Here is a 69,550-nt window from a genome sequence, read left to right as displayed (position 1 = left end):
CCAGTTCATCTTCCATTCACTGCCCACAGAGCCTCTTCCTCCAGATTGTTTTCTGTTGTTCCCCATTTTGTGTGTGTGTTTCAGGATTTATTATCATTATTACTAATTTACTTGAAAGGTATGTGTGAAAGAGAGAGAAAATTGGGGGAGGGGTACAGATCTGCTGTTGCTAGGGTTGGGCCAGGCTGAAGCCAAAAGCCCAGTGGCTGTAGGGTCCCAAGGACCTGATTCCTCTGCTGCTTTCCCAGGTGCGTTAGCAGGGCGCTGGATGGGAAGCAGAGCAGCTGGAGACGCTAACTGGCACTCCCATATGGGATGCTGGTGTCACAGCGGTGGCTTAGGTTGCTGTGCTTTGAAAGTCACTGTGTATTCTGGCCAGGAGATCCTGGGAGGAGGTGCTGGTCTGGGCTTCCAAGAGTGAGCCTCTCTGTCTTGGGCCTGCAGCTTCTTGGGAGAAGGGAATTCAACTCAGCCACCCCCGAAACTCCTGAGACACCTGAGCTGGGGTCTGCCGTAACACTTCCCACGCTGCACGGGATATTGCCATGTTGTGTGTGCTGCCTTATCTGATTGTAAGCCTCCTGAGGGCATGGTCCATAGCTTGGCATCTGCCTCCTGTCCTATGCTAACTAGTACAATGTTCTGCTAATAATACGCACTTCAATCTTCAGTGAAAATCTCCCCGAGGTCACTCTTGTCAAATATAGTTTTTGTCTAGACCAGAAAGTTCGACGTTCAAGATCTGCCAAGACAGGACTCGATTTATCTTGTCAATTTTGTCATGTGCCACACCCATGTTTCTTGTTTAGCTTTAAAATCTTTATTTTCTGCCCACTGAAATGGTATATAAGCCTTAGGGGTTTTTTTTAAGATTTTTTATTTATTCAAAAGGCAAACTGATGGGATGGGGGTGGTGGGGTGAGAGATCTCACCCCAAACCGACCAGGGCTTGACCAGGCCAAGCCTGGAAGCCAGGAATTCCACCTTGAGCTCTCACTAGTGGTAGGCGCCCAAGTATCTGGGCTGTCTTCTGTTGCTTTCCCAGGAAGTGCAGCAGTGGAGATTGTTAGCTGGTGCTCGGTTATAGGATACCAGCTTTGCCGGGAGCAGCTTGAAATACTGTGCCACAACAGCAGCCCTGATACTCTTCTGGATAAGTGTGAATTATTCTGCTGTGTAGACCACCCCTATAGAATCTTCAAGGAAGTAATTGGATCATTCCCAACTCTTTGTTTATAAAGTGGATGATTTTGTGAGAAAGAAAAATAAGAGAGGCCATTATTCTATACCAGCGAGGGGGGAGAGCCAGGCAGGCAGAGGCCCAGACCCCCGCCCCCCGCCCCCCGCCCTGACATTTAGGGCGCTCCAGCAGGCATCCAGGGCCCAGCTGTTGCCTTGCTTAAGTCTCACCCCACCTTGGGAGGCAGGTATTAGGGAACCATTTAACAGGTGAGAAAACAGGCTTAAGAGGCGTGTTGGTCAAGGCCAGACAGCTGAGTAACATGCTGAGCAAGAACTCAAAGCCAGGCAGTTCTGACTCCAAAATGGAAAACTCCACCACACTAGGGGTGATGAGAGCAACATGGATGTGCAAAAGGAACCGGGGCTCACGGCAGGTGTGCAGATTGAGAGGGGGAAATGTAACCGTCCAGTGGCCTGGCACTTCCTGTCTTATAGGTTCGTGTCTGGAGGTGGCCACGGCAGCTGGAGTTGCAGCTGAAGGAACCAGGAACAAAGATGAATCACCGAATCGGCTCCGAGCAAGCTGTAGGTTCCAGCTGCAGTTCCTTTCCTTTCACTCAGTAAATATTTACTGAGCCTGTCCTGTGTGCCAGGCACTGTGCTGGGCTCCGGGAATCTACCCACACAGTTACCAGCCTGGTGGGCTGTGGAGGGGCTAGGGTGTGACCCCGGTTGGGTACACTCCTCCCCTCCCTAAGCCTTGTTGATTTTTTTTTTTGGTTCCATGAAGATCTCTTCCTCCTGTTGCCATATTCCCTCGACTCTTGCATCAGCTCTGTGGAGGCCACTGATTGGCCAAAGCTATTTTTATTCCTCAATCACATTCCAGTTCTGAAGATAGGTCTAGACTGGATTTGAAATATCTTTGATGTTTTTCTGACTTCAGGCTCTTCTTCCAGATTATGACCCTCAAAGGACTCTCCTCCGTTCTTCCTAAATTCATTTTCTAACTCCATTTCTGGGATCGCTCCTCCCTACACACACTATCACAGCCCTGTGCTGCAATCACTCCAGAGGCTATGATTTATCAGCCAGGTGTCATTTTCTGAGTTACTGTCTTCCTCCCTCAGCCCCCACATCTCAGATCACAATGCCTGTCCAGGAGAGGTTTCCAAAGCAAAATGTCCCCAAATTTCCCTCCTCCCGTTGAAGTCAGAGCAGATCCACCCTGCACGGCCTAGTCACACATTCATTCAGGCTTTGTATAAGTCCTGCGGCAGGCCTTCTCTGCTCCAGATGACTGGTTCTGAGCTGTCAGGCTACCCAACCAGAACTGAAATTATTCCCCACCCCAGAACGGTGTCTTGGGGAGCAGGACAACCACATATTGAGTCGTTATCTCCCAAGAGCAAGTCCCAAGAGGTGGCAACGCAGGTGCTGCTAGTTTTTAAGTTATTCTCCCCTCCTCACGCCCACCCCTACTGAAGTTTGAGTTCTCTGGATTTCCTTATCCCTACACGCACAGGAATCGACCCGAGCTCTAGCCCTATGTGGAGAATTGGCACTGCACAATTCATGTGCTTTTTCCTGCATCCTGAGAACAAGAACCCCTCGGGTTTGTAGTATCTCGTCCCTCCAGGTGCTTGGGGGCGATTTGCTTAGCTTTCCAGTTGAGCTGGTAGGGTCGGCTGAGCGCGACCTCAGCGCCCCCTACTGGTCGGCACCTGCTACAGCTCAGCCAGCACAAGCTGGAGGGGAAGGGGCGGCTTGAAGGGCACCCCGAGCGAGCTGTTGCGGGGCTCACAGGGTTTTCACAAGGTCTAGAAAAGAGGCCAGAGGCCAGCTAAGTACTGCTCACGCGGTTACTGAAAACTTTCCTGCTACTGAAGGACTTCCACGGCCGGAGCGCACGGCCCTCCTAGCCTGCGGACCAGAAACTTGAGCTGGCCTCGCCTCACAACTCGAGACTGTCTGCCCCACGGAGCCTCGCAGTCCTTCCCCGCTCCGACTCCTCCGTTCCTAGAGGCTCCGTGCATCCGGTTCTTCGAGAGTCGCCCTGGGACCTGGCCCCAGGACAACAGCCCTGGCTCGTGCCATTCTCAGGAGACTTCTGTACCCGCCTTGCTCTACTCCAGCCTGGCCTGGACTCAAAGGTTCCAGTTCTAGCCCCGGGGAGCTGTGTCCTCCGGCAGGTCACGTCACCTCCGTGGGTCTCAGCTGCCCATGGCGGACAGTCTGCAACAGGGAACGGCTGCCAGGACGGCCGTGGAGGCCGACGAGCCCCGTTCACGACGCCTGCCAGAGACTAAGAAGCCGCGGCCGAGACGCGGTCCGCATCGTTTGTAACGTCACCGTCTGTCAAGTGTCTCCGTGACAGACAGTGAGCGGTATTAGGGGTATTTAGAGGGAGAAATTTGGGGCGCAGGGCCTGTGGGTCTCCGGAAGCGGCGACGAGCCTTGTTTATCCGACCTGAGGAAGCACGGCCCAACCGCAGCGCTCACTTTCTGCTCAGCAACAGGCGCCTCTGACGCAAGTCGCGGCGGCCAATGAGGTGGGGCGGGGCTTGCTGTCAGCCAATGGCAGCCCGCAACTGCGCGAGCCCGGCGCGTTTCCAGGCAGGTTAGGGACGCCGACGCGCCGGGCGCGGGTGGCGGGGCTCGAACCCGCTGCAAAGGTGGAGAGCTCTGTCAAAGAAGCTGTGATTGGTGCGGTCCCTGGAACGCCCGGTGTTTGGTTCGGCATTCCCCAGCCTCGGCGGAAAGGAACCAGAACTTCCCCGTCTGCTAGTCAATTTTCCCCCCCTTTTAAGTAAATGTTTGATGTTTAGTTTTGCTTTCCTTTCCAGATGTAAGTGATGGCATAGAATTTGGGAAAACAGAAAATTGAAAGTTAAAAAAAAAAACTTCAAACGCGGGATGATGATATTCCCACGTTCCTGGCTCTGTGTGTGTGTGTGTGTGTGTTTAATGTGTCTGTCCCAGGCTGGTGTTACCACCCTTCTGTGCTGTAGGGCTCCAAGAGGGTTTACACTGGAATCGTGCAGAATACCCATTAAGAGGGAGTAATTAGAAGCAGGTTGGGATTCACCAACCCCAGTGAGCAGGAGGCAGCTCCACCTGCCTCGGGATGCAGAGGGGAGCAGGACTTGATTTGGGTTATGGGCAAAACCAAGTGGCACAGTGATCCCTATAGAGTGAGCTAGAAGATAGGGACTGATGACACATAGAAAATCAGTGTCCAGAAATATGGCATCTGTTCACCTCGCTGATCTCTGGGGACAGAAACTGGAAGCATTAAGACCATGTAGGCCCAGCGCAGCAGCCTAGTGGTTAAAACCCTCACCTTGCAAGCACCAGGTGGCTCAAAGCCTTGGAACCCTGCACCTGCACAGGAGATCCGGAGAGGCTGTGGACTCCTGGCTTCAGATCAGCTCAGCTCCGGCCATGGTGGACACTTGGGAAGTGAATCAATGGGTGGAAGATCTTCCTCTCTGTCTCTCCTCCTCTCTGTATATCTGGTTTTTCAATAAAATATAATAAATAATTTAAATAGATCATATGTGTGCTTAGAATAGCTCTATCTCCCTATGTGATTTATGTTTGCAATTTTATTTATATTTTTAAAGGATTTATCATTATCATTATTCTTGGAAGGGCAGATTTATAGACAGAAGGAAAGACAGAGAAAGATCCTCCTTCCGTTGGTTCAGGCCCTAAATGAATGCAACCGCCAGAGATGAGCTGATCTGAAACCAGGAGATTTGTGAGTCTCTCACTTGGGTGCAGGGTCCCAAGGCTTTGGGTCATCTCCCACTGCTTTCCCAGGCTGCAGCTGGATGGGAAGTGGAGTGGCCAGGACAAAAACCAGCATCCATATGGGTTGCCAGCCCTTGCAGGTGGAGGATTAGCCAATTGAACCATCATGTCAACCTCTGCAACTAACTTTCTTTCTTTCTTTCTTTCTTTCTTTCTTTCTTTCTTTCTTTCTTTCTTTCTTTTTCTTCTCTTTCTTTCTAAAGATGTATTTATTTTTATTGGAAAGGCAGATATACACAGAGGAGGAGAGACAGGAAGATCTTCCAGCCAGTGATTCACTCCCCAGGTGGCCACAATGGCCAAAGCTGAACTAATCTGAAGCCAGGAACCAGGAACTTCTTCCGGGTCTCCCAGAATGCTACAGGGTCCCAAAATCTTGGGCTATCCTTGACTGCTTTCCCAGGCCACAAGCAAGGAGCTAGATGGGAAGTGGGGCCACCGGAATATGAACCGGCACCCATATGGGATCCCAGCACACGCAAGGCGAGGACTTAGCCACCAGGTTACCATGCCAGGCCCAACTTTTTAAAATTAAAGTGGTTTTTTTATTCATTTATTTATTTGGAAAGGCAGATATGCAAAGAGAAGGAGAGACAGAGAGAATTTTCTTTTGTTCACTGGATCACTCCCCAAGTGGCCACAATGGCTGGAGCTAAGCTGATCTGAAGCCAGGAGCCTAATCTGATTCTCTCACATAGTACAAGGTCCCAAGGCTTTGGCCATCCTCCATGGCCTTCCCAGGCCACAAGCAGGGAGCTGGATGGGAAGTGGAACGGTGGGGGTAGGGAACAGTGCCACATGGGATACCAGCAGATACAAGGTGAAGATTTAGCCACTAGACTATTGCAGCGGGCCCAATTCTGGTTTTTAATTATTTGTTATATGAATGGCAGAGGGAAAGATACAGAGATGTTCTCTCCACTGATTTACTCCCAGAAATGTGTGCAACAATTGGGGCTAGGCCAGGTGGAAAGTGAGGAGCTAGAAATTCAATGCGAGTTTCACACAGGGATGGCAGGGAGCACTTTAGTCATCACCCCTGTTTGCCAGCAGCTGCCTTAGTAGGAAGTGGGATTGGAAACAAAGCTGGGCTCACCTCTAGCACTCCTATATGGGGGATGTGGGTATCACAAGTGCCATCTTAATTGATTGTGCCAAATAGCCATCCCTGTAATTTTTTTTTAAAGATTCTTTTGTGGTAGACATTGTGGCAAGGCAGATAATACTCAAATACTTGACCTTGGGCCCGACACAGTGGCCTAGCAGCTAAAGTCCTCGCCTTGAATGCACCAGGATCCCATATGGGCACCGATTCTAATGCTGGCGGCCCTGCTTCCCATACAGCTCCCCGCTTGTGGCCTGGGAAAGCAGTCGAGGACAGCCCAAAGCCTTGGGATCCTGCACCAGCATGGAAGATGTGGAGGAAGTTCCTGGCCCCTGGCTTTGAATCGGCTGAGCTCAGGTTGTTGCAGTCACTTGGGGAGTGAATCATTAGACGGAGGATCTTCCTCTCTGTCTCTCTTCCTCTATGTATATCTGACTTTGCAATAAAAATTAAAAAATCTTTTTTAAAAATACTTGACCCTTACCACCCACATGGGAGACCCCCGTGAATGGTGAGCTCTCACTGTTCATGGACTTTGGGAGTTAACCAGGGAGTAAAGGAAGATGAAGCCTCTCAAATCCCAGTTTCTCCACTGCAAGAGAACCAAGGTTCAAGTGGTTTTTCTTTGCATACATCTATTACATATGACATTTTATCTTGTATTTGCTGTCTTCATTTTTTCTAGTATATAAATAAAGTATTATATAACTTTCTTTTCCCACTTGCCAGATTTCCTGATAATGTTCATGACATTAATATTAGATAATTTTTAAAAGATTTATTTGTTTTTATTTGAAGAGAGAGAGATCTTCCACCCACTGGTTCATCCCCCAAATGACCTCACCAGCCAGAGCTGGACTGGTCCAAAGCCGGGAGCCAGGAGCTTCTGGGTCTCCCATGTGGGTGCTGGTGCCCAAACTTGAGCCATTCTCTGTTGCTCTCAGGGGCCTGTGTCTGAAGTGAGACCTGAACTGGCATCCATGTGGAATGCTGATGTTGCAGACAGAGGCTTAGCCTACTACATCATGGTGATAGCCCCAGTTAAAAATGTTTTAAAATATTTGTTTACATGAAAGGCAGAGTTACAGAGATAAACAGAGAGTTCCATCTGCTGATTTATTTCTCCAGAGGCTGAAACTGCCAGGCCTGAGCCAGGCTGAAGCCAGGAAACAGGAGCTCCAAGCAGGTCTCACACATGAGTGCGTGGGTGGTGGGGCGGAGTAAGGCCGAGGGTTGAGCCATCATCTGCCATCTCTCCAGGTGCGTTGGCAGAGAGCTGGGCCAGAAGTGGAGCAGCTGGAACCCAAACTGCACTCCAATAGGAAGTGATGGTGTCATAAATGGTCCCATAAATGATCATAAATGATCTATTTACGTATTTGAGAAAGAGGGAAGGAGATGTGGAAGAGACAGTCAACAAGAGAGACCTTGTATCCATAAGTTCACAAATGCCCCTTGGGGCTAGTGCCAGTTAAGCCTTCACCTCCACCAATGGTTCGAGTCCTGTAAGGAGAATGATTCAAGTCTTGGCTGATCCACTGCTGACTGGTCTCCATGCTGATGCTCCTGGGAAAGCAGTCGAAGATGCCCCCAGTACTTGGACTCCTGCAGCCCTGTGGAGACCTGTTGCAGCCATGCAGGGAGTGAAGCAGAGCACGGAGGATCTCTCTCTCTGTCTCTCCGTATTCGTATGTGACTCTGCATTTCAAATAAAAATAAATACATCTTGTTAAAAATGAAAAAGCACAAATGCCCCTAACAGCAGCTGGTTTGGACTGGGTTGGGCTGGTGCTGACAGCTGGAGATGCAAACCACACTTTTCTCATGGGTAACAGGAACCCAAATCCATTCACTTGCTGTCTGTTAGGGTCTGCTGCTGGAGTTGCGGGCAGAGCTGAGTTCTGAACGCAGGGACTGTTGTGGGACACAGGCATCCTAATGATAGGAAAACACCCAGCCTCTTGAACACAATTTTAATGGTTGGAGAATGTTATTTGTACAATTACATGTTCATTAATCCTGACTGTTGGATGTTTATGGTTTTCTTCCCCATTTTTCACTATGTTAGATGAACATACATAAAAACATTATACTATAAACCCAGATTAAATTCCTAGAAGCAGATTCATGGGTTGAAAGTTATGAATAAATATGCTTAAGACTATTGGTACTAATAAAGTCTTTTTTAGAAAGATTTAATTATTTGGATTGGTAAGATAGTCTAGTGGCTAAATCATCACCTTACTTGTGCTGGCATCCAATATTGGCACAAGTTCTAGTCCCGGCAGCTCCACTTCCAATCCAGCTCTCTGCTTGTGGCCTGGGAAAGCAGTTGAGGACGGCCCAAAGCCGACCCTGTGCATACATGGGAGACCAGAAGAAATTCATGGCTTCTGGCTTGGGTTGGCTCAGCTCCAGCTTTTGCAGCCATTTGGATGGGAGATCTTCCTCTGTCTCTCCTTCTCTCTGTATATCTGCCTTTCCAATAAAAATGAAATAAATCTTTTAAATAAGTATTTAGTTATTTGAAAGGCAAAATTAAAAATAGAGAAGAGACACATGCACAAAGAGAGAGAGATCTTCTAACTACTGGTTCACTCCTCAAATGCCACAACAATTAGAACTGGGCTGGCCTTGGCCAAAGCTGGGAGACTGGGACTCCATCTGAGTCTCCCACTCGGATAGCAAAGATCTAAGCCCTTGGGTCATCTTCTGCTGCTTTCCCAGGCACATTAGTAGGAAGTGGAGCAGCTGGAAGGTCAACTGGTGCTCACATGGAATGCTGGAACTACATGTGGCAGGTCAACAGTTCCTTGTGGAACATAAGCCTGCTTCTATGAACATCATCAATGCCTACGATGGGTCTGGCACTATGCTGCATGTGTTGAGGTGGGGAGAGGGACTGGGCAGAACACAGAGCTGAATAATGTCCAAACTTTGGCAGCCAGAATCCACAAGGAAGGAGACAGAGCAAATATAAATAGCTCAGATGAGCAAAGACATCTGAAAATAGCCTGACCAAGTTAATACAAGGGCATACATCTCCACTTGCATTGTTCAGGTTGTAGCTGGACATATACTGAGTCATAATCTGGTTTAGCAAACATCCTCTGGATTCTAAAGAAAAAAGGAATAAACTATTAAGGCTTTTTTTTAAGATTTATTTATTTTATTATAACCAGATATACACAGAGGAGGAGAGACAGAGAGGAAGATCTTCCGTCCGATGATTCACTCCCCAAGTGAGCCGCAACGGGCCGATGCACGCCGATCCGAGGTCGGGTACCTGGAACCTCTTCCGGGTCTCCCACACGGGTGCAGTGTCCCAATGCACTGGGCCGTCCTCAACTGCTTTCCCAGGCCACAAGCAGGGAGCTGGCTGGGAAGTGGAGCTGCCGGGATTAGAACCGGTGCCCATATGGGATCCCGGGGCTCTCAAGGCGAGGATTTTAGCCTCTAGGCCCCGCCGCCAGGCCCAAAACTATTAAGTTTTAAAAATGGACAGCTTTCATGTCAAATTCCCAAATCATGCATTTGGGGCGGGGTATGGTAGATGTTACTTATGGTAGCACCACAAGATGGGGCTCCTGAGGCCCCTGCCCTACTCCAAGGGGTCTGGGTTGGAGATTGTGAAAGGATAGAGCCTCAGTGTGGTGGGGACTGGGCGGGGGCAGGGACTCCCAGCAGTCTTGCTCTTCCTCTGGTGTTCTTTGCTGTGGTCGGTGGTCCCGGGGGCTGTCACTCCTTCAAGGTCAAGTGGACCGTGAGGTCCACCACCCTGTTGCGCTGTAGCCACATTAGTTGTCATACCAGGAGATGAGCTTGACAAAGTGGTCATTGAGGAAAATGTGAGCCCCAGCATCAAAGGTGGAGGACCAGGTTGTCTCCTACGACTTTAACAGTGACACCCTCTTGCTCAGGGTCAAGGCAAGAGGCAGCAGTGGAATAGGGATTAAAACCGAGGCTTCTTAACAAATTCTCCAGCCTCATGTTTGGTTCTTCACTCATTCACTTAAATATTTGTTAAAAAAAAATTTTTTTTTTTTTCTGGATAAGACCAGGCCAAAGTCAATTCATTTGCATAAAATCAAGTGGAATGGAATGTCCAGAAGTATAAATTTTGCTGCTACATGTGTAACCTCATGAGTGACTCTAACCCACTGTTTTCTTCTTCCCAAACTCACTCTGGATGCCACTGCTGCTCTTTGACCATGGCAAGCCTTTGCTGTGAGACCTGGGGACGAGTGACTGGTCACCTCATTGCACTTCTCATATCCTTCAGGCTCCTCTCAGATCACCCTACAGGGCGATGACTAAATTGGAGTAGACATGCAAAATCATCCTCTTCCACCCATTCTATGTTCCCTGGCCCAGCACACCTGGATAGTCACACTGAGAGAATGCAACTGAACTTCTGCTATATACACTACACAGAAAAATGTACACAAAATGGATGAAAAACCTAAATGGAAGAGCTGAAAGCGTAGAATTCTTTGTAGAATACTTAGAGGTAAATCTATAAGACATTGACTTTTGTCAAAATTAAAACCTTAGACGTGTTTAATTTATTTTCATCTACTTAAAGGCAAAACAACAGAAGGCCGTAGGGAGAGAGAGCTTACTGATTCATTTCCCACACGTCCATAACAGCCAGGAACCTGGAACTCCGTTCGGGTCTCCCACATAGGTGGCAGTGGCCCACGTACTTTTACCATCATATACTGCCTCCCAGGATACATCATCTGGAAGCCGTTTGGAAGCAGAGGAGTTGGGATGGCTTTGGGCCATCCTCCACTGCTTTCCCAGGCCACAAGCAGGGAGCTGGATGGGAAGTGGAGCAGCTAGGACATGAACTGGTACTCATATGCTATGTTAGCACTTGCAGGTGGAAGATTAAACAACTAAGTCATCTCTGTAACTTTAAAAATAAATAAATAGCCCCCCTCCTTTTTTTAAAGTAAACAAAGGGTCCCAGTGTGGTAGCCTAGTAGCTAAAGTCCTCACCTTGAACACCCCCAGGATCCCATATAGGCACCAATTCTGATCCTGGCAGTCCTGTTTCCCATCCAGCTCCCTGCAGGTGGCCTGGGAAAGCATTCGAGGATGGCCCAAAGTTTTGGGACCCTGAAACCACAAGGGAGACCCAGAAGAGGGTCTGGGCTCCTGACTTTGGATCGGCTCAGCTCCAGCCAGTGCTGTCGCTTAGGGAGTGAATCATAAGATGGAAGATCTTTCTCTTTGTCGCTACTCCTCTCTGTATATATGACTTTCCAATAAAAATAAAATAAATATTTTTTAAAAATAGGCAAAGGATTTGAACATTCTCTTCTTTGAGGAAGACACAAATGCCCATCAATCACATACGATGCTTACCACTATTAGCCAGCAGAGAAATGCAGATTAAAAGCATCATGAGATATTACTTCACAATTATTAGGATTGCTAGAGTCAAAAAGTTAGCCATAATAAATGCTAGCAAGGAAGCAGTGAGACCAGTGAGAATGCAAAATGCTGCAACTACTGTGGAAAGAAAGCAGTTTGGCATTTTCTCATTCAGTTGAACACAGGATTATCTAGATGATTCAGCAAAGCCACTCATATGCTGAAAATAGTTGAACAAAGGTGTTTAAACAAGTAGTTGCACATGGATGTGAACTACAGCACTATTCACAATAGCTAATAGGTTGCCAGCTGATGAACGCATATTAAAACTACTATTTCCACGGGCCCAGGACAATAGCCTACTGGCTGAATCCTTGCCTTGCAGGCACCAGGATCCCATATAGGTGCTGGTTCGTGTCCCTGCTGCTCCACTTTCCGTCCAGTTCCCTGCTTTTGGCCTTGGGACCCTGCACCCCCATAGGAGACCTAGAAGAGGCTCCTGGCTTCAGGCTTCAGATCAGCTCAGCTCTGGCTATTGCAATCATGGGGTGAATGAGCCAGCAGATGGAAGATCTTTCTCTCCTCCTCCTCCTCTCTAAATCTGCTGGCATGCATGAGATTGTGGGTGGGGTGCAGGCCTGGTAAGGGAACTCTGGGAACTCCCCTGCTAGGCTGCAGTTCCCACTGGGGAGTGCAAAAACTGGGGCTGTAGGCAAGTCAGGTCAGTCAAGGCAGTAGCACCTATCGTCATGTACTGGGCTGGGCCTGGGAACGAGCCAAACTGGGCTAGCATCCAGCACTTGTTGTGTTTGTGAGAGCCAGAATCAGTGTGAGACAAGCCAGGTTAGGCCTCAGAACCTGCCAGCTCACGTGAAAGTCAGGTTTGGGGGTGGACCAGGCTGGGCTAGGCTGTAGCATATACTGGTAAGAATCAGAATGGGCATGGGCCAGTTGGGGTAGGCCACAGTACCCTCTGGTGAGTGCCAGGACTAGGGCAGGCCATGTTAGACTGGGCCACAGCACGTTTTGACAGATGCAAAATCTGGGCTGGAAATAAGTCTGGTAGGGGAATATGGGGAACTCCCCCTGCTAAAGCTCAGCTCCTGCTGGTGTGTGTAAGAGTCAGGGCTGGAGGCAGGACAGGCTGGGCTGGGCTGCAGCACCCATTGGCATATGTGTGAGTGGTTTGGGTTTGGGCTGGGCTGGGCTGGATTGGGGTAGTCCACAGCACACACTGCATGACCAAAAGCTAGGGCAAGGTGCAGTCCAGGCCAAGTTGGAATGCAACACCCACCAGTTCACATGAGTGCTGGAGGTAGAGCAGGTTGAGCCAGGCTGCTGCACCGGCCGGCGAGTTGGGACCAGGACAGGCCATATTGAGCCAGACTGTAGCACCTGCTGGCAAATGCTGAGAATAGAAGTAGACCATTTTTTTTTTCTTGTGAATGAAATTTTTATTTACACACTATCTAGAAGCAGATACATAAATTCTTATACAATTGATTTCTAAAACTGTGCAGGAAATTACTATAATTGAAGTAGACCATTTCAGATTGGGCCTCAGCAACCTCTGGCATGCACAAGATCTAGGGCTGGGAGCTGGCCTGGTAGGGGAACTTCAGGGACTGCCCTGCTGGATCACTGCTTCCACTGGTGAGTATGAGAACTGGGACTGGAGCGGGTCAGCCTGGGCAGGGCTGCAGTACTAGTCAGCCAGCCTGTGAGTTGGGCTGGGACAGGCCCAACTGGGAGAGGCTGCTGTACTTACTAGTGCAAGAGCAAGCCAGAATGATCATGGGCTGGCAGGCTGGGCCTCCACACCTGCTAACAGTGCTGAAATTGTGTGTTAGTCATACTAGGCTGGACTGCAGTACCCCTGGCAGGCACAAAATCAGCCTGGTAGCTGGTCAGTTGGGGGAACTGTGGGTACTCTCTCACTGGGCTGCTGCTTCCACTGGTGAGCATGACAAACAGGGCTGGGGGTGGACTAAGCTGGTTACAGCGGTAGTACCCGTTAGCATATATGTAGGTTGGGATTTGGGGTAGGTTTGGCTGTGCTAAGCTGCAGCACCCATGGGTGTTCATGAGATGAGAGCCAGATGAGATGTAGGTTGAACGAGGCTCGGCCGTAGCTCATGCCAGCACATGCAAAAACTAAAGCTAGTGGGGGCTACTGAGGGCTGTCTCAATTAAGTCACAGCACCCACTAATATGCATGAGGACTGGGCCTGTGGGCAAGGCTAGGCCACAGCATCAGTCAGTTTGCGTGAGAGATGGGGCTAGGGCAGAACTGACCAGGTAGCTACCTCTACCAGTATGTGAATTGGCTAGTGCAAATGAAAGACCAAACCTGACCCTGCACTAGCTGGCTCACACAAGAGTCAGGTCTGAGGTCACCACAGGCGGGCTTTCTTGGGGAACTTTCCAGCTTAGAGCACTGGACTCAAACACCAGCCACAGGGAAAATTACAAGATATGTGGTCTTGAACCCAGTGCGATAGCGTAATGGTTAAAGTCCTCACCTTGTATGCACCAGGATCCCATATGGTCACCGGTTCTAATCCCGGCAGCCCTGCTTCCCATCCAGCTCCCTGCTTGCGGCCTGGCAAAGCAGTCAAGGACGGCCCAAAACCTTGGGACCCTGCACCTGCATGGGAGACCTAGAAGAAGCTCCTAGCTCCTGGCTTCGGATTGGCTCAGCTCCAGCTGTCGCGGCCGCTTGGGGAGTGATTCATCGGATGAAAGATCTTCCTCTCTGTCTCCTCTGTATATCTGACTTTACAATAAAAATCAATTTTAAAAAAAATGAAAAAAAAATGTGGTCTGGCTTTGGAGTGCACATGTCGGGAACGGGCCTCCTCAGTTGCTGATGCCTGTGCAGTGGACAGCATGCCTAGATGCACACGGGGATCATGACAGCCAGCTCATCTTGGTCAGCAGAGGACATCAGGTGCCTTATCAGAGGATGGAAAGCAGAACAGGTTGGACAACTCTCCTGGCCAAACTTCATACCACATTCCTGGATTTTCTCAGCCCTGGTGCACAAAGCTGACAACATCTCAGAATTATCAAAACCACTCAAGTGGGCCTAGCGGCGTGGCCTAGCGGCTAAAGTCCTCGCCTTGAACGCTCCAGGATCCCATATGGGCACTGGTTTTAATCCCAGCAGCTCCACTTCCCATCTAGCTCCCTGCTTGTGGCCTGCGAAAGCAGTCAAGGACGGCCCAAAACCTTGGGGCCCTGCACCCGTGTGGGAGACCTGGAAGAAGTTCCTGACTCCTGGCTCCAGATCAGCGCAGCACCAGCCATTGTGGTCACTTGGGGAGCGATTCATCAGATGGAAGATCTTTTTCTTTGTCTCTCCTCCTCTCTGTATTTCTGACTTTGCAATAAAAATAAAAATAGAGTCTTATAAAAAAAATAAGCTTACATATAGCTAAGCCAGTGTGTGGAAGAGTGATGGGCTCCCCAGGTTCCTCTGTGCTCTCTCCATACACACAGTTGAACTGCTGTTAGTTCACTGATAACCAATGGTCTTGCTCAATGCCATTTTTCTTCAGATGTTCCATCACCAGGCTGGAGAGGGGTGCCTGTCCCATGTCCTCCCCAGCATCCCGCTCCTCCTGTTAGAGTGCTTCCCATATTGTTGGGCTTGTAATGTAATCACTGGTCCACCCTAATAGGTATAGGTTCCGTGAGGATGGCTGCTGTCATTATCTTGTGGTTGCACCCTCAGTGCACACCAAGCATCCTACAAACATATGTAGAGATGGCAAATATAATTTTTTGAATACATAACAAAAAACTTGAAAATATGCAGAATATGGAGCAATGGTATACAAGAATAGGGGAATGGTCCAGGATTCTCTTCGTGGGAATTAGGCAAAAAGTCCCTCTGATCCCTTTAGTCTGGGAACCTTGTTTTGTGGACAAATGGCCTGACCTCTCACAGTAGGTTAAAGGCACTCAGCTCTGGCCACACACTGGGGAAAACCTGAACCTTTTAAAGCCTAGACCCAAATCTCAAATAATCCCATGTAATGGGACCTGAGATTTTATTTGACTTTTTAAAGAAAGATTTATTTATTTTTATTACAAAGTCAGATATACAGAGAGCAGGAGAGACAGAGAGGAAGATCTTCCGTCCGATGATTCACTCCCCAAGTGAGCCCAACGGCTGGTGCTGCGCCGATCCGAAGCTGGGAACCAGGAACCTCTTCCAGGTCTCCCACGTGGGTACAGGGTCCCAAATCTTTGGGCCGTCCTTGACTGCTTTCCCAGACCACAAGCAGGGAGCTGGACGGGAAGTGGAGCTGCCGGGTTTAGAACCGGTGCCCATATGGGATCCTGGAGCATTCAAGGTGAGGACTTCAGCCGCTAGGCCATGCCGCCAGGCCCTATTTGACTTTTTTTGAAGACTTATTTTTATTTTTTTTAATTTGAAAGATATACAGAGAGAAAGATCTTCCATCTACTGATTCACTCCCCAAGTGGCTGCATTGGCCAGAACTGAATCAATCTGAAGCCAGGAGCCAGGAGCTTCTTCTGGGTCTTCCACGTGGGTGCAGGGTCCCAAGGCTTTGGGCTGTGCTCCCTGCTTTCTCAGGCCACAAGTAGAGAACTGGAAGGAAATGGAGCATCCAGGATATGAAATGGGGCCCATGTGGGATCCCAGTGTATGCAAGATGAAGATTCAGCCACTAGGCTGCTGTGCCGGGCCAAAGACTTTATTTGTTAAGATGTATTGGCTTATTTATTTTCATTGTATTTGGTTTTTTTTTTAAGATTTTATTCATTTTTATTGGAAAGCCAGATATACAGATAGGAGGAGAGACAGAGAGGAAGATCTTCCGTCCGATGATTCACTCCCCAAGTGAGCCGTAACGGCCGGTGCTGTGCCGATCCGAAGCCGGGAACCTGGAACCTCTTCCGGGTCTCCCACACGGGTGCAGGGTCCTAATGCATTGGGCCGTCCTCGACTGCTTTCCCAGGCCACAAGCAGGGAGCTGGATGGGAAGTGGAGCTGCCGGGATTAGAACCGGCGCCCATATGGGATCCCGGGGCTTTCAAGGCGAGGACTTTAGCCGTTAGGCCATGCCGCCGGGCCCATTATTTGTTTTCATTGTATTTGAAAATCAGAGAGATTGATCTTCCGTCTGTTGATATGCTTCCCCAAATGCTCACACCAGCCAGGACTGTGCCAGGCTGATGCCAGGTGCCACATTGGTAACAACAGCCTTATTGCTACCTTCTAGGATTCACATTAGCAGGAAGCACAGCAGTGAGGCAAGTCCTGGCACTGTGGGATGGCCCAAGTGATGTCATCTGTCGCATATTGCACCAAATGCCTAATCCTTGAGCTTTTAAAGCCTCCAAGGCATTCTACTGTTCTGGGTTGAGAATTACACGTAAGACATGGTATTTTGAAAATTTCAACCTAGGCTCCAGGCAGACATGCTTGCATTGTGTAGGCCTGCACAGGCGTGCTGGCAGGGTTGGCGTCACAGCCACAGGCAAACGCCAGCACCAACCCCTGGCGGTTCTCCACTTGCTGCAGGAGACTTGGCCTTTTATCACCTGTTCCCAGATGGCTAAGCACACCCTCACTGGTTCCACGCTGAGGAGGAAGCTGATAGGCAGCTGTACCATCACACCGCCACTGCCAAGTCAGGGAAACAGCCCCATAAACTGTTGAGTGACTGTTAAATAAATTTGCTATGTCAAATTCCAGAGTTCATGGGCCAGCACTGTGGTATAGTGGGTAAAGCCACCACCTGAGGCACTAGCGTTCCGTATGGGTGCTGGTTCCGAGTCTATTTCTGATCTTAGTCCCTGGTAACATGCCCTGAAAGGCACTAGGATGGCCCAGGTACTTGGGATCCTGTACCCGTGTGCAAGGGCCCCAGAGGAGGCTGCTGGCTCCTGACTTACTCATTTCTGGCTGTTGTGACCATTTGGAGAGTGAGCCAGCAGATGGAAGATCTGTCTCTCCCTCACTCTTGACTCTGCCTTTCAAATAAATAAAGAATCCCAGACTTCTTTATCTTAAAAGCAAATAACAAAACCTCCAAGGACTCTGAGCTAGGCGGCCTGGGAGCTGTCTGGGCACATCTCCTGCGGTGCAGAGCTGCTCTGGTCCCTGCCTGTGCCGACTGCTGCAGAGTGGGTGAGACAACAGTCCCCATTCTTCCAGCCAATTACTGTGTTCTTCCCCTCAGGCCAGCCAGTGATGAGTTCTCCTACATGTAAACAGAAAAGGGACATTCATAATAACGCAATAGCACTGTAGCATTTCCAAACTGTGCTCTGTGCAGCGCTGTTAGAGGGATCAAGTACAAGGAAGCCCTCACCTGCCCTTCCCTGTTTCCCTCACTGTCTCTACCTCTTTGTAACTGTCTTTCAAAGAAATTTATCTATTTCTTATTTGTTTTGTGGACAGAGAAGTTTTATTTGTGAATATGTGAATGTGAAAAGGAGGAGAATGCTCATCCCAGGAGAGATTTGGGCAATAAGGTGTCTCCAAAGTATTTTTTTTTTAAGTTCATATTTCAGGGCCCAATGCAGTAGCCTAATGGCTAAATCCTTGCTTTGTATGTGCCAGCATCCTGTATGGGCACCAGGTTTGTGTTCTGGCTGTTCCACTTTCCTTCCAGCTTCCTGTTTGTGGCCTAGGAAAGCAGTAGAGGATGGTCCAAAGCCTTGGGACCCTGAACCAGTGTGGGAGACCTGGAACAGGCTCCTGATCCTCTCAGCTCCAGCTGTGTGACCACTTGGGGAGTGAACCAGCAGACAGAAAATCTTTTTCCTGTCTCCTATCTGCCTTCCCAATAAAAATTAGTAAATCTTTTTGAAAAGATTTTAAAGATTGATTTATTTTTATCCTCCACTGCTTTCCCAGGCAGCAAGCAGGAAACTGGAAAGGCAAGTGCAGTAGGTGGGCTACGAGCTGGTGCCCATATGTGATCCAGGCACATGCAAGGCAAGAATTTAAGGATTTAGCCACTAGGCTACTGCACCAGGCACAAAAATAAATAAACCTTTTATATATATATACATATACGTACATACATATATATTTTAAAAAGGTTTATTTATTTTTATTGGAAAGTCAGACATACAGAGGAGGAGAGACATAGAGGATCTTCTGTCTGCTGATTCATTCCCCAAGTGACCTCAATGGCTAGAGCAGAGGCAATCCGAAGCCAGGAATCCAGAGCTTCTTCTGGATCTCCCACATGGGTGCAGGGTCCCAAGGTTTTGAGCTGTCCTTGACTGCTTTCCCAGGCCACAAGCAGGGAGCTGGTGAGAAGTGGAGCAGCAAGGACACAAACTGGCACCCTATGGGATCCTGGTGTGTGCAAGGCAAGGACTTTAGCCACTCGGCTACCGCACTAGGCCTAAAAAAGTATATTTCATACAATTCTTCATACATTTTAATCCTGAAGTTCATCGATCATATTAAACAGGATTATTTTATTCAGCTGAAGCTGTTTCCATTGGGAATTAACTCCAAAATCTGTGGACAGTCAATCTCTCGCTTGAATGGCATTGTATTTGCATATGACTTCTGCAAGTCCTTCTGTAGACTTTAAATCATCTCCAGTGGAGTGCTTGGCCTAGATGCTGGTTGGGATACCCACATCTCACACCAGAGTGCCCGGATGAGAGTCCTGGCCCTGTAAACAATCCCATACCCCGGGAAGCAGCAGGTGATGGCTCGACAAGGGGATTTGGGGAGTGAACCAGCAGTGGCGTGCTTGCTTTCGCGTTCTGCTCAAACAACTAAAAAAAAAAAATTAAAAAGATTTACTTATTTTAAAGTCAGAATTACAGAGAGCTCAAGGCTGCAATAACGCATAGCAGTGCTGCCTTGAGTCCTGGCTATGGTGCTTCCAGTTAATGTTCCAGGGAAGGCAGCCAGTGACGGCCCAGCGCGTGAGCCCCTGCTACTTGCTGTGCCACAACACAGGCCCTCACTGCATCGTGGGAAACAAGCATCCCTCTCTGTTCTCCTTTACACCTAGCTGGAGTTTGCCCATGAAGCAGCTTTCCCCTTACACTTCGGGCTGGATGGGCTGAGGGGGCTCCTTGACCATGTCACACCATCCTCACTCACATGGTGTGTCCCTGGCAGTGGGCTCCCTGTCACAGGGACCGCATTGCTTTTAGCCGTCTAACCCCGGACAGAGGAAGGCACCAGACACGGCTCACTGATGACAGTTTATTATAATGTTAGTCGTGCACAGGCTAGTGTTAATGATACCAGTGTTAGTCTGCACAGGAGTGGCCACCGACCCGCGCCACGTGACGAGACTGTGCACACTTAGTCGTCGTCCTTCAGACTTCTGATCTTGTGCTTGTGCCGCTCGATCTCCTTCTGCAGCCGCTCGATCTCCTTCTTGTGATGCTCGATCTCGTCCTCATGGTGTCTCTTCAAGGCGGCCAGCTGTTCCTTCGACTTTGCTCTGCAAAAACAATCACTGTGCCTTTAACCTCCAACCCCTGCACCCACAGAGGGCTCTAAGCAGAGCCTGCTCCCCTCCCCTTTTTAAGATTCATTTATTTGAAAGGCAGAGTTCGAGATTTTCCACTTGTTTATGCCTCAAGTGGCTACAATAGCTGAGGTTGGGCCAGCCTGAAGCCAGAGCTTCTACTGAGTCTCCCACACAGGTGCAGGGACCCAAGAACTTGGGCATCTTCTGCTGCTTTCCCATGTTGCATGAGCAGGGAGCTGAATCAACAGTGGAGGAGCTGGGATTTAAGCCGGCACTATACAGCAAGCAGTGGCTTCACCTGCGACACTACAACACTTGCCCCAATCATGTGCTACTCTTTCAAATTCACCTTTAAAGTGGGAAGCTCCAGAGATGTGACGTAAGATCCAGTACCTTATCAGTGGACAACCCAGAGAAATGGACTCCCAAAAAGCAGGGAGATAAAGATTTGGGGTTAAGTGGCTAAAGGACATGTATCTACTTCCCATCCCACCCTATCTGTAGAAATATAGAAGCCAAAAATAAAAGGGGTGGTGCTTGACAGTTCCATTTTAGTTCTCAGGGACTGCAGGGAAAGTTTTCAGCCTAGAGGTTTAGAAGCACAGGTCTCGGGCCCAACATGGTAGCCTAGCGGATAAAAGTCCTGGCCTTGCATGTACCAGGATTCCATATGGGCTCCGGTTCTAATCTTGGCTCCTCCGCTCCCCATCCAGCTCCCTGTTTGTGGCTGGGAAAGCAGTTGAGGATGGCCAGAAGCTTTGGGATCTTGCACCCACGTGGGAGACCTAGAAGAGGCTCCTGGCTCCTGGCTCCGGATCGAAGCAGTCCTGGCTGTCATGGCCAACTGGATAGTGAATCAATGGATGGAAGACCTTCCTCTCTGTCTCTGACTTTCCAAGAAAAATAAATAAATCTTAAAACAAAAACAAGCAAAAAACCCATAGGTCTCCTACCAGAGTACCTGGGTTCCACTGCCAGCTCCCAACTCACTTCCTGCTACTGCAGACCCTGGGAAGCACAGGTGATGGTTCGAGGGTCTGACTTCTGCCACCCACATGAAAGACCTGGATTGAGTTCCCTGTTCCCACCTGTCCAGTCCTAGCCCTGTGGGCATTTGCAGAGTGAACAGGTAGATGAAAGATGTCTTCCTGCCTGCCTGCCTCTCGAATACATTTTTAAAAAATGGATTAAGTTATCAACCATCACATTTAAGGCTCAATTTTTCTTAAGTATAAAATGTAGGGGTCCAATGACCTGGTGGCTAAGGGCCATACCTCGGCTCCCTAGTATGGTGTCAGTTCTTAGAAGGTTCAAGGGCAAGGTGTAGGTCAAAGGAAGAGCAGTAGCAAGGCTGGCTCCTCCCTGCTCCCTAGGGTGGACAGAAGTCAGTTAAAGATAGACTAAGCCTAAAGATAGCTCCGGGCTGGGATCCGTAGGGGCAGCCCATTGCGTGCCTACACTGGAAAGGGAAAGGGCCAGCCCAGAGATGGCATAGGGCAAAAGTCTCCGGAAGGGGGTGGGGTCCAACCGGGAACAGGTGACCCGTCTGCTGTGATCCACTTCCTCTGGAGGACACACGTGGGGGTCAGAAACGGCTGAGAGGATGTGAACAGTTAGGCAAGTCACACAGATTTGCAAGACTAAGGCAGGCAGGGTCGGGGAAGAGAACCCGGGGAGTGGGTGACAGATGCGTGACAGCTGATGGAGGCAGGCTAAGAGGGTCTCCAAAACCTGGAGCACCTAGGAAGGTTCCCAACATCGGGGAGAATTCCATGGTGGTGGGTGGTAGATGACAAATGAGTCAGCTGCAGGCTGACAGTTCTACAAACCCGCAGGTACCAATGGCTTGGGCTTCGGGGACAAGGAGACTGTTCCCCGCGGAGGAAACCGGGAGCGCCTCCTATATGCCAGCGGTCAGGAGCTCAAAATGTCGGAGTGTGTGAGGTACGGGCTCTGGGGGTTCTCTCGGGGGATGAGACACCCCCAGGAAGCAGACAGGGCTGAGTGGAGCCGTTGGAAGCTTAATGGCCTCGGACAGCCCGAGGAGGCTGGGGCTGGACTCGGCTCCCGACGGTCACTCACCGGAAGTATCGGTCCTCTTCGGCCTTTTCTCGCTTTCCGAAGGCCCCGCCGGCTTCCCGGATGGAGCCCGCGCTCCCGGGGTGATCGTCGGACTGCGGAGAGAGACGGAGACACGCGTCAAGATGCGGCGAAGCGCCGATGCGGATCCGCGGTCGGGGCTGGGGCGGCGGGCGGAGCCGCGGCATACCTTGTCCGAGGCGAAGCCACGGGTTTGTACGGCCCTCGCGCCCCACACCCCGAGCCGCGCCCGCGCAACCGACACGGAGCCAGCCATGATCACCTGCGTAGCACCGCGGGTGTCTCTGCGGCCGCAACGGCTGTGGACGCGCTAAGCGCCAGGCTGACCACGCAACCAATCCGTTCGGCGGAGGGGCGGGACGAACGTAGGAATAGCGAATCATAAGAGAGAAGAGGCGGGACGCCTGGACTTCACAGCGAGTCCTGAGCGAGAACTGTACCTTCTCTTACCCAATCGCCAGCAAGGGCTCCGTCCCGGCTCAAAGGACTGCTGAGGCGGATGGGGGAGACTAGGCAGAAGGATAAGGAGATAAGGACCTGTCATTTCTCCTTTCGAACCTACCAAAATGAGGCGTGGCGTTCGTCTCGCAACAATCCTAAAGTCGTTATGAAAAATCCGAAAAATCCAAAGGAAGCCGTCCATTGACTGACGGGAACTGTGCGGCGTGGTGGGAGGTCTAGGATACCGGCTCGAGACAAGCTGCACTTAACGCACGAAGAATCACATTTGTGTCTTAGGCGATTCCTGTCAGAGTTCTTCACCTACATTGACTTTCCCCCCTCGTCTCAGGTGACATTTCACCTCCGAGGCCCCTCCCCGACCCCGTGTGGCTGCCCCATCAGAGAATGTCAGGAATGAGGCCGCGCTGAGCTAACAGTTGGCTCTGATGGATTGTGGAATGTGTGGATCCACTGTCGTATTCCGTGGAAAAGGGCATGACTTAGAAGCCTAGGAAAAGTCAGATTTATCTGCAGGAAGTCTCTCGCCCTTAGCTAAGTCGTTTTCTCTTGCTGGGCTAGGTTTCTTCTCCTTTAGATGATATGGGTTGATCCACATTAGCTGTCTTATTCATGATTATAAATATACCATCTTGGTTTTTGTTTGTTTTAAGGTTTGTATATTTTTTCTGAAAGTTAGAGGGAGACAGAGATCTTCCATCACTCTCTAGATGATGCCACAGCTAGCACAGCGCCAGGCTGATACCTGGAGACAAGCTTCCCATGGGGCTTCTGCATGGGTCGCTGCGATCCAAGCACTCGGGCCATCTTTAGTTACTCATGTGCATCAGGAGGGAGCTGGATCGGAAGTGGATCCACAGGGACACAAACTGGCATTTCTGAGGGATGCTGGGATTGCAGCAGGCAGCCTTATCCTCGCTGACTTCCCTTTGCTTTCTAGGAAATGATGGAACTGGACTTTAATAGAGACAGAGAAAGAAAGAGATGTCCCCTCCATTGACTCACTTCACATGCCTGCAATGAGCCTTGGCTGGGTCTGAAGCCAGGAGCTGGGAACTCCCAGTAGCCACATGGGTGGCGGGCATCCAATTCCAGGAGCCATCACCCCAGGCTGCCTGGGGAACTGCAGGAGGCTCCCACTGGACCCAGCAGGCAGCTTGACCACCAGGCCAAATGCCCACCTAGGCAGACCTGGATATTATGGATCATCTGTTTTTGTTTGTTTGTTTTTTTCTTTTTAAGATGTATTTATTTTGGGCCCGGCGGCGTGGCCTAGTGGCTAAAGTCCTTGCCTTGAAAGCCCCGGGATCCCATATGGGCACCGGTTCTAATCCCGGCAGCTCCACTTCCCATCCAGCTCCCTGCTTGTGGCCTGGGAAGGCAGTTGAGGACGGCCCAATGCATTGGGACATTGCACCCGTGTGGGAGACCCGGAAGAGGTTCCAGGTTCCCGGCATCGGATCGGCGCGCATCAGCCTGTTGCGGCTCACTTGGGGAGTGAATCATCGGATGGAAGATCTTCCTCTCTATCTCTCCTCCTCTGTGTATATCTGACTTTGTAATAAAATGAATACATCTTTTAAAAAAAGATGTATTTATTTTTATTGCAAAGGTGGATTTATAGAGAGAAGTAGAGACAGAGCTAGCCACTGGTTTCACTCCTCAAATGACTGCAATGGCCAATGCTGAGCCAATCCAAAGCCAGGAGTCAGGATCATCTTCTGAGTCTCTCACACAAGTGCAGGGTCCCAAGAACCTGGGCCATCCTCCACTGCTTTCCCAGGCCTAAAGCAGGGAGCTGGATTAGAAGTGGAGCAGCCAGGACTTCACCTGGTACCCAAATGCGATGCTGCTACTTGCAGGTAGAAGAGTAGTCTGATGAGCCACATGAAGGTGCCAGCCCCAGAAGGCAGCTCCAGTGGGCACGTTTTCACATGTTCACCTCAGAGAAACACTAAGGCAACATGGAAATACTAGTAACCAATTATAAGACTACTATCTAGGTAAAATAGCTTAGAGTGTGTTTCTAGATATTTTTAAAGATTTTTATTTGCTGCAGGCAGTTTGTAAAAAATAACAGTGTGATTTGATAAAGAACAGGACAGGCTGTATCTGGAATCTTGGGTCTAAGGATGACTGGCACCAAGGGATCAAGGTCAAATTCTGTGGGCAGCAGTGCCTGAGTAGGCAAAAGTCCAAGACCAAGGTAGAGGCCTGCAGGTGAGGGTCTTCAGTTGGGCAATAGCCCACGGCCAAGGGCTGTGTGCTTGAAGATATCCTTTTTTTAAAAAAAAAATTATTGATTTTATTACAAAGTCAGATATAAGAGAGAAGGAGAGATAGAGAGGAAGATCTTCCGTCCAATGATTCACTCCCCAAGTGAGCCGCAACAGCCGGTGCTGTGCCGATCCAAAGCCAGAAACCAGGGACCTCTTCCGGGTCTCCCACGCGGGTGCAGGGTCCCAATGCATTGGGCCGTCCTCGACTGCTTTCCCAGGCCACCAGCAGGGAGCTGGCTGGGAAGTGGAGCTGCCAGAATTAGAACCGGCGCCCATATGGGATCCCGGGGCTTTCAAGGCGAGGACTTTTAGCCGCTAGGCCACGCCACTGGGCCTGAAGATATCCTTGAGACACTCACAAACTGACCACTTTTTTTTTTTTTAAGATTTATTTATTTTTGTTGCAAAGTCAGATATATATATATTTTGTCCGATGAGTCATTCCCCAAGTGACTGCAACGGCTGGTGCTGCACCGATCCAAAGCCAGGAGCCAGGAGCATCTTCTGGGTCTCCCATGTGGGTGCAGGGTCCCAAGGCTTTGGACTGTCCTCCACTGCTTTCAAAGGCCACAAGCAGGGGGCTGGATGGGAAGTGGGACTGACAGGATTAGAACTGGCACCCATATGGGATCCTGGCATGTTCAAGATAAGGACTTTAGCTGCTAGGCCACGGTGCTGGGCCCACATACTGACTTCTTTTTTTTCACTTGAAGATTTATTTATTTTTATTGGGAAGACAGATCAGATTTACCAAGAGGAGAGACAAAGATCTTCTGCCTGCTGGTTTCCTCCTCAAGTGGCTCTAATGGCTGGATCTGAGCCAATCTAAGGCTAGGAGCCAGGAGCTTCCTCTGGGTTTACCATGCAAGAGCAAGGTTGCAAGGCTTTGGGCCGTCTTCTACTGCTTTCCCAGGCACATTAACAGGCAGCTGAATAGTACATGGAGGAGCCAGGACTCCATCTGGCACATATATGGGATGGTGGTGCTGCAGGTGGCAGCTTTACTTGCTAAGCCAGGTGCAGTCCTCTTTTTTTAAAAAAAAAAAAATCTGTAAATATCATCTCAGAAACTTTAGTCTCAGATACTCTGTGTCTTGTTACCTCCTCAGAGGAGAAGCCAGTGGAAGATTCTTCTGAGCTTGTACAAAAGGCCCACTAAGTTGACTGCCATCATCGTCGTCGTCATCATGATAACAATAATGGAAAATAACAACTGATGGTGACACTGTAGAGAAACTGGAACCCTTGCACATTGTTCTTGGGAATGTAAGATGGATCAGCCACTGCGGAGAACAGCTTGGTGACTGGTTTAAAAATTAAACACAGGGGCCGGCGGCGTGGCCTAGTGGCTAAAGTCCTCGCCTTGAAAGCCCCGGGATCCCATATGGGCGCCGGTTCTAATTCTGGCAGCTCCACTTCCCATCCAGCTCCCTGCTTGTGGCCTGGGAAAGCAGTTGAGGATGGCCCAATGCATTGGGACCCTGCACCCGCGTGGGAGTCCTGTAAAAGGTTCCTGGTTCCCGGCTTCGGATCGGCGCGCATCGGCCCGTTGCGGCTCACTTGGGGAGTGAATCATCGGACGGAAGATCTTCCTCTCTGTCTCTCCTCCTCTGTGTATATCTGGCTGTAATAAAATGAATAAATCTTTAAGAAAAAAAATTAAACACAGAATTATCTGAAGACTTAACACTTATAGGGATAAACCCCTCACGAATTAATAATTGAAGCTTTATTTGGGATGAGCTTTAGAAACATTGTGCCAAGGGAGAGGAACCAACACGAGGGAACATATTGTAGAATTCCATGTGTGTGAACTACCTAGAATGGCAAAACTCCAGAGATGGGACACAGATTGGCTGTTGTTGTGGGATGGGGAAAAAAAGAAATTTTGGAACCTGTTTACGAATCAGATAGAAATGATGGCTGCGCAACACTAGGAATGTGCTCAAAGTCACTGCGCTTTTCCACTTTATGATGACTAATTATGTATACTTCACTATAACTGGAATAGAAATTGCACTTAACGCGGGCCTGATTGGGCTGGGAGCTCTTTAAGGGTCACTCAGGAGTGGGCGGGGCCAGAAAGGCGGGCCTGTGAGGCTCACGTGAGGCGGCGCCTGCGCAGAAAGGTCACGTGGTGGCTGGCCGGGGAAATGGCGGCTACGGGAGAGAGTGGGGCTTCGGCCGGCGGAGGCAGCACAGAGGATGCGTTTATGACCTTCTACAGCGAGGTGAATACAGAACAGGGACTGATGATCAGGAACGACCCCGCTGCGACCTGCGCTCCCCGTGGTCGGAGGCAGGGGGCTGCCTGGCCCGGACCGTTGGGGGGATCCGGCTGTCCGGCCTTCGGGGCGGCGCGGCCCCGGGGGTGTGTGTACGTGGGTGCGTCTCCCATTCCCCGTAGCTGCTGGGGTATCGCCTGGGTCCCGAAAGAAGGACAGATGTCTGGGCGTCTGGCATTTGGAAGGAGACGACGACGGTGGCCAAGCGGGTGCCCGGGCACGGAGTGTCCATGTAACGCGCAGTCGCGGGCTGGCAGAGTGGGTGACTCGACTGTCTCGGCCTCTGGCTTTCTTCTAAACAGGACGGTTTCTAAATACTTTGTGAGGATGTTAGGGATGGTTTCCGTGGGTCACGAACGCTAAGCGTGCATCATGACGGGTATACGTTATGTGACTCCCATTTTACGGGTGACGCGCCTGAAAGGTGGGGGGAAATCATTTGCTTGGAGTCTTGTAACAGGGGTCGGGTGAGATGGGAGTAAGCTTGGTCCAAGCCTTGTTTATGATCGCCTGTCCCGTACCTAGAGAATGCTCAGTGCATCCTGGTCAAGATGCACTGAGAGTAAATAAACAGAGCATAACCTCGGGAGTCCATTTCAGACTGGATTCTTGGCTGGCATTGACTGCGAGTGAATTATCTCAAAACATTGATTTTGCGCATCTTTTGGTTTTCATATCCCTAAGACGAGCGTTAATATTAACGCAAGAATTTTTGTGAAAAACAATGGAATAAGTGCAGAACAGAGGGTTTCAGGTAAAACAAAGCAGAAGCAGCTTTCTCAGAGTTAGAAGGAGGCTGAAGAGGGGTTGGAGGAGTGGTCGGCATCCCCTATGTGTCTGTTGTTGGAGTCCCAGCTGCTCCACTTTCCTTTTTTTTTTTAAGATTTATTTATTTTTATTACAAAGTCAGATATACAGAGAGGAGGAGAAATAGAGAGAAGATCTGTCCGATGATTCACTCTCCAAGTGAGCGCAACGGCTGGTGCTATGCCAATCAGGAGCCAGGACCTCCTCCAGGTCTCCCACACGGGTGCAGGGTCCCAAAGCTTTGGGCCTTCCTCGACTGCTTTCCCAGGCCACAAGCAGGGAGCTGGATGGGAAGTGGAGCTGCCGGGATTAGAACCGGTGCCCATATGGGATCCTGGCATGTTCAAGGTGAGGACTTTAGCCGCTAGGCTACTGCATTGGACCCCCAGGTGCTCCACTTTCTATGCAGTTTCCTGCTATTGGCCTGGGATAAGCAAGAGAGAATGGCCTGCCTAAGTCTTGGGCCCTGCCGCCCATGTGGGAGAAGCTGCTGGCTTTAGGCTGATCCAGCCCTGGTGGCTGTGGTCATCATGAGAGGGAGCAGCTAATGTAGGATCTCTCTTCTTTTCTGTGTTCTCTGCTTTTCTTTTTTTTTTTTTTTTTGTTCTCTGCTTTTCAAATAAATAAGTTTTAAACAAATTTTAACAATAATACTTATGAAACATCTTTTAAGAAAAAGCTAAAGATGGAAAGTCTACATTGGCATGGACTGAGGAGCGCATGTTAGCTGCCTCCAGGTGAACTCATTAGGAGCTGTGAGCTACATAGTTAAGGGCAATGTCACATGCATTTTTTTTAGTTTTGCTGTTGTTTTAAGATTGACTGATTTGAAAGAGAGGGGAAGAGACTGAGAGATCTTGCATCTACTGGTTTTCTCTTCCCCGGATGGCTGCGTCAGCCCAGGATTGAACAGATGGAAACCAGAAGCCAGGAGCTTCACCTGGGTCTCCCACATGGGGCAGGGGCCTGAGCATGTGGGGCATCTTCTGCTTTTCCAGGTGCATTAGCAGGGAGCTGGAGCAGAAGTGGAGCAGCACTGCAGGAGGCAGCTTAACCTGTCGTGCAACAGCACCTCCCCCTGTCTCTGGCCTATCTAACAGTGCTTGCTCCATAGTAGTTTCTCCAAAGTGTTAAATTAAAAAATGGCAATTAGCACATCCTTTCTAGTCTGTCCTTTGGAAATACTTCACTGGAAAGGAAAGGTGTTGTTACCATGGTACCAAAGGTTATTGCCTTCTAATGGCTTAGCTATTATAATAAAACTGGTTTTACTTACCATTTCAAAATTTAAAAAAAAGGCAACCTTATTTTGTTTGAAATGAATGGGAGAAAGTACCTGAGGGAGTAGTTTTCTTAAGCCCTCAGGCGCCAGGTGTCAGGACCTTGATTGTGCTGTTGAGGTGTCCAGGATGTGGTAGTGAAGAACAGGAAGAAGGTCCTGTCTTCTTAGCTTGTGTTCTCAGAGGAGAATAAACCATGCATGAATAGGTATGCAGTGTAGTGTGTCAGGTGTTGCAAAGTGGGGGTGGGGAGGGAGGAAATTGAGCTTGGGAAAGAGGGTTGTGCCAGGGGGGATTGGATGTGTTGTATTAGAAAGTAAAAATGTTGAGGAGTGACTTTTTTTTTTCCCATTGGAAAGTCAGATCAACAGAGAAGAGAGACAGAGAAAGATCTTCCATCCATTGGTTCACTCTCCAAGTGGCTGCAATGGTGGTTGCTGAGCTGATCCCAACCCAGGAGCCAGGAGCTGCTTCTGGGTCCCCCATCTGGGTGCGTGGTTCCAAGGCTTTGGGCCGGTCTCTACTGCTTTCCCAGGCTACAAGCAGGGAGCTGGAAGGGAAGTGGAGCATTCAGGACATAAACTGTGTCCATATGGGATCCCAGTGCTTGGAGGTTGAGGATTAGCCAGTTGAGCCCGTGTGATATCCCCAAGGAATGGCGTTGTATGTCACTGTCCTTTTTTTCCACCTTGTTTTGGCCATAGGAATAAAGGTGCCATGTAACACAGCTGAGATTCATTCTAACCCACTTTGCAGTGTGGACGGTAGCACCAGGGAAGCTTTTGGGGGCTACTAGTATTTGTTCTCCTTGGCATTGTCTTTGGTCAAAGCTTTTTCTGACTTACTATAAAAGCTAAGGAGAGTGATTTGGTCTGTCTCAAAACAGTTTATTTTAAGGCAGGGGGAGAGAGGCTTATTCCCCCAAATTATGCCTGCTCTGCAGTCCAAACTGTTGGGATTAGAACTTTGCCTAACAGATAATGCAGATCAGTTAGCCTTGCGAAGCCTCAGTTTTCTTAACCTGCTGCATGAGATTGTTTAGATTACAGGTACTGTGAAGTTTGTACATTATTGAAGTTCAATAAATGGCAGCTCTTGTACTTGTCTCTCAAAGTGCCTAATAAAACATACACAATAGACAACACAAATTGTTTGCTGATTATGCTGGTGAGTATTGTATTAAAGGAGACAATTCAATTTACAATGGAGTTTTACTAATGAAGTTTTTTATCCTTCTAATTTTAGGTGAAACAGATAGAGAAGAGAGATTCTGTCCTAACGTCCAAAAATCAGATTGAAAGGTTGACCCGTCCTGGTTCCTCTTACTTCAACCTGAATCCCTTTGAGGTGAGTTGAGTGATGCTGGCCTGCCCCAGGGGAGGGGAGCTTGAGTAGCTGCATGCAGCCTCCCAGCGCACCCCTGCGGCTGAGATGAGTCCCTGCTCTGGGACTCTGCCCACAGCCCTGTGTGTGCTCAGGTTAGTGTTCTTGTGAGCAGAGTTGGAAAGACAGCCTGGTAAGAAAACAGATGATCTGTGCCCTGTCATGTATTCTCTGCCGACTTTCAGCAACCCAAATATACAAGGATTTCTTTTCGGATATGGATAGCTCTTGGTAAGTTTAGGTCTTTGAAATTACTTGTGAAAACTTTTTGTTTCAAAGCTATTAAAAAAAAAAAAAAGCAAATACCCGACGACAACAAAACAAAGATCCTAAAATTTTAGACCAGGGACTGTACCATTTGATTTCCTCAATTTAGTTATTTTAAGCTTTTTATGATGATAAGTCATATTCTTACAGGAAACTTCAAAATACTGAGAAATAATCATGTATGTACTCAAGAGAAATAACCTTTCCTGTTTATATTGTCCTCTATTGAAAACAAAGAGGATTATGCCCTTTAAAATTTTTTTTTATTTTTATTGGAAAGGCAGATTTACAGAGAGGAGGTGTAGAGAAAAAGATCTTCCGTCCGCTGGCTCCCTCCCCAAGTGGTCACAACTGCCAGAGCTGAGCTGATCCGAAGCCAGGATCTTCTTCTAGGCCTCCCACATGGGTACAAGGTCCCAAGGTTTTGGGCCATTCTCTGTTACTTTCCCAGCTCACAAGCAGGGAGTGAGCTGGGAAGTGGAGCCCCCAGGAAACAAACTGGCACCCATATGGGATGCCAGTTCTTGAAAGGAAAGGATTAGCCATTGAGCTATCATGCCAGGCCCCAAGCTGTTTTAAATACTTGTATTGTCAGGCCCATAAAATGATCAGAATGGAAGAACAGTGGGTCATCCACTCAGTGATGTGTGTTCCTCACATCGAAACGTCAGCAGTTTGTTGCACTTTTGTCCTTTGTAGTGGAAGCAGCCGGTCCAGATCTGTTAACCCTAGTTGTCAGGCGTCTGCTTCCTTTCTCTTCCTTGACTCTCTTTATAGCATGTCTCAGCTTGGGTTTGTCACATGTTTCTTGTGTTAGGTTACAGTGTGACATTGTAGTGTGTCAACTGAGCTCTGCAGTGTGACACTGGCATTCTGTTTATAATCTCCATTATTGTGATGGGAACTTAATCAATCTCTGAAGAAGCATCTTCCCAATTTCTTCTGAATATGCTTTCCCCCCATTTTTAATTCATATGTTATGGAGAGGTTCTTGGAAAATATGTAAATATCCTGTCCGCATCAACTTTTTAGTTGATCCATTCATATTTCAGTATAAATTTGGGGTTTCCTGTTTCACTCACTGAGTTATGTAATTGAGTATTTATTTGGATGTTCAGACTTTGTGCAGTTTCTTCAGTGAGTCCCCTTTCATACTAACTCACTCCTCTGCCTTTTTAGTGTGTCATCATCATTCTTTGGCTACCAGGAACTCTCGTACTTTTCTTTTTTTTTCTAATATTCATTTATTCATTAATTACATTGTATTACATGACACAATTTCATAGGTACTGGGATTCCCCCCCCTTCACCCCAAACCCTTCCCCCATGGTGAATTCCTTCACCTTGATGCATAACCACAGCTCAAGTACCGTTGAGATTCCCTAATTAAAAGCTCACACCATACAGAGTCCAGCATCCCACTTGTCCAGTTCAAGTTCAACAGCCTCTTAGGGAGGCCCTCTCGTACTTTTCTTGACCCAGTTGCAACTCATGTTTTCACCAAGGAGCACTGGTTTACAGAGAGAGGAGAGACAGAAAGACCTTCTATCCACTGGTTCCCTCCCCAAATCGCCACAAAACCTGGAGCTGAGTTGATACGAAGCCAAGAGCCAGGAGTTCTCCTGGGTCTCCCATGTAGGTGCAGGGTCCCAAGGCTTTGGACCATTCTCTACTGCTTTCCCAGGCCACAAGCAGGGAGTTGGATGGGAAGTGCAACAGTCAGGACACTATGTGGCATCCATATGGGATGGTGATGCTTGCAGGAGGAGGACTAGCCAGTTGAAAATCGAACCATTGTGCTGTGCTGGCTCCTGCATTTTTGTTTTTTTAATGTTTCCATAGCTGATTAGGCTGTCGGGTGCATTAGGGAGCATTGGAAGTGGAGTGATGTTAGCTTGAACCAGCCTCACTCTGATATGGGATGCCAATGATGCAGGTAGTGACTTAGCCCACTGTATCACACTTCTGTTCCCTGTTGGTGGGAGTTTGTTTTTTAAAGAATTATTTATTTTGCAAGTTAGAGAAAGAGGAAGAGACAGAGAGATACTCATGTTCAATCTGATGTTTTACTCCTGGCTGACTGTAAGGGGCCAGAGCTGGGTTAGACTGGAGCTTGGAACTTAACCTGTGTCTCCCATGTGGCTGGGCCAGGGCCTAAAACCTGGACCATAGTTTGTTGCTTATCTTAGGCTAGGGAGCTGGATGAGAGGTGGAACAGTGAGGATGTGAACTGCTGTCCCTGTGGGATGCTGGCATCGCGAGCTGTGGTTCAACCTTCAATATCATAATGCTGGCCTCTCTCCCCTTTTTTTTCAGTTGGAGAGACAGAAAGAGACCTCCCATTCATTGGTTCAAGTGTCTGCAACAGCCTTGCTGGGCCAGGCTGAAGCCAGGAGCTAGGGACTCTTATCTGGATGTCCCATGTGGGTGGCCGGGATCCAGTCCTTGAGCTGTAGCCACTGCTTCCTAGGTCTGCAATAGCAGTGAGCTGAAGTCAGCAGCTGCAGTCCAGCATCAACCTAAACACTGATGTGGAGCATGGGCACCTTCACCAGTTTCTAAGCCACTGGACTACTGGTGTGCCCCAGTTCAGTGGGTTTTCACACCCTATAATGTTTTTTTTTTTTTTAAAGATTTATTTATTTTATTACAAAGTCAAATATACAGAGAGGAGGAGAGACAGAGAGGAAGATCTTCCGTCCGATGATTCACTCCCCAAGTGAACTGCAATGGCCGGTGCCGTGCCGATCCGAAGCCGGGAACCAGGAACTTCCTCCAGGGTCTCCCACGCGGGTGCAGGGTCCCAACGCAATGGGCTGTCCTCAACTGCTTTCCCAGGCCACAAGCAGGGAGCTGGACGGAAAGTGGAGCCGCCGGGACCAGAACCGGCGCCCATATGGGATCCCGGGGCGTTCAAGGCTAGGCCACACTGCCAGGCCCAGTTTCCTTTCTTTTCAAGGGTGGCTGAGTAGTTCTGTTGTATGGGTAGCCTGTGTTTTGCTTATCCACATTCATTGATGGACACTTGCTCCCATTTTAGCTGTTATGAATGGTGTTGCAGCAAATGTGAGTGTTCAGTACTGAAGAATATTGAGGAGGAGGGCATAGGGTAAGATGATTTGTTAGGGAGGTGATGAGGATTTTGATGATATGGGGCTGGTGCTGTGGCACAGTACGTCATGGCACCATTTGCAGTGCCAACTGACGTTAGCCTAGTGGCTAAGGTCTATACCTTGCCAGGATCCCATATGGGCACTGATTTGTTTCCAGCTGCTCCACTTCCCATCCAACTCCTTGTTTGTGACCTGTGAAGGCAGTGGAAAATGGCCCAAACCCTTGGGACCCTGTACCCGAGTGGGAGACCTGGAAGAGGCTTTTGGCTCCTGGCTTTGGATCAGCTCAGCTCTGGCTGTTACAGCCACTTGGGGGGTAGACCAGTGGATGGAAGGTCTTTTTTTTTTTTTCTTTTTAAGATTTATTTATTTTTCTCAGAAAGGCAGGAGTACATAGGAGAGATAGTGGGGAAGATCTTCCATCCGGTACTTTACTCCCCAAGTGACTACAACGGCTGGAGCTGAGCTGATCTGGAGCCAGAGCCAGGAGTTTCTTTAGGGTCTCTCTCACGGGTGCAGGGTCCCAAGGCTTTGGGTCGTCCCTGACTGCTTTCCCAGGCCACAAGCCGGAGCTGGATGAAAAGCGGGGCTGCTGGAACACAAACCAGTGCCTGTATGGGATCCTGGGCATGCAAAGTAAGGACTTTAGCTGCTGGGCTACCGCACTGTGCCCCTTTCTACCTATCTTAAATTTATTTTTATTTTTATTTATTTATTCATTTTTTTAAAGATTTATTTATTTTTACTGCAAAGTAAGATATACAGAGAAGAGGAGAGACAGTGAGAAAGATCTTCTGTCCGATGATTCACTCCCCAAGTGACCACAGTGGCTGGTGCTGTGCTGATCCAAAGCCAGGAGCCAGGAACTTCCTCCAGGTCTCCCACATGGGTGCAAATTCCCAAGGATCCCATATAGGTGCCAGTTCGTGTCCCGGCTGCTCCACTTCCCATCCAGCTTCCTGTTTGTGTCCTGGGAAAACAGTAGAGGATGGCCCCAAGGCTTTGGACCCTGTACCCATGTGGGAGACCTGGAAGAAACTTGGCTCCTGGCTTCAGATTGGCACAGCTCCAGCCGTTGCAACTGCTTGGAGAATAAATCATTGAATGGAAGATCTTCCTCGCTGTTTCTCCTCCTCTGTGTACACCTGACTTTCCAATAAAATAAATAAATTTCAAAAAAAGGAACCAGCCAAGGTTTATGAACAACATTTGGTATATTTAGTTCTAAGCTATAGTTTCAGAGGCTTTTGTAAGAGTGGGAAGGTTTCCATCCCTCCTGATGTCGTGCGGGGTTTGCTGGACCTTGGTTTGTCCCAATAGGATACTTTTTCCAAGACCCAGTGGTTCCCCTTTGAGTCATTGCACAGATACGCTGCTTATTCTGTAATCTTTTTTTTTTTTAAAGATTTATTCATTTTATTACAGCCAGATATACACAGAGGAGGAGAGACAGAGAGGAAGATCTTCCGTCCGATGATTCACTCCCCAAGTGAGCCGCAACGGGCCGATGCGCACCGATCTGAAGCCGGGAACCTGGAACCTCTTCCGGGTCTCCCACGCGGGTGCAGGGTCCCAATGCATTGTGCCGTCCTCAACTGCTTTCCCAGGCCACAAGCAGGGAGCTGGATGGGAAGTGGAGCGGCCGGGATTAGAACCGGTGCCCATATGGGATCCCGGGGCTTTCAAGGCGAGGACTTTAGCTGCTAGGCCACGCCGCCGGGCCCTTCTTCTGTAATCTTAGCGTCATTCTTCTGGTGAGTGACTCTTTCCTAGAGTCCTTCTTCCTTGGGAAGAGAGCTACAGTCCCTTGAAGTAATTTGTTTTTCAGTAATTGTTTCAGGGTGCCTAGGCATTGGTGCCACAGGGTAGTAGGCTAAGCCTATCCTGTGGTGCTGGCATTCCATATGGGCACCAGTTCATGTCTTGGCTGCTTCATTTCCCATCCAGCTCCCTGGTATAGCCCAGGGGAAGCAATGGAGGATGACCCAAGGCCTTGGGACCCTGTACCCATTTAAGAGACCTGGAAGAAGCTCCTGGCTCCTGGCTTCAGGCCTATCCAGCTTCAACCATTGTGGCCATTACAGAGTGAAGTCAATGGACAGATTTGTCTCTGTCTAAAGTCCTTCATCCTTCTCTCTTTGTAAACTTTGCTGTTTTAATAAAAATAGTTTTTTTTTTTTTTTTTTATTTAATAATGATTACATAGTTGATCAGGGTAGGAAGGACCAAGGTTTAGGGAAAATTGGGTGAACTCATTGCTTCCAAATTTGCTATTTGTTCTTATTGTTCCCGGGCGAAGGAAAGAGACAAAGGGGAACACTACTCATGACTTCCCACATATCCCAGTACCCGGGGATGAGGAATTGCCACCTCATATCAGTCCAGAGCCTCAATGTGTACATATTCCGAAAGTGCTGTCCAAGTGGTTTGGATAGTTCTGAAATGCTGCCAATTTCACCAATCCGAGGATGATGTCACCCTTCCAATGTCCATTGGCTCCATTCACTGAGATTGTTTGCTGTCATCGTTTCCCTGGGGTAGTTGTCCAGTTAGTTCTGTTCTTCTGCTACAGCACTAAATGAGCTGCCATAGTCTCCTTTTACAACAGGGCCTTGTCCACTGCTCTGCCTTTTTCAAAGTAGAGCATGTTCTTGCAGTCAAGTCCAAGCACCTGGGCCAGGTGTCCTAAGCATCGCCAGATCTCCCACCCTTGGAGTTCAGGAACCTGACACCCACCTAGTAGGTGGGCACCACGGACAGGGACAGGAGACGCAGCCCTACCAGATCCCCAATCCCCAGGGTTCACAAAACCAACACTCACTTAGAAGGTAGGCCCCAGGATCTGGGCCGAGCAACCCAAACCCCACCAGTTCTTCCATCCCCGGGACTCAGTAACCCAGCCCCCACCACTCAGGTGGGTCCTATGACCTGAGCCAAGCTACCCAAGCCCTGTCAGATCCCCTGTCCCTGGGACTCACGTACCCGGCCCTGCTGCAAACAGGCTGGCGTGACTCGCCTGACCTCAGCGTCTACAGTCTTATTGTGCAGCCTGGGCTAGCCTAGTCTGCCCCCTGTTCCAGCTCCTGCTGGTGGGTGCTGCAGCCTATCCCAGTCCAGCCTGATTGCTGTCCTGGTTCTAATGTGAACTGGCTGGTGTTGCAGCCTGATCTGGCTCCTTCTGTCCTCTGCCCTGGTTCTCAGATCTGCCAGTGGGTGTTATGTGCTGGCCCAGATTGGTCTGTCCCCAGACCTGACCCATATATATGCCAGCTGGTACTATAACATGGTATTATCTGGGCTGCTCCTTGCCTTGCTTCTTGTGCTCACGGGCAGGGACTGTGTCCCAATGAAGGAGTTTCCCAAGCTCCTTCATCGACTCTCCTCCTAGTGGCAGTTCTCGCGCACACCAGTGGGTGGTTGGCCCAGGTTGACTCTGTCTACCCCCTGTCCTGGCAAGAACAGTGGCCTTGCTCAACCAGCCACACCTATTCTGGTTCTTGTTGTTGGTTGTTGTAGCCCAGTGCTACCTGGTCCGCGCCCAGACACAGCTTTTCATGTAGTTCAGCAGGAGTCAAGACCTAGCCTGGCCAGTTCTACACCCAGCCTGGCTCTCTCGAGTGCCAGTGGGGGCTGGAGTCAAGCCCCATCTGTCGCTCCACCATCCTAGTTCACACCTGTTTTGGTGCAGTCTGTAGCCATGTCCAGCCATGTCTGCTGCCCTCAGTTCTCTCGTTCTCACCAGTGGGAACCTCAGAAAGGCCTGACCCCATCCATGGTTCTTGGGTGAACCAGTAGAGGTTGCAGTTCCACAGGAGTGAGCCCACATTTCCCCCACAGATTCTGCTATCAGACCCACTTCTCTCTGTTATTCTCCCCTCCAAACCACTTTGATATGGGTCCCCTACTTAAATACACATGTCATGGACTTATCAGTGAAAGTCCCTCAGTTGTAATTCCTAACCTGGGCCTAAAAATCACAGGTCATCTCCCACTACCACTTGTGTAATCCCATCACCCCCCTATAAATTACGATCCTCCAATCATGAGGGTGTACCTCCGGGCAGCCTGAAGGGCTTCGCCCAGCACCTTTGGCTTGGGCCACCCAGCTACAGGCACCCAGTGGGGTGGAAAACCTAACCTCCAGGATGGGGTGGTCCTGGAGACCTGCTGAGCTTCCCTCTACCCAAGGAGCTAGTGTTTTTGGCTGGACATACCTGTGCCAGGTTCAAAAATAGCTTTTGAAAACATTTATTTTTATTGGAAAGACAGATTTGCAGAAGAGATACAGAGAGAAGATCTTCTGTCTACTGGTTCACTCCTCAAGTGGCTGCAGTAGCTGGATGGCAGTCTTAAGCCAGGAGCGTCTTTTGGGTCTTCCACGTGGGTGCAGGGTCCAAAGTCTTTGGGCCATTCTCCACTGCTTCTCCAGGCCACAAGCCAGGAGCTGGATGGGAAGTGGAGCAGATGCGACATGAACCAGCACCCATAACGGATCCCCAAGGCGAGGGTTTAATTGCTGAACCATCGTGCCAGGCCCACCTCCATCATTCCTTAGCATTGGTTCTCAAACTTTAACGTGATATAGGTCCCCTGACTATTTTGTTGAAATGTTATGATTCAGCCAAATGAAATGTGATCTACTCATGGTTTTTTTGTTTTTTAATACAGCTATATGTGTGTGTGTGCGTATATATATATATATATATATATATATATATTTTTTTTTTTTTTTTTTACTTGAAAGAGTTACACAGAGAGAGAGAATTTCTGTTTGCTGTTTCAGCCCCCAATGACTGCAATGGCCAGAACTGGGCCAGTATGAAGCCAGGAGCTACTCCTGGATTTCTCACCTGGGTGCAAGGTGCAAACCATCCTCTGCTGCTTTCCCAAGTCATTAGCCTATTGCAGGATCAGAAGTGGGGCCACCAGAACTAGAATCAGTGCGATGTTGGCACCACAGACTTTGGGTCTATCCTGTCCCTCCTGTGTTTTTGTAAGATAACTTCTCACTCTGTCCTTTTAGCACCTTACCCTCAACTCAAATACAAGCAGTAGGTGCTGTGTGGAATCCACAACTTACACTCCAAAAGCATTTACTTGTATATCTTGTGCTATTGACTTTAAGAAGCACTGATGTGGCGGTTTGAAAAATCCTGTTTCTCTCCTGTCTGCACTTCCAGGAGCCAGGAACTTTCTCTGGGTCTCCCCTGTGGGTGCTGGGTCCCAAGGCTTTGGGCCATCCTTGACTACTTTCCCAGGCCACCAGCAGGGAACTGGATGGAAGTGGAGCTGCCGGGACTAGAACCTGCGTCCATATGGGATCCTGGCATGTTCAAGGGGAGGACTTTCGCTGCTAGGCCACTGCGCTGGGCCCCTGTCTGCACTTCTAATGTGCAGCACTGAAGAGCGTTGTTATGAAGGAGGAATATATTTGTGGGGGTGGGGTCAGAGTCATCCTTGATGAGGAAGGTCAACACCGAGAGACCAAGATACCCAAGGTTGGGAAAGAATGAGTGCCCTTGTTTGAAGTTGTGTTGTCCTAAAATGCAGGCCTTGGGGCCTTGGGTTCTGCCCCTGTCGCAGCTCTGCTGAGTTGCCTTCAGCTGTCCCCATAGTGGGGCCTCAGCCCTGCTCCCAGGCTTCCAAGGCGATCCTGCTGTTCACTGGGCCTTGAGAATTAATGGGCCTTGTAGATGATAAAGTGACCATTTGTGGACTGAACTGAAAATCAGGCAGCTGACCTAATGGCTTTCCTGTTGAGTCGCTGTGTCCTGTTTGGGGTGGGTGACTCTTCCTAACAAAGGAGATGTGCAATGTTTTCTCAGAACCTGCCCCTCGGTGTAAAGTAAATGATTTTCCTGGTAGAAAGTAAGCATTTTGTTATTTGGGAGCCCTAAAACAATATAGCTCTTGAACAATGACCAAGTTGATCATTTCTATTTCTTGAGCAATTTTTAGACCTGTGTGCCAGCCTGTGTTCTAGAAGATGAGGTACTTTTTCTCGATGCTGAAATTAGTATGTAAGAAGGTCCTTCCAAAAGTTCCCAGGAGGGCCAGCACTGGGCCGACGGCTGGGAATGCTGTCATGTCAGATCAGAGCATTGGCTGGATCCTGGCTGTGACTGATCCAGTTCCTGCTAATGCATCTGGGAAAGCCGAGAAGATAGCCCAAGTACTTGGGCCCCTGCCACCCCTGTGGGAGACCTAGAGCAAGTTCCTGACTCCTGGCTTTGACCTGGCCCAGTCCCTCGTGTTTTAGTCATTCTGGTATGAAAGATCTCCCCCCTCCCCTGATGCCTTTCAAATGGATGGATGGACCAATGAATGAATGAATGAATTCTTTGGAGAAAAAAACAAACAAATAAACACTTTTTATGAACTTTCTCAGAAGAAGCTTTGAAAATAAGCCTATCTTTTAATTGCATTTTCATGAACTTTTGGCCTTTCTGTACTTACTGGGCATCTCTTACATATGAATTCTTTTAGTCACTTTAAAATTTTGATTTTGATTCTTTCAGGTTCTTCAGATAGATCCTGAGGTGACAGATGAAGAAATAAAAAAGAGGTTTCGGCAGGTATGGTCCTATGTCTGTGACAGCTGGAGTTTGAATTGTTTCAAAATAAGTGAAGCACATGATTGTCTTAAACTTGCTTGTGGATACTTGTGGGCCAGAATGTAGCCTTTTTGTTTTCTTTTAGGTTATGTAACTATTCTTTTAAAACAGTAATCTTTTTAAAATTTAGGTTATATAACTGTGTAACTACTTTTTTTTTAAAAAAAGTAACTGTTCCTTGGTTATTGTGTCTTTGTGAACATCAATGCATAACCAGCTGTTGCATGTTTTACCATAAAACTGTTACCTCAGAGTTGTCCGGGAAAGGCAAATTCAGTCTCTGATTCTGGCCCATTCTTCTGTTTAAAGCTTGAACTATGAACTTTTCTAATAACCTTAGAAAAAAATCCTTCCAGTTGGGGCCAGTGCTGTGGCACTGTAGTTTAGGCCTCTGCCTGCAGTACCAGGCACCACTTTAATGCTACACTTGATTTTTAAAGATTTATTTGTTTTTATTGCAAAGTCAGATATAGAGAGAAGAGAAGAGACAGAGAAGTAGATCTTCCGTCCGATGATTCACTCCCCAAGTGACCGCTACGTCCAGAGCTGCGCCAATCCAAAGCGAGGAGCCTGGAGCCTCCTCCAGGTCTCCCAAGTGGATGCAAGTTCCCAAGGCCTTGGGCCATCCTTGACTGCCTTCCCAGGCCACACGCAGGGAGCTGGATGGGAAGTGGAGCTGCCAGGATTAGAATTGGCACCCATATGGGATCCCGGCGTGTTCAAGGGGAGGACCTTAGCCGCTAGGCCACCACACCAGGCCCACTGCTACACTTCTAATCTAGCTCCTTGATGCTGTGTCTGGGAAATCTAGAATATGGTCCAAGTATTTGGGCCCATGATCCCACATGGGAGACCCACAAGAGGTTCTTGGCTTCTGTCTGGCCTAGCCCTGGCTGTGGCTGTGGCCATTTGGGGAATGATTCAGTAGATGGATGGAAGATCTCTCCATCTGTCTTTTTTTTTTTTTTTTTGGCAACTCTGGCTTTGAATAGATAAATAAATCTTAGAAAAAGTGCTTCTAGTTTTTATTGCTGAACAACCTCCGACCTTGTGATCTCTCTTTAAAGCTGGATTTTCTATAGATTTTATCTTTTGTTTCAGATTTTCACTTTTATTTTGAAAGGCAGAGTTACAGAGAGGTGAGAAAAAGTAAATACTTAAAAAAAAAACAACAAAAAAATTATTCAAGATTTTTTTTTAAGATTTATTTATTCCTGGGCCTGGCGCAATGGCGTAGTGGTCAAGGTCCTCGCCTTGCACGCACTGGGATCCCATTTGGGCGCTGGTTCTAATCCCGGCAGCTCCACTTCCCATCCAGCTCCCTGCTTGTGGCCTGGGAAAGCAGTCGAGGACGACCCAGAGCCTTGGGACCCTGCACCTGCGTGGGAGACCTGGAAGAGCTCCTGGTTTAGCTCTAGCCGTTGCGGCCGCTTGGGGAGTGAACCATCAGACGGAAGATCTTCCTCTCTGTCTCTCCTCTGTGTATCTGCCTTTCCAATAAAAATAAATAAATCTTTAAAAAAATTATTTATTCCTGTTGGAAAGGCAGATTTAGAGACAGAAAGAGCTACAGAAAGATTCTCTGTCCTCTGGTTCACTCACCAAGTGGCCCCAATGGCCAGAGCTTGCCTATCCCAAGCCAGGAGCTTCCTCTCGGGCTCTCACATGGGTGCAGGGTTCCAAGGCTTTGAGTCGTCCTCTACTGTTTTCCCAGGTCACAAGCAGGGAGCTGGATGGGAAGTGAAACTGCTGGGACATGAACTGGTACCCATATGGGATCCCGGTGCTTGCTGATGGAGGATTAGCCAGTTGAGCCATTGTACTGGCCCCATAAAATAAATCTTAAAAAAAAAGAAAAAGGACAGCTATTCTTTAAAAGATTACTTACTTGAAAAGCCACTATATAGAGAGATATTGATCTTTTGTTGGCTGATTAATTCCCAGTGAGGGAATGGGCAACCTCACAATGGTGAGGGCTTGGGCAAGCCAAATTTGGGAGCCAGGAACTGCATCTGGGTTTCCTCTGTAGTGACAGGTCCCCAAGACCTTGGGCCATCTTTCTTCGCTTTCCCAAGTAGGAAGCTGGGTAAGAAATGAAGCAGCAAGGACTTGAACCTGCATTCAAATGGGATCCTGGTGTGTCAGGTGGCTATGTAGCCTACTGTGCCACAGCACAGGCCTGAGTCAAGAATTCCTATGTGGGATAGTTAGAAGAGCGTGAATGTTGGAGTTCAATGCCGTTGGTTTAATCTCAACAGTGCCACTTACAAGCAGTGGGAATTTAGGTTACTTTGAGCCGTTCTCCGCCTGTTTATATGTAAAATTTTCATGCTAATCTTGTCTATTACAGGGTAGTTAGAAGGATTTAATTATTGCACATGAAACATTTGGGCTAAGTTTTGGCACGTAGTGTGTCCTCACTGTTTGCTAACTTGTCAGTGTGCTGGTCACTAGGTGAATTTCTTGCGTTAGCTCATTTTATCCATACAACCACCCAGCTGGGCTGAGTTCCCAACCTCGTCCCAATATCAGCATAAGAAGCTTCGGTGGAGAAGGGTTCAGTGAGACCCTTAACACAGGTGGTTGCAGCAGTGTGGCCTCAGTGAAGCCAGGGACCCGCGGCATAGCTCCCTTCCTTACCTGGTTGGTTTCTGCTGCTGACACTTTGTCAGTGAAAGAATTGCCTGTAGGGTCAGACTTGTGGCACACCAGATAAGGCTGCCACTTGGGATGCCTGCATCATGTGGCACAGTGCTGGTTTGAGTCCTAATTACCCGACTTTGGATCTGATTTTCTGCAGTGTCTCCTGGGAGGCAGCTGATGATGGCCTGAATGAGTGACTGGGAGAGCCCGAGGGGGTTCTTGGCTTCTGCCATGCCTGGTCTGACCCTGCCTGTTGGCAAGCATTTGGGAAATGAACCAGCCTCCCTCTGTTACTCAATCTTTCCAATTGTGAAAAGTAACCAAATGTTTAAAACAAACAAACCAAAAAGTTATTGCCTATGAAAGTTTTCTCTTTTTCTAACTTTTATTATAAAAATTTTGTATTTTAGAAAGAACAGTGAGTACCCCTATATCCAGTTGTTTTACTAAATACTATTTTTGATGAACTCATTCTCAATTGCAGATATCCCTAATTACTTCAGCATTTTCCTTCCAATATAAAAAAGGACATGTGCTTGCTTAACTATTTCTCACACTTTACAAAATAAGCATTGGTTCCTTACAAACATGAAAACCCCAGGCTAGCACAGGTTTACAAGTACAAATGCCGGAAGCTGATAGAGGTCTGAGGGTGGACGTAGGCCCCTGTGGCTGTTGGAGACTGCCCAGGGCCAGAGCCTGGTGGAGCTGAGACAGCTGTGTCTGGAGCAGTTCCTGTAGGAGAAGATTGAGGACTCACTGTTGCTGGGCTCCCATAATGCTGAGGTCAGGAACACGGTAGAGACTTGGTCCTTCTCTGGCTCCTCTTCCCTCGGAGTAGCACCTTCATAATGTAAGGCTTCCGTTCATGCCCCCAGCTGTATGCTTACATACCAGTGCTTCAGTTTTGTAACAGAGCAGTGTTTCTGTTTTAATTAATTAATTTTACTTGGAAAGACCTAGAGAGAGAGAGAGAGAGAGAGAGAGAGATAGATCTTCTATCTGCTGGCTGACTCTCCAAGTGCCTGTGTAACTGCTTGGCCAGGTTGAAGCCAAGTGCCTGGGAACTTAGTTCGTGTCTCCTCTGTGGCTGGCAGGGCCTGCCTACTTGAGCCATTCACGTGCTGCCTCCTGGAGTGCACGTCGGCAGGAAATAGGATCTGATGTGGGTTCAGGTGGCATCCTAACCACTGCCCCAAATACACTTACTGAGATTTGTTACTTAAAAAAAAAAATCCTTTTTTTTTTTTTTTTAATTGGAAAGGCAGAAGGTATACAGAGAGAAACATCTTCCATCGCTCTTTTGCTCCCCAAGTGGCTGCAATGGCCAGGGCTGAGCTGATCCAAAGCCCGGAGTCAGGAGACTCTTCTGGGTCTCCCATGCAGGTGCAGGGTCCCAAGGCATTGGACTGTCCTCCACGACTTTCTTAGGCCATAAGCAGGGAGTTGGATAGGAAGTGGAACAGCCGGGACATGAACTGGAGCTCATACAGGATCCCGACTCATGCAAGATGAGGATTTAGCCACTGAGCCATTGCACCAAGCTCTAAGAAGTGCTTCTTACTCAAAGAGTTTGGATGCCATAGTACCTGAGGACTTTTCATTGTAAAGAGACACAGTTCAGGGCAAGCGCTGTTTGGTGTTACTCATAATGTCAAACCTAACTTTTCTCTTCCTGTAGTTATCCATATTGGTGCACCCGGACAAAAATCAAGATGATGCAGACAGAGCCCAAAAGGCTTTTGAAGGTATTTATAAGTTTACCTGCCTCTGAGTGATGTAATGACAATGCAGGGGACTAAGTGTTCCTTGTTGTAGATCGAGAAAAGATTGTTAGTTTACCTTTTGCTTGCAGGAAGCTGTGATTGTCACTAAGACACTTGGCATTCCCCACTGCTGTTTAGGAAGTAGATCTTAACTTTTCTTTGTTAAAACTTTTATGTGTTAATGCATAAGATGGCTTTTTTTGTTTGTTTGAGCATAAAGAATGTTGGAAATAATTGATCACAGAATTAAGTTTAAATGTGGGTATATTTAGACTTGAGTGTGTATTTGTTTCCAAGGCTCTCACTGGTATAATTGTACTTTTTGAAAAAAAAAAAATTAGCTTACCAAGAGTAAATGACTTAAAACTAGAACATGCTTTTAGCACAAGTCTGTTTGCACTGCCTGAGTATAGTTTAGACTTCTGGAGGGTGTTTGCAGAAACAGTTAATTTCAATGTTTTGCATTAGCTGTGGACAAAGCTTACAAGTTGCTACTGGATCAGGAACAAAAGAAGAGGGCCCTGGATGTAATTCAGGCAGGAAAAGAATACGTGGAACACACCGTAAGTATTTATAGTGCTGCCGTGTGTATTCTTGCACGGCAAGGGGATGTACCAGCAAGCCCTGGGCACCTGGCAGGAGGGGGGCTGTTTACACAGCAACGCCTTCTGGCTGAGCTTGTGACTAGCTTGGTGATCTGCACCGCTTAGCTGTGGTGATGAATTACAAGTGCCTAACTCTGTCATTCACCTCTAAGAGAAGAGTTCTGGATGAGGCACAGTTAGGATGCTGCCCCAAAGCTGTGGTATGTGTTCTTGCCCTCCCATCATGTGTTGCCTCTTCTCAAAACAAAACAGGGAGCAGCCATCGTGATGCTTGACCCTTGATTCTTATTCTTGCCCCGTGAAGGGTTTGGCACAGGGACTTGAGTAAGGCTGGCGGGGGATATGAATACTTCTTTTTTAAGTAGGAGGAGTGACATGTCCATATTAAAACAGGGTTGGGAAGGACTCAACTGAAAGAAATTCAGTTACAGCGGGAGTTCTTTACTTTGCTTGTGGGGTCATTCCATAATCTGCCAAACCTGGGAAATGTTGACATGGCTTGCTGGAGGTAAGAAAGGTCTTTTAAAATTTTTTTCTAACTTGCTGCTGCAGGAATCTTGAGGCTATTTGTAAAAACTTCTTCAGTGAATGTAGGTGTGACATTTTCACTTGAAGAGCTTTAGAATCTGAAGCAGAACTTTACAACCAGTAGTAATGGATGCAGTGGAGAGAGGGAAGCTGAGCACCACGAGGAGATGCAGGGCTGAATGTGGCTTGTTCATGTGTTGGAAATGATACTGATTGGCCCTATCCTGGTAGAAAACAAGAGTACCTGGCCCTTGTCTGGATGCTTTCCTTGCTGTTGCCTGCAAGGAAGGGAGCAGTAGGCCTTTGACCACTAGGGGGCAACAGGGCCTTTCTGAGCTTAGAAGGCACTCGGCTTTCTGCTGGTGTGATAGGCTGATTATATCTAATATAGAAGTACCATTCCTGTGTGAATGGGTATCCTGTTGAAATTCTTTTTGAATCCCAGTAAGTGGCCAAAGTGATTTAAAAAAATCAGCAAATGTGATATGAGAATTATTGACTTTAAGGAGGTTTCACAGTAAAAATGATCAAGAACACAGTTGTGGAAAGCAAAGCAGATGCTACTTAATGCTTCTTCTAAAACTTGAAGAGTACTTTTTCTTAGCCATGAGCAGCTTAACCACAAGCCAGACAAGATAAACGGGTAATATATTCAACATACCAAAGGATCTTTGGACCTGGCATGGAGCTGGGAGTAGCCCTCCACTGGCCCCTTTTCATTCTTGCTGCTGCATTGGATTTGAGAGGAGCTTGAGAAAGGCTGCATGGTTCCCGGTTTCCCTTCGTTGCATTGCTGTCTGGGGGAGAGGGACAAGGCTTACATTATGTTCATGTGAACTTTTGGTTACATCTGTGCCTTTAGGAAAAGGAAAAGCACATGCATGTGTATATCTCAGGGGTGTTTTCCAAGTATGGCTCCTCCTCCTTTGATGAAAAAATTCTTTTTAGGTGAAAGAACGAAAAAAACAACTGAAAAAGGAAGGAAAACCTACAAATGTGGAAGAGGATGATCCTGAGCTGGTGAGTTCAGTTTGGGCAAAGGTTGCTTGTCTGCTGACTGCATGGGAGACCTGGGAGAAAGCAGCTGTGTGTGGTAACATTAGAGCATAAAGCATTGTCGCCTGGCGCCGTGGCCTAGTAGCTAAAGTCCTCGCCTGAACACGCCGGGATCCCTTATGGGCACTAGTTCTAATCCCGGCAGCTCCACTTCCCATCCAGCTCCCTGCTTGTAGCCTGGGAAAGCGGAGGAGGATGGTCCAAAGCCATAGGACCCTGCACCCTTGTGGGAGACCTGGAGGAAGTTCCTGGCTCCTGGCTTTGGATGGGCATAGCACTAGCCGTTGTGGTCACTTGGGAAGTGAATCGTTGGACGGAGGATATTTCTCTCTGTCTCTCTTCCTCTCTGTATATCTGACTTTGCAATAAAAATAAATCTTAAAAAACAAAACCAAAAATAAATAAAGCATTGTGCATTCACTTTTTTTAATGTGGGCTATTGCATTTTCTTTGAGTATACATCTGAAGTTTGCAGTTGATTGTAAACAAATTTTTATTGTTTCTGCCTTTTCTTTAAGATTTATTTTTATTTTTATTTGAGAGGCAGAGTTGCAGGAAGAGGAGAGAGAAGAAAGATCAAGAGAGAGAGAGATCTTCCATCCACTGATTCACTCCCTTGATGGCCACAACTGCCAAAGCTGAGCCAGTCCCAAGTCGGGATCCTGGAGCTTCTTCCAGGTCTGCCACGTGGGTGCAGAGGCCCAAGTACTTGAGCCATCTTCTGCTGCCTTCCCAGGCCATAAACAGGGAGCTGACTCAGAAGTGGAGCAGCTGGGACATGAACCAGTGCCCATGTGGGATGCTGGCCCCGTGTGCAGCTGATTTGAGGTGTTATCAACGTAGTCTAGAGATACAGTGGCTGTGTGATTCACCTGATTTGGGGAAGTAGGTGAAAATGTATTTACATGAAAGACTGTCACAGCATGCTAGGTGGAGAAATAGAGTTGTTCTGTTATGTGGCCTTCAACAGTGTGGAGGCAGGTGCACGTGGGTGTTGAATGGCCGGAGGCAGACTGGGTCGGCCGGTGCAGATTGTCTGTACCAAGGGTTGCTAGCTTCTTCCCACCATGGCTGTGTCTATGCGACTTACCCTTTCAGTTACAAAGACAACAGATTTTACTTGTAGTAAATTACTAAATTCTTCCCCTTTAAGTAATTTGTTTGATTTCCCTCTCTTGATTGGACTCTGACACAGACCTCAGCACTGGACAACCATTCCCAACTCTGACTCTGACTTGTTCCGTGACGGTTGTGGAATGAGTAGGCACATGGTCTGCCTTCCAAGTGATTGGCGATGAGCTTACCGAATATTTTGCTGTAGCATGACAGAGCTCTCTGACCCTTGGAGTTCTATTTCTGTCTCCATGAACCCCGTTTTGTGGTCAGTAACTCAGTGCCAATTTGGGATTTTTGTTTTAATTCTTGCTGATCTGTTTATTTTCATTTTAAGGCAGAGAGACTGAGATCTCCCATTTGGTGGTCCATTCCCCAAATGTCCACATTAACCAGAGTTGGGCCAGGCTGAAGTCAGGAGTCACGGGCCTGGCATGGAAGCCTAGCAGCTAAAGTTCTCATCTTGCACACACTGGGATCTTATATGGGCTCTGGCTATAATCCTGGCAGCCCTGCTTCCCATCCAGTTCCCTGCTTGTGGCCTGGGAAAGCTGTTGAGAACGGCCCAAAGCCTTGGGACCCTGCACCCGCATGGGAGACCCAGAAGAGGCTCCAGGCTCCTGGCTTTGGATTGGCACAGCTCCAACTTTGTGGCTGCTTGGGGAGTGATCATCGAATGGAAAATCTCTGTCTCTCCTCCTGTCTATATATCTGATTTTCCAATAAAAATAAATAAATCTTAAAAAAAAATTCAAACCTTGTCTCCCAGTGTGGGTTTCAGGGACCCAGCTGCTTCCCAGGGTCTGCATGAGCAGGCAGTTGGAACTTGGAGTGGAGCCAGGATTCACACCCAGGCACGCTGAGAATGAATGAGGGCATCCCAAGCGGTGTCTTAACTGCCAGGCCAGATGCCAAGAGCTTCTTCCAAGTCTCCCACGTGGGTACAGGAGCCCAAGGATTTGAGCCATCCTCCACTGCTTTCCCAGGCCATAAACAGAGAGCTGGATCAGAAGTAGAGCAGCCAGGGCACGAACCAGTGCCCATAAGCGATACTGTCAGCACAGGTGGAGAGTTAGCTTGCTGTGCCACTGCACCAGTCCCAGAGTTTGAAGATGTACAAGGTATTGCAATGTTCATCCCAGGCTGTTTCATCCATTTGCTATTTGTTCTGACGGGGCTGAGGGTTGCCACATCGGGTTCACTGAGCAGTGCCTGCTGGGAGCAGCATTGGGGAAATGACAGGAGGGCGGGGCTCCCTTTTCTGCATGTGTCGTCCTCTGCTCCAGTGTCTCCGATTTTAGGTTATGGACTATTGAATCTGCATGGTGGAGTTAAAATACTTCATGTCTGGGTGACAAGAGCTTTTTTTTTTTCTTAAAGATTTATTTATTTTATTTTTTATTGGAAAGGCAGATGTACAGAGAGGAGGAGAGACAGAGAGGAAGATCCTCCATCCCATGATTCACTCCCGAAGTGACCGCAACAGCCTGTGCTATGCCGATCCAAAGCCAGGAACCAGGAGCCAGGAACTTCCTCCAGGTCTCCCACATGGGTGCAGGATCCCAAAGCATTGGGCCATCCTCGACTGCTTTCCTAGGCCACAAGCAGGGAGCTGGATGGGAAGTGGAGCTGCCGGGATTAGAACCGGCGCCCATGTGGGATCCTGGCACGTTCAAGGCAATGACTTTAGCCACTAGGCCATGCCGCCAGGCCTGAGAACTTTAAAGTTAGAACAAGAACATAAGCTATGTTCTTTATTTTTTTTCTTAAATGTTTCATTTATTGAAAGCCAGAGTTAGAGATGGCATCAGTGGCTGAGGCCAGGAGCCTGGAACTCCACGTGGGTCTCCCACACGGGTGGAAAGGGGCCCAGCCACTCGGGTTGTCTTGCACTGCCTTCCTGGGTACATTGTGGTGAGCTGGATTGAAAGTGGAGCAGCCAGGACTCAGACTTACCCATATGAAGTGCTGGCATCTCAAATGGTGTCTTAATGTGCTGTGCCACATTGTTGGCCCTACTTATGTTCTTAAGAATTCTTGAAAGTTAAAAATTAGAAGGTGGTGGAAAAGGAACTGTGGTTTTGTTGATTTGTCTAATGAGCTATATTACTTACTTTCACTTGATTTTTAATTCTTGGGAATTCTGATACTTGTCTCTGTATGACTGTTGTGTAGTAGACTTTATAAAGGGTCTCTGTTTATTCTGTGTTGCCTGTTACAATGTATTGATTGGGATGTAAATTCAGTACCTGCCCTTGAGGCCCAGAGCAAGGTTGAGATTTCCCTCCTGGGCCCGGCGCCATGGCCTAGCGGCTAGAGTCCTTGCCTTAGGCGCACCAGAATCCCATATGGAGATTGGTTCTAATCCCGGCAGCCCCACTTCCCATCCAGCTCCCTGCTTGTGGCTGGGAGGGCAGTCGAGGATGGCCCAATGCCTTGGAACACTGCACCCACGTGGGAGACCTGGAGGAAGTTCCTGGCTCCTGGCTCCTGATCGGCGCGGCACCAGCCGTTGCAGTCACTTCGGGAGTGAATCATTGGGCGGAAGATCTTCCTCTCTGTCTCTCCTCCTCTCTGTATATCCGCTTTTCCAATAAAAATAAATCTTAAAAAAAAAAAAAAAAAAAAAAAAAGAGAGGTTTCCCTCCTGCCCTGTGTGCGGGTCCGAGGGAGGAAGGCTGCTGGGGCGGCTGCTCCGTATGCTGATGGCCCTCGGCATCTCCAGGGGCTCCGTGTGCTTCTCTGTGTGGCTGTGCTGGCTGGAGCTAATCCAGGGCGTCTCCCTGCCCTTGCCTCCGGTTGCACACCAGAGCAGGGGCTCCGTGTGCTTCTCTGTGTGGCTGTGCTGGCTGGAGCTAATCCAGGGCGTCTCCCTGCCCTTGCCTCCGTGTGCACACCAGAGCAGGGGCTCCGTGTGCTTCTCTGTGTGGCTGTGCTGGCTGGAGCTAATCCAGGGCGTCTCCCTGCCCTTGCCTCCGTGTGCACACCAGGGGTGAGAGGGAAGGAAGTGCTGCTCCCTCACACTCGCACCCACAAGGCCTGCAGGTCCTAGCTTCTTGGATTTTAAAATTTTTTGTTTGTTTTGTTTTTTAATTGGAAAGAGATTTACAGAGAGAAGGAGAGACAGAGAGACTGCTGTTTCACTTCTCAAATGGCTGCAATGGCCAGAGTTGGTGTGATCCGAAGCCAGGAGCTGTGGGGAGCGGGTTGCTGAAGAAAGCCCCACGGTGGCAGCCGCAGCCAATAACCCAGGACCGGCAGCTGCTCTGCAAAGTGGAGAGACGAGAGCTGGTCTTGCCAGCAGGTGAGGCAGATTTGCCGCCTCTCCAGGGCCTGGCCAATCAGGTAGCACCCAGTGGAGCCACGGGAAAAAAGGATATATAAGCAGCCCGCTGTAGGCAAGCCAGAGAGAGAGCTACAGGGAGCTACAGAGGATGTAAGGATGGACAGACGGGACAGACGACGAAGACGAAGAAAGACTGGTTGGAAGTAAAGTGGCTTTTGAAACAGAGCCTGGAGTGTCGGGTGATTTCTTCTGCAGGTACGGGAGACCCTGGGGGACCCCGATAAGGAGCCAAGAGCTACCTTCAGGTCTCCCATGTGGGTGCAGGGGCCCAAGGCTTTGGGTCATCCTTTACTGCTTTTCCAGGCCATAATCAGGAAGCTGAATGGGAAGTGGAGCAGCCAGTCATGAACCGGCACCCATATGGGATGACACTGCTTGCAGGTGTAGGGTTAGTAATTGAGCCATTTTACTGACTGCGTTTCTCCTTGCATGTCAGCGAATGCATTTTAGTCACATGACTATACCTGGCTCTGGGAAGCTGGGCCAGGCAGGCCCCTCCGTGGCTTTGTGCTTGGTGCAAGATGCAATGAAGAGAAGTAGTGAATGGCTCTGCCAGTCAGCAGGCCTCTTTGTGTCTTGTCTTGGGTCCGGTGCTGGGCTCCAGGCCTGGAGCGAAACAAAGAGCGGAACTTACTTGTGAAGTTTTTTGAGAGAGCACCCTCCCACATCCCCAGTGCTGGAGACAGGGAGTTGAATTTCTCCTTTATGGAAGCTTTTCACTGCAGCTGGGCTCAGCCATGTCCTCTGCCGGGTAACAGTGCAAGGGCCTGGTAGGCAAAGGAGCGGTTTGTCTCTAGAGAGGCAGTATGGCTAAGTGGTTTGTTCAGTAACATTTTGTTACTATACTTCACTCTCATCTGCTTTCACCCTGGGTTCTGACTGAAATTACTCCATCGCAATTAATACAATCTGCAGTTTGATTTTCTTTTGTTCTTAATTCTCTTACAGTTCAAACAAGCAGTGTATAAACAGACCATGAAGCTCTTTGCCGAGCTGGAAATCAAAAGGAAAGAAAGAGAAGCCAAAGAGATGCATGAAAGGTACATGCTCACATCTTCATTGTAAAATATTTACTAATAATTGTTATGTATTGGAAAAGCAGAGAGACAGAAAGACTGACAAATGTTCTGTGTGCTCATTCAGTACCCAGACGCCTCAGAACAGCTGAGGTGCAGCCTGGCCGATGCCAGGAGCCAGGAACTCAAGCTAGATCTCCCATGTGGGTGGCAGGAGCCCTGTCGCCTGCTCCCGCCATCGCCCGCTGCTTCCCAGAATGTACATTGGCAGGAGGCTGGAGTAGAGGGCAGTGGTAGCTGAACCAGACACTGTGGGATGGGATGTGGGCATCTCAAGTGGCATCTTCAGTGCTATGCCAAACGCCCATCCCATGCCTCAAAACCGAGGTGAACATGACGACAGAATTGCGCAGTGCGTCAGACGCTCTCAAGTAGTTAGTGAAATAGCTAGCTGCTCCATCATAAAAGTCACAAGTTTTCTGTGCCTTCTGGGAAATACTGACTAGTATTTCCTGTCCCTGGGGAGCAGCACCCCCAAGAGGGCTGTGTGGCATGAAGTTGGCAGAGTGATCGAAACCAGAGCCTGGGAGCTTGGCAGAGTGATGGAAACCAGAGCCTGGGAGCCACTGCTCTGCCAAGTACCCAGGCTGTGCACAGTGGACACTTAGGAGGGGGTCACTGCTCGGAAGTAGGCGTTTCCTTGGTGGCCACAAACACCAAGGGTTTCTGCATGTTCACACTGTCAGTTATTTAGCAATAACCAGATTTTTTTTTAAAGATTTATTTTATTGGAAAGGCAGATGTACAGAGAGGAGGAGAGACAGAGAGGAAGATCTTCCGTCCGATGATTCACTCCCCAAGTGAGCGCAACGGCTGGAGCTCGGCCGATCCAAAGTCAGGAGCCAGGAACTTCTTTCCGGGTCTCCCATGTGGGTGCAGAATCCCAATGCTTTGGGCCATCCCTGACTGCTTTCCCAGGCCACAAGCAGGGAGCTGGATGGGAAGTGGAGCTGCCGGGATTAGAACCGGCGCCCAAATGGGATCCTGGCGCATTTAAGGTGAGGACCTTAACCATTACGCTATCGCACTGGGCTCAATAACCAGATTTTTGTAGTTGTGTGAAATGTCCTTGTTTTGAAATAGGGTTTTTTGTTTGTTTGTTTGTTTGTTTGTTTGTTTTGAAGTTTCTTTATTTTAAAAAAAATTATTCAAAAGGCCGAGAGATCTTCCTTCCACTGGCTGTTTCTCCAAATTCCCACAGATAGCCAGAGTTGTGCCAGACTGCAGCCAGGAGCCAGGCGTACCACCTGGGTCTTCCATGTGGGTGCAGGGAGCTACGTCCTGTGAGCATCACCTGTTGCCTAGCAGGGTGCACAGTGGCAGGGAGCTGCACTCAGGATTGAGGCCAGGGCTTGAACTCAGGTGCTTTGCCTATAGCAGGTATCCCAGGCAGCAACCCAGCTGCTACCCTTGTGATGGGGTTTTGTTCAGAGATCCTCTGGAGCAAGAATCTGGGCTGTTACAGTCATTTTTGTGAAATAAAGTGTTTTTGACCTTGCTGGGCTCTGACCAAGCCCCCAAACTCTGATATTTGTTCACTGGGCTTGGGTAACCTTATCTGTCTTTGCCCAAATCTAGAATGGGACCTTTGTGAGGAGGCTTTGAGCCTGCTCTAGGCAGCCTTGTTTGTAGGTTGCCCCCAGGACCTGCCTCTGTGGGGAGTTCCTGTACCTCGCAGGGCTAACACAAACCCCCAGCATCCTACAAACTATGCTTTGGATTTCCCTCCAGGAAACGACAGAGGGAAGAAGAGATTGAAGCTCAAGAGAAAGCCAAACGAGAGAGGGAGTGGCAGAAGAACTTTGAGGTAAATTTCTAGGGTGGGCAGAACTTCTTCCAGAGCCAGGGAATTTGGTTCTTGGGTCTTTTTTGTGCTTGCCTGGAGTAAACAGCCAGAGAGATTCTCTGGGGAGAAGGAGCTGTAGGGCACAAGCCTGGTGTTGGCGTGGCCTCGGCCAGGGCGTGTGGATCTGACGGGACGTGCTGTGCGTGGTAGGCACAGCCGCCAAGCAGACTCAAGAAAAGTGGGTCGCCGTTTCACTTAGGAAAGCATGCAGCAGTCCCTGCTTGGAGGGCAGTTAGTGGAAACCAAGGTTCTTATGACCCCATGTACTGTCTAAAGGGAAACTTATTCGGACTTGATTCTTCTTAGATATTCTGGTTATAACCTTCAGGGTTTTGGCCAGTTTCTAGATTGGGGTGATATTTGGTCTTTTGTAGGATTTGAATCTTGGAGTATCAGTGTTGATGACTCGTTTTGTCTCACTTCTTATTTGAAGAGAGTGAACCTGGGAGAGTTAACCCCTTGGAGATGAGTCTGGGGCGAGATCCTAATTGCCTCCTCCTCACGGCTCTGAGATGCTGCCTGGCTTTGGGGCATGCTTTGTGGGTTTGGGGGTCAGCAGAAAGGTGTAGCTGTCAGCAGGGCTGGCCCACTGACTCTCTGCCTGGCTTTGGGAACAGGATTTAGCCCCTCTGAGCATCAGCTTTGGCAGCCCACGCTATAGTCAACCTTTGGTGATGCTGAGCAAATAGGCCCTCTTTGTGTGGTGGTGTTTCTCAGTGTGCCCTCTGAGTGTGTGACACATCCTGCTGTCTCAGGCTTGTGTGGCACTCTGCAGCACCATGGAAGCAGGTGGGCAGGCCTGCTCTGTTCCACTGGCTGTGGAACATCATTGTGGGGGTGGCCTGGGCTGTGCAGTGGGAGAGTGGCTGAGAGGAAAGGCTCAGGCCCTTCCTCCTGTCCACTGGTCTCCTCAACCCACACTTCATTTGTTCTTAGGAGAGTCGAGATGGGCGTGTGGACAGTTGGCGAAACTTCCAAGCAAACACCAAGGGGAAGAAAGAGAAGAAAAACCGGACCTTCCTGAGACCACCAAAAGTAAAAATGGAGCAGCGTGAGTGACCACCTGGGGTCACGGCCATGGACCCTCCCTCGCCGTTCCTCCCCTGCTTTGAAGGACTCATTCTTTCCTCTCCCTTCCACCCCGACATAGAGTAGTGTTTGCTTTTTAGTTCATTTTGTTTTCAATATAATTTACTATCAATCAGAGTAATTCTTTTGTACATTAAAATGAGGGGCTCAGTTTAAAAAAAGACCTTCTCCCCTTTCCCCCGACCTGTAGAACACCCAGGACTGGAAAGTACCCCCAGGTGCTGCCTTCTTCCCCAACACCTGTAACTTAATGTTTTGTACTTCACCGCGCGTAATGGATGTGATGGTTAGAAAGCTGTGTGTAGACAGGAGGCCATCCCATTAAATAGCCTGCTGACAGTGGTGTCGCCGTGATGAGCCTGGGCTGCCTCAGGAAGGCTCCTCGCTTTGGTCACTTGCTTCTAAAACCCACCCAGGTCACAGGAAGGCAGAGTGGGCAGAGAGCGTGGTTATTTGGTGCCCTTGTGCCCCCTGGTGTCTGGCCCCTCCCATCTCACTGACCATCAGTGGCATGACGCTCAGCCACCTAAGCCTGTTCACTTTCCAAAGAGCTAGCCATCCTCTATCCAGTCCCATTGTGTCCTAGCCTGTCTGCTTTCACTAGTGGTAAGATTCTTTATGTAAAATAAAATTTTATACTGAAGTCCTTGATGTACTCTCCCTCAGGTGTTATTCAAGGGTGTGCTAGACAGACCTGGCTTCTTAAGGTTTGCTTGTTAAGCCCTAGTTTCTTCACCTGCTGCGTGGAGGGTGCGATCCTGCAGCAGCTCTGGGGGGAGGTCAGTGTGACACGTGGGAGTGGTGGAGGGCAGTGACTTCTGTGGGCAAGGTAAGCGCTGTTTGAAATGCAGGAAAACCTCCAGTTTATGTCCTGTTCAGATGTTCCACTTGCTCTGAGAGATAGGACCAGGCCTTGGGAACAGACGTGAGGGAGAGTGTGGGCTCTTGCTGGACCGCTCCCGGTCTGAAGGGCACATGGTCTCTGAGTGGCAGGTCCACACCCCTCACGGTTATCTGGGAAGCAGGCTTTTTCCCAGAAGTCACTGGCCACAAAGTGTCACAGGGGTCACTTCTAACAGTCAGTGTGGCTGAGAATGCAGCAAAGGCCGCAGACCAAGTCTGTTTCCTTGGGTCTGGGCATCAGCTGTATCTAATCCAGTTCTGTTGGCAAAGGAGAAAAGGAGAAAGCTGGGGGCAGCTAAATGGGCTTGTTCAGGTTGGGTTGGATTTGAGGAAGATACTGCAGCCAGAGGGAACAGCGCCTAGGGGTCAGCGCATCAGCTTTTCATGGCAGTGGACCTCCTTCGCTGACCCAAAGCCTGCACCTGAGGTGACTTAGACCAGGGAGATGGTAAAAGTCACGTCAAGGGATTTGGGTTTCAGTCAGAACATCATATTTGCACAGACAGACCAAAGTGTCCGGTTTTCTTCCTGGCATGTTTGACCCACAGAGCCAGAAGACAAGCAGTGACCGCAGCCCTTTCTCAGCTCTGCTCAGCGCCGTCTTTCCAATGATCTTCTGGCTGGGCCTGAAGAGCAGGGCTGTGGGGGCAGTACCATCCCCTTCACCTGTGGCTAAGCTGAGGGGAGCTCCCTGGTTCAGAGGGGCCTGCTGGGAAGTGAGGGAGAGGCTGGGCAAGCGCGCCTCTCTTGCCATGCTTTGCTGTGGGTCATGGAGGCCCCTGCCATGCAGCCAGCCACCACCTGCTCCTGGGAGACTCCACGCCCGGGAGTGAAAGAAGTTAGCCAGCTGATTCCTGGTCCTACAGCCAGCGACTCCAGCCCCAAACCTCACCTTAATGTGGAGAACGTGGAAACTGTGCCTTAGAAATGAAATCCCACATCCTGGGCCTGGCCAGCCAGCTGCCCTCCCCCATGCTTTGGGTGTGGGTTCTCGGCTGCTTCCTGCCTCCAGCCTGGGTGTCCCCGCAGGAAGGGCACTGGGGATTGTTGGGGAGGCTGCGGATGGGTCTGGACCTGCTCTGAGAGTGGAGCCTCGGTGCTTTTCCTCTCCAAGGGCCCTGGCCTGGCACATCAGATGCATCTGCTCCCTGCTGGAGGCAGGTAGCACTGCAGCAAGCCCTGGGGTTTGGCCCTCTGCTTTGCCACTCGCTCGCTCTGTGAGCCTGCACAGCATTTCCTGTCTGGGCTTGCACTTCCTCCTGCAGCATAGAACGGGGTCACAGACTGGATTCCTGTCCTGTCTGAATAGCAAGGCCTGTGTGAATCTTGAAACTTCTCTCAGCCCTGGCTTCCTCATCTTGTCCACGGGTGGCTTGTGTTCTCCCCATCAGGGCAAGCAGTGCCACCCCTTAACAGCTGAGCTGGCACTGCTCTGGGTACGATGCTGGGATTTTTCTAGAACCATGATCCTTTGCTTTGGAAATGAGCAAAGACTTACCTCCTCCCTCAGACTGGGCGTGCAGGGGTGGGGCTGGCTGGCTCCCTCTAGGCCTGAGAGGGCTTCAGAAGGCTGGATTTTTCTCTTGCTTAACAGTTGGGTGTTGGTGAAGCTGGTAAGCCCAGGGTCTGGGACAGCTGTGGGCAGTGGGCGGCGGTCTCCTGTGGGCAAGCCTGGCTGTGCACTTCCCTCAGCCAGGGCTGATTTCTGAGGGGAGCTCTGGGTGTTGTCACTGGTCAGCTCACTGGATTCGCCACCCGGCTCCTGAGGACAGGACTGGCTTGTCCCCCTCACCCCATCCAACTAGGACTCCTGAGGTCAGGGCTGGGACCTTGTCCCTGACAGACAAATGCCGGGTTTCTCCCTGCTGGGTCAGCCTCCCACAGGAGCTCACCTGGGCCACAGCCAGCTCAATGTGGCTGGATCTTGGAAGTGAGGCCCCACCTAACAAGCTGGCTTCCTGGCCGCTTCAGGCTGTCTTCCTGCTGCTGCCTGATTGCAGTGAGTCACGCACCTGGGCTGGGGCCTGTCTCCTGTCTCCTTTGGTTCCTACGCTCCGCAGTTCCTGGGGCAGCCCTGCCTACTACCAGTGGCCCCCGCTGTTTCTCAGGTAAGAGACTTGGTGACCCAGGTGAGGGGGTCCACCTGTGCCATGGGCTCCAGAAGGCTGCTCAGAGCCACATTCTGCCTGACATACCTCCCACCCCTGCACTCCGCCATGGACACACAGCTCCCTCACCTCACACGCAGCACATACTTACCAACACACAGTGCCCTCCCCGCCTTGCAAACACATCGCCCCCAGAAAACACCAGGCTTGGGCCCTGGCACAATAGAGTAGTGGTTAAAGTCCTCGCCTTGCATGCCCAGGATTCCATCTTGGCACCATTTCTAGTCCCGGCAGCCCTGCTTCCCATCCAGCTCCCTGCTTGTGGCCTGGGAGAGTACTCGAGGACGACCCAGGGCTTTGGGACCCTGCACCCACGTGGGAGACCCGGTAGAGCTCCTGGTTTAGCTCCAGTCATTGCGGCTGCTTGGGGAGTGAATCATTGGACGGAAGATCTTCCTCTCTGTTTCTCCTCCTCTCTGTGTGTCTGACTTTCCAATGAAAATAAATAAATATTAAAAAAAAATAGAAAATACCAGGCTTGACACATAACAGACCCTTGTCATTCTCACGCACCCACACATACATACGTGCACATACATCACAAACTGATGGCCTGTGCCTGCACACAGCGTGACCCTAGCCCGAGCACACATCCCTGCAGGCCTTTGCTCATTTCCAAAGCAATGTGGAAGTCCTGCCACGTGCTCCCACATGTACCTTCCAACCCCATCCATGTCACACCATGTCCACCTCAGAGACCCTTCCCACGACAATTGTCCCAGAGCCTGCTTGATCGGTCGGGCAGGGATGTGGCTGGGCAGTTGACAGCATTGTCCTCATAGTGGGTACTGCATAAAGAGAGGCGGGGGGCAAAGTGGGCCAAAAAAGGCAGGAGCAGAGCCAAAATGTGACAGGTGGGGGTGACTGCATCCCACATCAGAATGCCTGGGTTTGATTCTTGGTTCTGGTTCTGGGAGCTGTGCCAGTGTTTCTGTGACCTATGTGGGAAGCCTGGATTGAAATCAGGATTCCTCCTCGGATCGATCCCAGCACTGTGCTTTGCAGGCCTTTGAGGAGAGAGCTGGTTCCTGTCCTAGCAGGCAAGCAAGCCAGTTAACCTTTACCACTTAGCTGCTAGGAACCATCCCCCAGGTTAAGTGCTTTTACACAACGCCTTTTTGAACTAGCTGCTGTGATCGTCATATTCTTTTAATTTTTTTTAAGATTTCTTAATTTTTATTGGAAAGGCAGATCAGATTTTATGGAGAGAAGGAGAGACACAAAGGTCTTTCATTCTCCGAATGACTGCAATGCTGAACTGATCCAAAGCCAGGAGCCTCTTCCAAGTTTCCCACATGGATGAAAGAGCCACTGTCTTCCCATTGTCTTTCCTGCTATAAGCAGGGAGCTAGATGAGAAGTAGAGCAGTTGCGACACGAACTGGCACCCACATGGGATGCTAGCGCTTGGCAGTAAACATTTTTCAGTGTTTATTTGTTTTGCTTCACAGATGCAGCTGGGGCGAGAGACGTTAAGGTTGAGGTGTTGGGGCAGGGAGGGGGAAAGGAAAACACTGGAGCTAGCTATCCCGTGACGGGGACTCTAGCCCAGCCTATTGTCCACGTGGCCCCTGGACACCCAGGGTTCTCTGGGGTGTGGCCATTGCCCCTCTTTTTTTATGCTGTTCCCCTGTCCTCATGCTATGACCTGAGCATGAACCTCAGTGTGTAAGGCAGACACAACCCCATGTTTCCCATCTCCCTGGCTACTCCAGTTCAGGTTGCTGTGTGTTGGAAGGAGATGTAGAGGCACGTGTGCACGCACGTGCACACATACACACACACACACAGAACATGAGTATCATGCACAAAGGGGCAGGCGTTTGGCACTGCTTCCCGTGCCTATACCCCCTAACAGAGCACTCTGCTCGCCATTGCCAGCTCCTGCTGATGCCTACTCCAGAGGCAGCAGCAACAGCCTTAGTACTTAGGCTCCTGCCACCCACGTGGAGTTCCCAGCTCTTGGTTTCTGTGGGCGTGAGGGATAGTGAAGCAGATGGAAGAATTCTTTCTGCTTTTCTTTCTTTCCCTCTTTTCTTCCTTCCTTCCTACCTTCCTTTCCTATTACTTTCAGTTTTTTTATGACTTATTTATTTTTATGCAAAGGCAGATATACAAAAAGAAGGAGAGACAGAGAGGAAGATCTTCCATCCACTGATTCGCTCCCCAAGCGTCCGCAACGGCCGGAGCTGAGCCAATCTGAAGCCAAGAACCAGGAGCCTCTTACTCATCTCCCACACAAGTGCAGGGTTCCAAGCCTTTGGGCCGTCCTGCACTGCTTTCCCAGGCCACAAGCAGGGAGCTGGATGGGAAATGGAGTATCTGGGACACAAACCAGCAACTGTATGGGATCTCTGCACATGCAAAGAGAAGATTTAGTCATTGGGCTACTGCTCTGGGCCCTCTTTCTGCTTTTCAAATAGAAGTGCATACATAAATTTGTGTTACCGATACCCATGTAGCTACTGCTGAGTTAATTGCACTGTGGTAGGTGTGATGAGCTCCTGTGCTCTGGCTCATCTGCCTCTCACCCTCTCTCCAGAAATGGTCATATCCTGAATTTGTCTTTATGTACCGATGTCTGGCTGTGTGTGTGGTAAGAGAGAGAGCATCTTTCGTCTGCTGGTTTTTTCCATCAATGGCCACGACAGCCATGTCTGGATCAGGCCAAAGTCAGGAACTCAAAGCTCCATCTGGGCCTCCTACATGGCTGCGGGGTCCCACACACTTGGACCATCCTCCACTGCTTTCCCAGGCACATTAGCAGAGAGCTGAATTGAAGTGAAGCAACCGGGACACAAGTAGCACTCTGATATGATATACCAGTGTTGCAAGTGGTGGCTTAACCTGCTGCACCAAAACACTGGCTCTATGTTTAAAAGCCTGAAGAAATTGTGTTATGCTGTATTTATCTTTCTGCCTTTTATTTTTTAAAAGATTTATTTATTTTTGTTATAAAGTCAGATACACAGAGAGGAGGAGAGACAGAGAGGAAGATCTTCTATCCGATGATCCACTCCCCAAGTGAACGCAATGGCTGGTGCTGTGCTGATCCGAAGCCGGGAGCCAGGAACCTCTTCTGGGTCTCCCATGCGGGTGCAGGATGCCAAGGCTTTGGGCTGTCCTCAACTGCCCTCCCAGGCCACAAGCAGGGAGCTGGATGGGAAGTGGGGCTGCCGGGATTAGAACCGGCGCCCATGTGGTATCCCGGCATGTTCAAGGTGAGGCCTTTAGCTGCTAGGCCACTGCGCCAGGCCCCTCTTTCTGCCTTTTAAGCTTAGTTTTATGTTATGTGTCTCAGGAGATATCCATGCTGTCTGCTCCTTTTAAGCTCTGAAGAGGGTTACATTGTAGAAGTGTACACATGTATGTTGCCTGATTTCTGGGGTCAAGTGTCTTGGTGTATCCTGAGGAAGGATGCACATTCTCAAGGTTCCTATGAAATTACTTTCCAAAATAACGGTTCCAGTTACCCCTCCTTTATGGTGGAATGACTTTCCATTGTTCGACATCCTGCTCCGTACTGAGAATGAACGCAGTTGAATCTTTTCCAATCTGCTGGGTGATTGTGTTAACGTGGGCTCCTGATTTGCCGATATGTTGATCATGGTTTTTTTTTTTTTTATCATTTTTGGTCATTCGTGCGTTTTCATCTGTGAATTGCCTGTTCCTCCTTTGATGCATTTTTCTTTTGGGTTTGTAAGTTATTGATTTGTAGGAATTTATAATTTCCTGAAAATTGATACTCATATTGTAAATGTATCTGAAAGTGCTAAAGAGAGACAGAAGGAAGGAGAGAGAGAACAGAAACGGGAAGAGAGAGAAAGAGAGAAAAATCTTCTATCCGCTGGTTCACTCCCCACATGACTGTAGCAGCTGTAGTTGGGCTGGTCTGAAGCTAGGTCCTAGCTTTGTCCAGGTCTCCCATTTGGGTGGCAGAGGCCCCTCTGCTTGGGCCATCTTCCTTCACTTGCCCAGCACATGAGCAGATAGCTGGATTGTAGGTAGAACAGCTTGGACTCCAACCAGCACCCAAGTGGGATGCTAGCATTGCAGGTGGTTGACTTACCATGGCATTGGCCCCTCAAATTTTATCTCTCTCTATCTATCTATCCATCTATCTATCTATCTATCTATCTATCTATCTATCTATCTATCTATCTATCTAGTGACTAGTCTCTTTGATGATTTGATAGCCCAAGTACTGAGGTCTCTGCTGCCCACATGGAAGACTAGTTTAAGTTTCTGGTTCCTAGATTTAGCTTGGTCTAACTCTGGCTTTTGTAGGCATTTGGGGAATGAATCAGTAGGCTTAAGATCTTTCTCTCTCTGGCTTTGGAATAAACAAATACACCTTTGAAAAAAAAAGTCTCTGGCCCTGGCGCAGTTACCTACTGGCTAAAGTCTTCGCCTTACGTGCACAAGGATCCATATGGGCGCTGATTCTAATCCCAGTGGCCGCATCTCCCTTCCAGCTTCCTGCTTGTGGCCTGGGAAAGCAGTTGAGCATGACCCAAAGCCTTGGGACCCTGCACCTGCGTGGGAGACCTAGAAAATGCCTTAGGCTCCTGGCTTTGGATCAGGTTAGTACCAGCCCGTTCTGGCCACTTGGGAAGTGAGCCAGCAGATGAAAGATCTTCCTCTGTTTCTCCTCCTCTCTTTATGTCTGACTTTGCAATAAAAATAAATCTTTAAAAAAAAAAAGTCCCCAGCCATTAACTCATGTTTCTGGAGGGCTCAGCTAGCCCTGGCCGAGCTGCACAGATGCCATAGATACCTACTTATAATAATTCATCTATAACTTGAGGTGCCCACATGCTTGCCTGTTTGGGGCAGTAATTCGCTGTTTTTTATAATTTAGCTTTCTTCCACCATCAGGTGTCATCACACAAATTTATTCAAAGCTTGACATGCCTCTTTGAGGCTGGCATCTTCCTTGTTATTGTGGCCGTTTTCCTGGCCCTGAGTCTTTTTCTGGTTACGTCATCTTCATTTTTTCCATCCACCCTGGAGGAGACAGCACTTAGCAGCCCCATGAGATGCTATTACAGGAAAATTATCATCCAAAACACTGTCACCGATCACGTAACACTGGGACTGTTTTCTGTTTTCATGCCATGCAGATCTGTCTGCAACATCTGAGCAAATGCTGGGATGCTCCCAAAAAGAGAACCACAAAGACCTCTTTATTCCAAAAGTGGAAGTCACAGGAAAGGTGTTAGAACGCCGGAACCCTCAGCTTTGCATACCTCAACAATCATTTACCCGCATTTTTTTCTTTTTTAAAGTTGTTTTTTTTTGTTTTTTTTTGTTTGTTTGTTTGTTTTAATTTGGAAGGAAAAGTTCGAGAGGAGGAGAGACAGAGAATATCCTGTCTGCTGGTTCACTCTCCATTTGGCCTCAACAGCCAGGGCTCAGCCAGGAGCCAGGAGCTTCTAGGTTTCTCATGTGGGTGCAGGAGCTCAAATACTGGGGCCATCCTCTGCTGCTTTCCCAGACCATTAACAGGGAGCTGGATCAGAAGTGGAGCAGCCAACCAGTGCTGCAGGCAGAGGCTTAATTTCTTATACTACAATGGCAGTCTTCAACCTACTTTATATATATGTATATATATTATTTATTATATATTTACATAATATTTATTTATTTATTTATTTATTTATTTTTATTGAAAAGGTAGATATACAGAAAAGAGGAGAGACAGAGAGGAAAATCTTCCGTCCAATGATTCACTCCCTAAGCGACCATAATGGCTGGAATTGAGCTGATCCAAAGCCAGGAGCCTGGAGCCTTTTCCGGGTTTCCCATGTAGGTGCAGGGTCCCAAGGCTTTGGGCCATCCTCCACTGCTGGATGGGAAGTGGAGCTGCCGGAATTAGAACTGGCACCCATGTGGTATCCCGGCATGTTCAAGGCGAGGATTTTAGCTGCTAGGTTATCGTGCTAGGCTCCCATGGTATTTTGAATCAAACAGAAAATATGTAACTTTATCTGCACATAATTTGTGTATTTATTTATTTGAAAGGCAGAGAAGGCGAGAGAAAGGGAAAGCACGATCCTGTCTACAGGTCAACTCCCCAAATTCCTGCGGTGGCTGGCGGGAGCTGGGCCTGGCCAGAGTCTCCCAGGTGGGTGGCAGAAGCTCAGCTCCTGAGCCATCACTCTTCCCTCCAAGGGCTGCCTTAACAGGAAGCTGGACTCAAAAGGTGGAGCTAGGTACTGAACCCAGGTACCATGCCATAGGATGTGGGTATCTTAGCCAGTGATTTCACTGTGAGGCTAAACACCTGCTCCCACGCCTGCCTGCATGAAGGTGGCACACAGAGGCCTGGGTGATGGTATGGGAACCGAGGGCCATGTAGGTTTCCTAGCCTAGCCCCTGAGGGCCAAGGGAAGTGCTGAAGAAGGTGGTTTGTTCTTTGCGAGTCAGTTTTGGCTTTGAGGAGGGACAGTAGGCGAGCAGGGTGGGGCAGGAGGAGACTGGGAGCTACTGTGTGTGACGTCTTCGTGGGGTGGGAAGCCTCAACCATGCTGGCCACTGTGTGCTGTCCGTGAGCCACTGCAGGACACACACCCTGACCAGGAGACAGCCTGGAGCTTGTCCTCACGCAGGTCTCTGTGCCCTGGTCTCTGGAGAAAGCTGTAGACCTTAGGAGACTCCTCAGGCCTTGGCTGCAGAAGCCTCTCCTGCAAATCATAAGCAGGGCCCTGCCCCTCCCTGCTGTGGCTGACCTGGGAGACGCTGTGAATCAGCAGGGCACCTCCTGAGGGAGGGGACGGTAGGTGGGGCTGTGAATGTGCTAGTGTTGTGACTTTGAAGCATGAGGTGTGAGGGCTGGCTAACCCAGAAGGTTGCCTAGGGTCTGCCCATGCCAGCCACCAGCAGGTACAACCACACCCCTTCCCCGGTACTCCTAGGAAGCCAGGCTGGTGGGTGAAGCTGGAGAACAAGGACTGGGCACTCTCATCCCACTCCTCACTCCTAGCCAAATATGCAATTCTAGAAACGCAGAGCCATTGGGCTAACTACACACACAGAGAACAATCTCCTTTCTCGCCACACTTGTCTGGTCAGCAGGACCCATTCACTCCCTAAATGGCCACAGCAGCCAGGACTGGACCAGGCTGGGACCAGGAGCCTGGAACTCCATCCAGATCTCCCATGTGGGTACAGGAACACAAGAACCTGAGCCATTCCTTGCTGTTTTTCCAGGAGCATTAGCAGGGCACTGGATTAGAAGTGGAGCAGCAGGCTGGGGCCCAGCGTGGTAGCCTAGCGGCTAAAGTCATTGCCTTGCATACGCTGGGATCCCATATGGGAGCCGTTTCTAATCTCGGCGTCCCTGCTTCCCTTCCAGCTCTCTACTTGTGGCCTGGGAAAGCAGTCGAGGATGGCCCAAAGCCTTGGGACCCTGTATCCGTATGGGAGACCTAGAAGAGGCTCTGGGTTCCTGGCTTCGGATTGGCGCAGCTCTAGCCGTTGCGGCTACTTGGGGAGTGAAGATCTTGCTGTCTGTCTCTCCTCCTCTCTGTATATATTTTTTTTAAGATTTATTTTATTTTTATTACAAAGTCAGATATACTGAGAGGAGGAGAGATAGAGAGGAAGTGGAGCTGCCGGGATTAGAACCAGTGGCCATATGGGATCAAGGCGAGGGCCCTAGCCACTAGGCCACACTGCCGAGCCCTCCTCTCTGTATATTTGACTTTCCATAAAAATAAATAAATCTTAAAAAAAAAAAAAAAAAGGAAAGAAATGGAGCAGCAGGGACTCGAACCAGCACCTATATGGGATGCTAGTGTCTTTTCCTGGGGTGTAGGTCTGCCAAGGTGGAGATCAGCAGCTAAAGCAGTGTACAGTCTGCTTAGTTTCTCCTTTTGCTGGGGTTCAATAGGACACGGCATGGGAGAGCCAGCGGTTCTATCTGTCACCTGTACCTCAAGCAGAAGCAGAGATGTGTTGGTTCTTAAGCAAGGAAGAAGGGACAGCAATGGAGGAAAAGCAGCCAGAGGCCAGGTGCTGTGGGGAGCCGGGAGCCTGGGCTGCGGGGAGCTGGGAGCCTGGGTTGCAGGGATCTGGGAGCCTGGGCTGCGGGGAGCCGGGAGCCTGGGTTGCGTGGGGCACCTGCTTCACTGAGGTCCCCTTTAAACCTGTCTACTTCTCTGTGGACAAGGGTGCTGGTGTCTGTAGGACTCACTTCCTCCCACGGCATCCACGCAGGCCCTGGGCTGCTCAGGAAGTGTTGGTGGCCTGCTGAATGAGCAAGTAGGGTACGTGGACTGGAAACTGAGGTGGGCAGTTGCAGCTCATGCCTCACTCCTGTCCACAGGAGGCCCTGCCCAGCTTGCTCACCGTGTCTCATGCACCTACAAGTTGACCTGTGTCACCTACATGCACCTGCTCAACCTCAGCTGCTCACGTGGCTTCCTGCACCGCCAAACTCCTGGGAATCGTCCTTGCCTCCCTCACTGCCATGGCACTTCCTCCCCTCAGGCCTTGGGGCCTCAGGGCTCCTCAGGGGCCAGGGGTGCCCTGCCCATCCCAGCTTGACCAGCCCATCTGGGCCTGACCACAGCAGCTCTTCAGGGCTGCGCCTCATTCCTCATTCCCTCTTTTCCCTTCTTCCCGTACTTTTCTCCTCCAACCCCCAGAGCACAGAGCAGGCGCAGGCTGGCCATCCATTTCTTCCTCTTTGAACTCCCTCAGCCACTGCCCCTCCCACGGGTCCATCCATCTGTCTGTCTATGTGACTCTCTCCCTCCATATCTTCCTCCACCCTCTTCTCTGCATTTCCACTCACTCTCTTAGTTCTCTCGGTGCATTTTCATGTTCACTCACTCCTCCTCTTCCTCTCTCCTGAGTGCCTCTTCTTGCTTTCTCCTGTGCCAGCTTCCTGGAGCAGTAGCCACAGCTCTGCAAGAGCCCAGAGCCTGGGTGGCCCAGCCTGGAGGTTCCAGTGGCATCCGCTGGAGAGGCCCTGGGGTCACTGCATTTCCTGCTAGGGGTGACTTAGCAGTGAGAGATTCAACTTCCTTACTTCTGCAATTACCAGGCGCCGCTGAGGCCACACTGTGCCTAGGACTCGCACTGAGGTGCTCCGGCTGGGCAGCTGTGGCCTCTGGCCCCACCACAGGTAAGGGAGGGGACGGTGGCCCTGGCTTGATGACAGGGGAGGCCTGGGAGAATGTCCTCAGGAAGCCAGGGGCATGGCCCAGGCTGTGCCTATGGAGAAGGGGCGGTCCTGTTGTGTGGGAGCTTTTTCAGGCTCACATTCAGAGAGAATCGCTTGTGAGCAGACTTCCCCAAGGACCCCACCACCGTCTCTGGTTCTCTGAGGCCAAAGCAAGGCCAGGATAGTCTCAGAGACCCACATGGGAGGGCATGTAGATCCCAGGAGCCAGATGCCATGTGATTTACCAGCTGTGCTGTCTTGGCTATGATGCCCTTTCTGAGCAGTTTCCTAGAACTAGTGTCATCCAATCAGGAGCGGGAACAGACCCGGGACAGGACTAGGAACTTGGCACCTGACTACGTGCTAGGTTACCCTTGGGGATAGTGAAAATAACCCAATCAGTGATCAGTCCATGAAACCCAGTCTGCAGCCAGTTTCTGCGAAAAGGTCCCAGGGGCTAGGGACTCTGCCAAGGCTGGACCTGTGCTGGCCGAAGGTGTGGGTATGAGGTTGCTGCCCACGTCCTGTGGGCTTTGCCTAGTATCCAAGCTGTGTTTGTAGCATTCTGAGCGGGTGCAAGTGGGAGCCGGGGGGTGGGCCACGTCAAGGGCCAGCTCTAGAGACTGATGGACCAGCCGGAGTTAGGAGTTAGCTTCAGGTTCAGGTCTTGCAGGCAGACTGGGCCCTGGGGTGTCTCGGGGCCTCTCTTGATCCCTTCTGGAGTGGAGTTGAACATGCCTGTGGCTTGGGGAGAGGATGAGGTGAGAGGCAGGTGGGGATGTGTCCATCAGCTGTGGGTGCTGCCCACATGTGCCCCTAGCTGTCCTGAGGCACTGGCACTGTTGTTGCTGCTGCAAGTGTCCCAAGAGGGAGTGTCTGTTACTTTGTTCTTCCCCTCGGCACAGAGTTTGGGGTGCGGGTGTGTGTGACATGGTGAGTAGGAAAGACGTCTTTGGGGTGTCCTGGGTGCCTGTATGTCTGATTGGAGGAGGGGAAAGGGATGGTGGAGGGCTGCGGCTCCGCCCTGGCACACCTGGGTTGGTTCTGCAGGTGGGCATGGAATAGCCCACCAGTTCTGAAATCAGGGATTGCAAGACCAGCTCAGGGCTTGGTAGGTCTCTGTGTCCTTGGCTGAGAATAGTCTGACAGTATATGAGGGACAAGGACAGAGGAAGTAGCACCCAGCCCTTGGCTCTGCAGGAAGGGGCCCCCAGGGCTTGGATTTTGGCTGAGTTCCCCAGCTGCCAGGAGAGAGCCACCCAAGCACATGTGTAAAGCTCTTAAAAGCAGATCAAGAGCCGTGTGCAATAGCCTAGTGGCAAAATACTCCCCTTTCATCTGCAGGAATCCCATATGGGCGCCGGTTCTAATCCCGCAGCCCTGCTTCCCCTCTAGCTCCCTGCTTGTGGAGGATGGCCCAAAGGCTTGGAACCCTGCATGGGAGACCTGGAACAAGCTCTTGGGTTCAGAGCAGTTCAGCTCTAGATGTTGTGGCCACTTGGGGAGTGAGACAGTGGATGGAAGACTTTTTTTTTTGTAAGGTTTATTTAATTTTATTGGAAAGGAGAGAGAGAGGAGGAGGGACAGAGAGGAAAATCTTCTGTCCGTTGATTCATTCCCCAAGCGGCCGCAATGGCCGTGGCTGAGCCAATCTGAAGCCAGGAGCCAGGATC

The 69,550-nt window shown here is 49.4% G+C and overlaps 3 protein-coding genes and 1 long non-coding RNA gene across 4 annotated transcripts in view; 3 read left to right on the top strand and 1 right to left on the bottom strand.

The window, feature by feature from the left end:
* Nucleotides 1-19,692: 19,692 nt before the first annotated feature.
* ATP5IF1 (ATP synthase inhibitory factor subunit 1) lies at nucleotides 19,693-22,410 on the bottom strand. The gene is made up of 3 exons (XM_004592180.3): nucleotides 22,250-22,410; nucleotides 22,063-22,154; nucleotides 19,693-19,950 (listed from the first exon to the last, which is right to left on the bottom strand). The coding sequence occupies exons 1-3, from the start codon at nucleotides 22,334-22,336 to the stop codon at nucleotides 19,809-19,811; spliced, it is 321 nt and encodes a 106-aa protein (XP_004592237.1). The 5' UTR covers nucleotides 22,337-22,410; the 3' UTR covers nucleotides 19,693-19,808.
* Nucleotides 22,411-26,912: 4,502 nt separating this feature from the next.
* On the top strand, nucleotides 26,913-56,286 carry DNAJC8 (DnaJ heat shock protein family (Hsp40) member C8). Its single transcript, XM_004592181.4, has 9 exons — nucleotides 26,913-27,049; nucleotides 30,436-30,537; nucleotides 40,472-40,528; nucleotides 44,892-44,958; nucleotides 45,445-45,539; nucleotides 47,058-47,129; nucleotides 52,573-52,664; nucleotides 54,432-54,507; nucleotides 55,483-56,286. Exons 1-9 carry the CDS (start codon nucleotides 26,972-26,974, stop codon nucleotides 55,603-55,605), a joined length of 762 nt encoding a protein of 253 aa, XP_004592238.1. The 5' UTR covers nucleotides 26,913-26,971; the 3' UTR covers nucleotides 55,606-56,286.
* On the top strand, nucleotides 53,066-53,410 carry LOC131482655 (uncharacterized). The gene is made up of 2 exons (XR_009247195.1): nucleotides 53,066-53,197; nucleotides 53,231-53,410. It is a non-coding gene; the product is annotated as an uncharacterized LOC131482655 (long non-coding RNA).
* Nucleotides 56,287-67,186: 10,900 nt separating the features above from the next.
* Nucleotides 67,187-69,550, top strand: part of PTAFR (platelet activating factor receptor) — a 17,820-nt gene continuing 15,456 nt past the window's right edge. Inside the window, exon 1 of the mRNA XM_004592354.2 lies at nucleotides 67,187-67,838. The gene's annotated coding sequence lies outside the window, so the exon portion shown is untranslated. The remainder of the gene's footprint in view (nucleotides 67,839-69,550) is intronic.

Source organism: Ochotona princeps, chromosome 2, assembly GCF_030435755.1.
Source record: "Ochotona princeps isolate mOchPri1 chromosome 2, mOchPri1.hap1, whole genome shotgun sequence".
In the NCBI taxonomy this organism is placed as follows: Eukaryota; Metazoa; Chordata; class Mammalia; order Lagomorpha; family Ochotonidae; genus Ochotona; species Ochotona princeps.
The sequence above is the reverse complement of the archived record's forward strand: the minus strand, read 5'-3'. Positions and strand labels throughout refer to the sequence as shown.

What these genes read in the sequence shown, in the direction of transcription:
- ATP5IF1 (XM_004592180.3), bottom strand. Translation starts at nt 22,336, where the DNA reads ATGGCTGGCTCCGTGTCGGTTGCGCGGGCGCGGCTCGGGGTGTGGGGC. An exon ending in GTGGCTTCGCCTCGGACAAG is followed by an intron (nt 22,155 to 22,249) that starts GTATGCCGCGGC and finishes CTCTCTCCGCAG; the next exon opens with TCCGACGATCACCCCGGGAG. An exon ending in GAAGAGGACCGATACTTCCG is followed by an intron (nt 19,951 to 22,062) that starts GTGAGTGACCGT and finishes TTGTTTTTGCAG; the next exon opens with AGCAAAGTCGAAGGAACAGC.
- DNAJC8 (XM_004592181.4), top strand. Translation starts at nt 26,972, where the DNA reads ATGGCGGCTACGGGAGAGAGTGGGGCTTCGGCCGGCGGAGGCAGCACA. An exon ending in TTATGACCTTCTACAGCGAG is followed by an intron (nt 27,050 to 30,435) that starts GTGAATACAGAA and finishes TTCTAATTTTAG; the next exon opens with GTGAAACAGATAGAGAAGAG. An exon ending in AGCCCAAAAGGCTTTTGAAG is followed by an intron (nt 44,959 to 45,444) that starts GTATTTATAAGT and finishes GTTTTGCATTAG; the next exon opens with CTGTGGACAAAGCTTACAAG.